This window comes from Cyprinus carpio, chromosome A7 (assembly GCF_018340385.1).
Source record: "Cyprinus carpio isolate SPL01 chromosome A7, ASM1834038v1, whole genome shotgun sequence".
Classification (NCBI taxonomy): Eukaryota; Metazoa; Chordata; class Actinopteri; order Cypriniformes; family Cyprinidae; genus Cyprinus; species Cyprinus carpio.
The window spans coordinates 11,969,212-12,026,619 of NC_056578.1; the positions used below are offsets into that span (position 1 = coordinate 11,969,212).

The window sequence follows — 57,408 nt, forward strand, 5'->3', positions numbered from 1 at the left end:
GAAAATTCAGCTGACATCACAGGAATAAATGGCTGTTATTTTAAAATGTATTAAAATAGAATATGGTTATTGTTTTAAAAACATTAAAAATGTTACCGACCCTAAACTTTAGAACTGAAGTTTAGATGGATTAGACCAGATGAACAATGACTGATGTTTACTACTTGATACCACTTCACTTTGATGTGGAAACAGATTTTTGCCTCCCACACAGACATTTATCAAAATACTTCTCCTGAGACCAAGCAAAATAAACAGTATTTAGAATCCCATACAAATCTATTTTTACTTTTGTATTATATTGTCTTTTAATATCCAATGAGCAAACGATTAATATTATTATATTTCCATATTGCTATAATATGTATTTGGCAGTGCTATGTGTCTTCTATGACATGAAGCTGTAAAAGCAAGCTAAATTGGAACATTTGTTTTTCAGTGTATTATAATTCAGTCAACCTAACCAATTCTTCACCAGATCACAGTCCACATAAGACCATAAGCAAAAGCCAAACATTTCTGTCTTAAACCAACTTAAAGTCTTAATACAAGTTTTAATTTAATGGCAAGTGCGCGTTACCAACTGCACATTAATGCAACTGCAATGCGCCTTCGCAGAGACGAGTAAACGGTAAATTGTTATTCTACTTTATTAACCTACCTTTGCTGGCGACGCCGACTGGGATGTGTGATATTGACAGTCCACTCCAAAATGCGTTTCAACTGGCCGGATAAACACGGGAACCGGTGATTAAGATGTTCCAGTAGTTCCTCTTTACGCAGTCCGTATACTATCGGCGCGATGCACTGCGCCAGGCTGAAGAAGGCAAAACTTATGACAGCAAAAAGCTCTTTTGTGGAACTCTCGAGTAACCTTCTGCTTTTAAGTATATGCAGCAAAAACAGTATGAAATTTGGGAGGATGAAGACGGCCAGCTGCGTGCCGTGGAGAGCGATAGTCCTACATGCAGCTCGGTTGCGCCGGTTCAGCACACCCAGACGACGACCCTCATATAAGATCCGTACATAGCTGTACACGATAATAACAGTGCAAATTGATATTAGAACGATTTTGTGCATTTCTCCGCCTTGCAAAGATTTCCTTCCACAGGGCACAGTGCCATTTTCTATTTTGGGCGATAGGGTAAGAGGAATAATCGACGCGAGTCCCCATGTTAGGATCCCGATGAGCCATGGCCAGGGTTTGAAACAAAATTTGCTATAGTGGAGCGGGTAACATATGGCAAAATAACGGTCCAGCGCCATCGCCGTGATGGTGATGATGATATTGGAGCCGCTTGTCATAAGACCTTTGATTAGCACCATGCATATGCTTGGCGTGGTCGCTGCTTTCAGGTAGCTTTGTAAGTTAAAGCTAAAGCTTACTGCGAAGTAAACCAGCGCGGAGAACAACAAATGGAACACGAGGACGAAGCGCGCGTGGCTCCGCAGGCGCACCTCGCGCACTATGGTCCAGTTGATGATCAAGTTGAAAAAAGCCAAAATGATCAAAGAAACTCCCGCTGCCCAAACACGTACGTGTGGATACGAGTTGACATCATCTGTAGCACTTGACATCCTACCGCTTCTTCAGGCTTCTCTCGTATACAGTAGTAGAACCAAAACGTTCCAGAACAAAACGCTTTCAGCAGGTGCGGACGGTTCATTTGGCTCGACGTTGGTAAAAGTTTCCTCAAAAATCCGAATGTTCATGTGAATTCGTTTCTTGATTCTGGTCGGTCAAAAAATAACAGCGGACCTCGCATAAAAGTCAGCCTTGTGATGGAAAGAGTCTTTTACTTCCCTCTCTAGAGCAGCAGCAGCAGAGAGAGAGAGAGAGAGAGAGAGAGAGACCGAGGGGGGCGTGTTTGAGTAGCACACATTTCGGCGCCTTTTTGTGTGTACCCACATGGAAATAACCTATATAAACATATATGTTTTAATATAGGTTTTGATATAGGTTTTTTACGGAAGTTCTAAGCGGCCATCCATTATAGTTTTTTTCCTTTTTGTTTTCTCGTTATAACGACTTAATTTTCTCGTTATCTCGACATAACGAAGTTCGTTTTCTCGTTATAACGACTTAATTTTCTCGTTATCTCGACATAACGAAGTTCGTTTTCTCGTTATAACGACTTAATTTTCTCGTTATCTCGACATAACGAAAGTTTGTTTTCTCGTTATAACGACATGAAAGTTTTACTGTTGCTATAGTAACGAACTCAACTTTGACAGGCATCTGATGGACAGCCATGCAGGCGCTCTTACTGTAGCCTATATTTCAGCAAATTTTGCTTCGCCTAGGTAATAATAACGTCTACAATACTGTATAAATAAAGGCTGATCAATCACTGTTGATTTTTTCCAGAGACAGTACAAGGAACGTTTTGTTTTGGTAATTAACATGTTTAAATGGCAACACCGCGCCATTAGAGCTGCTTGGATTAAACTCACTTTTAATTTTCCCTTTATATGAAATACAATTATATATAATTTGTAATTTGTAGTAGTCATTATGTGGCAGATATCATGTGTGTTATAAGCTTGTGTTTGAAAAGAGCGTTCATGTGTACGTGTAATGTATGTGTGTGTGCAGAAAAAAAAACATTACAACATTACAGAACAAAACTGAATTAAATTAGCCTATGGATTTTACATATACATCACATTTCTCATCAATATGGTTAACAATAAAGATTAGTAATAAGGAAAAGAAGCACATCAGCCTACATCGTTAAATCCCGTCCTACTGTAGATAAACAGAACATCTCCGCTTATTAACTACCTAATCATTAAATTAAAATTACATTTAAATTAATCATGAGCCTAAAAGAAGCACAAATATAATATATATTGGTGCAAACAGAATACAGTGATGTCAACCTTGGTTTTGATAAGCAGTTATTGATGAAACAGAATGCGTTGGTGAAACTCATGCATCTAGCAGGAACTTATTACACAAAATATTCATATTGATTCAAGCATTTAACATTTATGAATTAATTAAATGTCAGTAATAAACAAGACTGCACAAATTATAGCGATCACGAGGAAGGTCCGCGTACAGTAAAGTGGATAGTATACAACACCCCATCAGTTATATTCAGGTCTATAGTGCCACCTGCTGGCGCAGTTTTGTAAATTCTTAGAGAAAATTAAGTCGTTATAACGAGAAAACGAACTTCGTTATGTCGAGATAACGAGAAAATTAAGTCGTTATAACGAGAAAACGAACTTCGTCTTTACGAGATAACGAGAAAATTAAGTCGTTATAACGAGAAAACAACCTTCGTTATGTCGAGATAACGAGAAAATTAAGTCGTTATAACGAGAAAACAAAAAGAAAAAAAATTATAATGCATGGCCGCTTAGAACTTCCGTAGTTTTTAATATATGTGACATATATAAAATTGGCCGTTTTCCTATATTATATGTATGTACATCGCCAATTTTATATATGTCACATATATTAAAAACGTATATTAAACATATATGTTTATATAGGTTCTTTCCATGTGGGACAGCATATTTTCACGAGAAATGTCAAATGTGGCATGTGTCTTATAAAATAAAACTTTTTTTTATATAGTGAAGTTATATTGAGCAATCATACTTTTTTTCAGTAGGGGACACAACACCTAAGTGTTATGACTTAGAAGATACCTAGAAGTGTTGTTTGTAATATTTTGTTGCAATATCTGTAGCTAAGCACATTTTTGTATCAAACATTTAGCCTATATAAGGTTCACATATAAATCTGCAACAAATTCGTTTCTAAAACAGCAATTTATGGCTAAACTGTAACATGGACGGCCTACAAAGTGTGCATGAACATGCCCCACTTGTTTAAAATCCTCATCCCATGCTCATTTTATTATATTTTATTTAATAACTGTCTGCAGGCATATAGAAAACCATTTCAAAACAAACAAATCCATGTGCACAGTGAGCTGCCTAAACCCAGGTCGTAAAGTTTTTACCCAGGCAACTGGTCAATAGTCATTGAGACAGTTCACTGTGCTTTTCTTTGGTACTGGGATGACCGTAGCTGACTTGAGGCAGGTGAGAATTGTGGATTGTAGTAGTGAGAGATTAAAGATGGTGGGAATATTCCTGCTAACTGGTCTGTGCAGGTCTTAAGGATTCTTCTTGAGACTCCATCTGGACCAGCTGCTTTTCTCTCATTGATTCTGCGTAGGGTGGATCTGACTTGGTGTTGGTGGAGTTTTATGGGGTTGTCTTTGCTCCAGTGGTCAAAATGAGCAAAGAAATTGTTCAAGGTGTCTGGTAGTGTTCTGTGTCTGTGTGGTTATCCTTATAGCCAGTGAGAGTTGTTACTGGTAAAGTATTCCTCTATGTGCTGCTTGTACCTGCATTTTGCCTCTCTGATGCACTTTTCTCAGATTTCTTTGGGCCTCTTTGTAGGCCTGCAGGTTCCCAGACTTAAATGCAGAATACCGTACTCTAAGCAGAGTTCTCACTTTGCGTTGACTGTCTTTGTGGATGGTCTTTGTGTACAGCTGAGTGGTTTATATCCTGGTATCAGGGACAGAGACAGATAATCTGATAGTAATAGATTTGGCAGAGGTCTGGATTAAGGCTTGTGGAATGTTGCAGTAGAGTTGATCTAAAATGTTCTTTGTTGTTAATAATCTGTTTAAAGTACTGTGATTGTAAAGTAATCTTGTGATTTTATTAAAATAGATGTTTAAATTATAAACTGTCAAATTTTACAGCATAACCTGCTGATAGTTGTTTTTTACACAAGGTCTTATAGCTCAGAAGGGTGGGTGTCATGTGTCACGATCTCTAGCTGGAGTGCCCGTGAGCTTCATTAGAGGGCACTCCATTCCAGACTCTTGCCACTTCACCCTGGACTCCATTTCCCATAATCCTTTGCCAGGACTCCTCATCAATTGCACTCACCTGTCTCTCATCTGCTTGGCTGTGGTATGTCACGATCTCTAGATGGAGTGCCCTCTAATGAAGCTCACGGGCACTCCAGCTAGAGATCGTGACACATGTGACTTCACCCTGTAGCTCATTTCCAGGTGTGCCTCACACATCCTGAAAAGTGAAACTACAGGCTAATGCCGCTTTGACTGTCGGGTAGAAGTCTGGAGCTCGCCCCAGTGCGGACTCAGCGGAAGTGTGTATCAAGGGTGCATAGCGGCCGCAAAGGGGGCACTTGCAAGCAACCTTCTGAAAGCTAAAATGACCAATGGGACACTCTACGGTCTTGTGGACTTAATGGACATGTGCACGCTGTGGCCATAGCAAGTCCGCAAGACCGAAAGTGCACATGAACGATGCATTCCAAACGGGATATATCACCCTCTGAAGGGCACTTCAGAGTGAAAACAATCATGGCCCCCACATTGAAGGGTCGTTCCAAACCGAAGTGCTCAAAACTGGTCACTTCAAAGGGGCCTTCAGAGTGAAGGATTTCAAAGAGTACAACTGATGGAAACTTCAGGTTTTCATGATCCTTTGCGAGGATTCTTTACATGACGACGCCGGCTCCGTGTGGGCATGTGATGATGACGCAGAAGGGTACTTCAAGAAACAGTTCCCTACACCCTTCAAACCTTCGAAAGCTCTCACTCCAGAGGGTAAACCCTTAGAAGTGATTAAGGTGGAACGCATGGGAAGTGTTCCATTTGGGACAGTGCCTCTGGCTCCAAACGAATCTCTACTGTGCAGACTCTGGCTCCAAATGACATCATTTACTCAAGATGGCAGTGGCCATTCTGAGATGCTTTGGCTTCACTTTTCTAAAGTGGAAGGAATAGGAGACGCGTTGTCCAACTTTTTTTACAGTCTATGTTAATTTCTAATTGGTTAAACTATGGAGTTGCTATAGTGTTGTAGTCAAGACCACCTAAACTGAGATCAAGTTGAGACCAAGACTAGAGAGTCTTGAGACCAAGACAAAACTAAGGCAGGGCAAGACCGAGTCAAGACTGAGACCAAACCAGCAATTCTCAAATTCATCTGAAAAATCCATATTTACTGCCTGGGAAATGGCTGATATTTAATCAATAAATACAGTAAGAATCTTAAGACACTTTATAGAGCTCTTACCAATGAAATTAAATCACTAACAACAAAATTCAGCTTTGAACTGCAGAGATGGTACAGAAGTTTCATCTGAATTGATACAATTACAACAGCATAAATATTGTTAAGAGTCAACTAATGTTTTCATCATATGGTCCTATCATGCAAACTATTTATAGAAATATGAAGAAAAAAATTAAATGATAATTTTAAATATGCAACTAAAACCCCCCAGCAGCAGGCTAGGTGAAGGCAAATCACCATGAGTGGGATACAGAATCATTTCAAATGATTCGTTCAAAGCAGCTGATTTATTCAGAGATGAAACACCGCTGTGTGTTGCTTAAAAACACACAAACGTTCTCCTATAGATTTGTTTGGAACTGTTCTAATTGCAGAAAGAGCAAAAATTGGTGTTTAAAACTGTGGCTAAAATACAATTCACTTAATAATACCTTGTTAGTTGAACGTTTGCATAAAATCAATATCATGTTCGCATTTGTGCTCATATTAGTGAAAACAGCTCTATTGCTCTTGTGATATTGCTTAATTATATGTTAATTATATTATATAATATAAAAACAAGATCTCATACAAGTACTTTTTGCAATCATATCTTGAAATTTTATTTGTATTAATTTTGGTGAAAGTTTTAACAATTCCCCCATTAAATTCTGACCTGACACAACAGTATCAAAAGAAATCAATTTAGAAATGAGTTATTGATTGCATCTGAAGCAGGAAATTTTACATCCAGTCACAGTAATGATGTTACCAAATAAATCAGACAATGCACAGGAAATTTAGTGTTACCCCTGCAGTTGTGGTCTTGCCCAGTCTTGAAATAAAATCCTGAGTCCCTTAGTCTGAGACCGAGACCAGACCAAGACCTTCAAAAAATGGTCTACTGCAGTGGTTCCCAACCACGTTCCTGGAGGCCCCCCAACACTGAATGTTTTCCATGTCTCCTTAATCAAACACACCTGATTCAGCTCATTAGTAGAGACTCCTCAAAAGTCCTCAAATGGGTGTGTCAGACAAAGGAGAGATGCAAAGTGTTGGGGGGCCTCCAGGAACGTGGTTGGGATCCACTGGTGTACTGGTCTTATGGGTATTCTGTCTGGCTCGTTAGCCTTATCAGAAAGTCGCAGTAAATGTTATGACACAGCGCCACCCAGTGTTTGAAGACCCACATTATTTATTTGACATTAAATCAGACATTGCTACACTACCGTTCACTACAGTTCAACATTTTGGGGTTGATGAAGTGTTCCTGTATTCTGGACTCACTGAAAGAAATGTGCTTTTGAATACAGTACTGTAATCAATTAGTGGCACCAAAACATCATTCTTTATTTTCTAAAATGGCAATAGTCAACAAGACAGGCTCGGGCTGCCATAGATTGAATATCACTAGGGATATTTAGGGATATTTACAATTGCAAACCAGAAAAAGAAGATGATGATATCATAATACATATTTATTGCTATGTTTTTAGGTCGTTCTACCAGTCCACAATTTTAAACTAGCCGATTCTTCTTTACTGATAAATATTCATGATCTCTCTCACCCAACCAACCACATGCCATTTTCTAATGAACAATTTCAATATCTCCAGGGGGGTATTCCAGAAAGCAAGGTTAACTTAACGTCAAATATACCCTGAACTCTCGGGTGATTAACCCAAACCTTGCTTATTTGAGGTATGCTTTTTCCAAAAACGCGTCCGGGTAGTCCAGAGTATGTTCACGGTTAAGCTATAATATTGTAAATTATACTACTACATTGTAATATTATTTAATGTTGTGCGCAATCTGCCGCGCCCACTGGAGTGTCGTCATTAGGTTGTGCTGATAGTGTTAAGTAAACTAACCCTGAAACATAACTTACTCTAGAGCAGGTTATGTTCAGAGAATAGGTTGCTCTGACTGCTTGCATACCCTGAAAGTTACCTCCGTTTTTGGAGCGGAATGCTGAGTTTATCCGCTTACCTGCCCTTAAACATACCCATGTATGTCACATAACCTGATTTCTGGAGGTCATCCTCATCACAGTATTCAACAGGACTATAGTTCTTGTCTTGTTTGTCTTCAGTATGACAGTATTCTTATATATTAAACACTGAATTCATCCTGTACACCCACGTTAATTTCTCATTCACATTGGCACATTTTTGGCATTTAAAAAAAATAATTACTCTCACATTTATTCATTTAACAGATGCTTTTATCTTATGGACCTATTTTTGCTCTTGTCTCTATTTGCCTTTACTGGAAATCTTGTCAATATGTCAACATACACACATGGGGGGATGGGGGGGGCCTTCCTGTTTAGCCCTTCATTCTCTGTGGTCTTCTGAAAGAGTAGATTATTAAATCAAATTTATTTTAGTCAAACCATGAGGCAGGCACAGCTTGTTTGATGCAGGTGACAATATTTAATTCAGTCAGTCATTTCCAATTCCACAAATTCAGGTGTTAGACTGTCTGGTGATTTTCTCACTTTGCTGGATTATAGTTAAAAAAAAAAAAAAACTTTTCATTCAATCCTCTGTTCAACAGAACTTTTTTTTTTTTTAAAAAACACCAAAGGTGGACAAAATTGGATACACAAATCCATTACTACAAGTGAAAGTTGTAAGGGCAGATTGTTACTTAGTACTGAGTAAAAGTACCAAAAGTAAATTTTCTTTATGTCAACAGACTGTATTATTATGTTTCTATTATTGTTGCACATAATATTTGCAATACCTTATGCATCTGAATCTACAATACATTACGCCAAATGTTAAAAATGTATAGAAGTGACAAAACAAACAACAAAAAAACTATTTCATTTAACCCCCCTGTACACAGTCACAAAAGCAGGATTATAATGAACTCACACAGCTCTGGCAGTGTGTATGGAAAGCCGTTTTAACATTTAATCTATAAACTGTACTATTATCTATTTTCATGGTACTAGTAGTTATTTTTAAAAGTGAAAGTGAAAGTCGTGACATTTGCCAAGTATGGAAACCCATACTCGGAATTGGTGCTCTGCATTTAACCCATCCAAGTGCACACACACAGCAGTGAGAAGTGAACACACTGTGAACACACACCCGGGGCAGTGGGCATCTATACAGGTCCTTCTCAAAAAATTAGCATATTGTGATAAAAGTTCATTATTTTCCATAATGTAATGATAAAAATTAAACTTTCATATATGTTAGATTCATTGCACACCAACTGAAATATTTCAGGTCTTTTATTGTTTTAATACTGATGATTTTGGCATACAGCTCATGAAAACCCAAAATTCCTATCTCAAAAAATTAGCATATCATGAAAAGGTTCTCTAAACGAGCTATTAACCTAATCATCTGAATCAACTAATTAACTCTAAACACCTGCAAAAGATTCCTGAGGCTTTTAAAAACTCCCAGCCTGGTTCATTACTCAAAACCGCAATCATGGGTAAGACTGCCGACCTGACTGCTGTCCAGAAGGCCATCATTGACACCCTCAAGCGAGAGGGTAAGACACAGAAAGAAATTTCTGAACGAATAGGCTGTTCCCAGAGTGCTGTATCAAGGCTCCTCAGTGGGAAGTCTGTGGGAAGGAAAAAGTATGGCAAAAAACGCTGCACAACGAGAAGAGGTGACCGGACCCTGAGGAAGATTGTGGAGAAGGACCGATTCCAGACCTTGGGGGACCTGCGGAAGCAGTGGACTGAGTCTGGAGTAGAAACATCCAGAGCCACCGTGCACAGGCGTGTGCTTTTGAACCAGAAACAGCGGCAGAAGCGCCTGACCTGGGCTACAGAGAAGCAGCACTGGACTGTTGCTCAGTGGTCCAAAGTACTTTTTTCGGATGAAAGCAAATGTCATTCGGAAATCAAGGTGCCAGAGTCTGGAGGAAGACTGGGGAGAAGGAAATGCCAAAATGCCTGAAGTCCAGTGTCAAGTACCCACAGTCAGTGATGGTCTGGGGTGCCATGTCAGCTGCTGGTGTTGGTCCACTGTGTTTTATCAAGGGCAGGGTCAATGCAGCTAGCTATCAGGAGATTTTGGAGCACTTCATGCTTCCATCTGCTGAAAAGCTCTATGGAGATGAAGATTTTGTTTTTCAGCACGACCTGGCACCTGCTCACAGTGCCAAAACCACTGGTAAATGGTTTACTGACCATGGTATTACTGTGCTCAATTTGCCTGCCAACTCTCCTGACCTGAACCCCATAGAGAATCTGTGGGATATTGTGAAGAGAAAGTTGAGAGACGCAAGACCCAACACTCTGGATGAGCTTAAGGCCGCTATCGAAGCATCCTGGGCCTCCATAACACCTCAGCAGTGCCACAGGCTGATTGCCTCCATGCCACGGCGCATTGAAGCACTCATTTCTGCAAAAGGATTCCCGACCAAGTATTGAGTGCATAACTGAACATAATTATTTGAAGGTTGACTTTTTTTTGTATTAAAAACACTTTTCTTTTATTGGTCGGATGAAATATGCTAATTTTTTGAGATAGGAATTTTGGGTTTTCATGAGCTGTATGCCAAAATCATCAGTATTAAAACAATAAAAGACCTGAAATATTTCAGTTGGTGTGCAATGAATCTAAAATATATGAAAGTTTCATTTTTATCATTACATTATGGAAAATAATGAACTTTTATCACAATATGCTAATTTTTTGAGAAGGACCTGTATATCCAGCACCCGGGGAGTAACTGGGGGTTCAGTGCCTTGCTCAAGGGCACTTCAGCTATGGATATTGAGGGTGGAAGAGAGCACTGTTCATTCACTCACTCCAACCTACAACTCCTGCCAGCACCAAGACTTGAACCTGCGACCTTCGGGTTACAAGTCCAAATCTCTAACCATTAGGCAACAGCTGCCCCTTTTTTAGATACTAGTATCTTTTCCATTAAGTACTAGTGCTTATTCTTTAGCAACTAGTGCTTATTCGTTAGGTACTAGTGTCTTTTGTAAAGTTACTAGTACTTATTCATTAGATGCTAGTTCTTATTTATTAGATACTAGTACTTATTCCAATAGTGACTAGTATTTAATTATACTCTTCTCGTTAAGAAAAAATAGAAATAGTACTTATTTTTTAGTTACTAGTAACTTTTTAGACCAGAGATATCCTGAACTTAATATATACTAGTACTTTTTAAATTTGCATTTCTACCCACTATGGTACTCGTATGTTGAATATTAATGAGCCAGCAACATATAGGAGAGAGATTAGACAGGAAACAGAAACAGGGACATGGATGTACTTTTTTGAGGAAACCACATAGAAAAGAAACAATTATTTGTACACAAGCACATAGAAAATGTATTTTTGTCAGTTTTGTAAACACTGTAATTTCGTAAACATGTGTTTATTGGTAATTGAGTGACCTCTGGTGGCAGGATGGAGATAAGACACCAATTTTATTATCTGTTATTTTCCTTTTTTTTTCCTCCAGTAAAAACAATAAATATCATACAAGGGCTGTATGTTAACTTTTATTTTATTTATTTTTTTGCATATAACACTGGTGCTACAGACAATGAATGTTTTTACATTGTACAGGGCACAATGGTGCTACAGACACTGAATGTTTTTACTATAATATTCTGTACAGGGCACACTGGTGCTACAGACACTGAATGTTTTTACAATAATATTCTGTACAGAGCACACTGGTGCTACAGACACTGAATGTTTTTACATTGTACAGGGCACAATGGTGCTACAAACACTGAATATTTTTACATTAATGTTCTGTACACTGCACACTGGTGCTACAGACACTGAATATTCGTACATTGTACAGGACACACTGGTGCTACAGACACTGAATGTTTTTTCATTAATGTTCTGTACAGGGCACACAAAATGCAAACCTTATGGTTTTCAGACAAACATTTTCTTTATTTGGAAAAAGGCCAAAAATTATATATATATATATATATATATATATATATATATATATATTTCTGCATATATATATATATATATATATATATATATAACCAAACAAACAAACAAAAAACATGCCAGGTTTGCTGTACTTGTAGGGCTGCACAATTTGGCTAAAAATGTTGTTTTTATATATCAATAAAAATAATAATGATTATGGTTATTATTTCTAAATAAAAACATTTAAAATAATATGGAATATTAATTTTGTAATATTACTTTTTTAATATTATTTAAAAAAATTATACAAAACTGAGTATTGAAAAATAAAATAAAATAACAAGAAAAAAAAGTACAACTTCTTGTGAACAATGTAAGGATTTGCAAATGTTTACCTCAAAGTTTGTAATTATTTTTGATATTTTTACTCAAATTAGGGTTTTGTGAGCAATAATGAGTACTCAATTAATGAAACCATGTAAGATTACAATAATGAGTTATTTCAAAGACTCAACTGATGTTGTGAAGTGAATTTGGACTAAAACATATCATAATACTTTTGTTGGATAACAGGTTTGTAATCTTTCCTTGTGTTTTCATGGTAACCAATTAGCAAGACAGGCTAACATACATAGCCGGATAGCCTTACTTAACAATCAAATTGTATTACTATGTGGTCTTTGATTGGACGGTGGAGAGGTACTCATGTTTATGTAATGATCTGTTTAAATGATGATATCTCCAAATACATTCTCACTAGTTCTTTATGAGGTTGAAGATATCTCCAAATGAACAGGGAGTTGTAGTTATTCTGTTTTTGATATCATCTTTTAATTTCTGACTAGTAATTATTGCAATAGTAACTAGTATCTATTTAAATATTACTAGTAAGCATTCATTAGATACTAGTACTTATTTTTTAGATTCCGGTACTTATTCATTAGATACTAGTACTTATTTAATAGATACGAGTAGTTATTCATTAGGTACTAGTACTTATTTATTAGACAGTAGTATCTTTTGTTATTACTACTAGTAACTATTCTTATCTTACTAGTCAGATCTGCTTTTTTACTCATCTTATGTTATGACTAGTCCAAATAGCTACAGTAGAGTTCAATTAAAAAAATTACTAGTAAAATAAAAAAAATCTTACTAGTAACATTTCGAATAAGTACTAGTATCTAATAAATGTGTACTAGTATCTACTGAATAAGTACTAGTATCTATTTAATAGGTACTAGTTTCTAATGAATGAATACTAGTTTCTAATAAATAAGCACTAGTACCTCATGAATAAGCAGTAGTGTCTATTTAATAGGTACTAGTATCTAATGAATGAGTACTAGTACCTAAAAATACATACTGCTACTTAATGAATAACTATTAGTACATGAAAATTAAGTACTAGTCACTAGTGGAATACATACTAGTCAAAACTGAATAGTTGATATCTCAATGACGGATCCCCATAGAAGTCAATGGCAAAAATTAAAAATTTGTTACTAGTAACAATATAAAAGTTACTAGTCACTATTGAAATAAGTACTAGTATCTAATGAATAAATACTAGTACCTAATAAAGAAGAAATAGTATCTAATGAATAAGCAAAGAATAAGCACTAGTAGTTAATGTATAAGTACTAGTACTTAATGGAAAAGATACTAGTATGTAAAAAAAATAAGTACTATGTAGCGCGTAACACGTGTTGAGTCTGATGTGTCACACTTGTATAGGGTTCAATATGGTTCGATATGGGCCAACTGATCAGAAGGTAAGGAGCCGCTACTGGAGAGAGGGAACCAACACAGCAGGTAGGTGAAAACCAAGAATTTCGTTTACTGGTTGGAATCTTACATTCATTGAAGAGTTTCTCAATTGCAATTTGTCTGGAGTATGTAAATCTCAATATTGTAATTTAACAACATAAAATATATAACAATGCTTATAATCAATTCTCTTTTTGAAATTCTAGGAAGTTGGGCTCATCAACTCGAACAAATCAACTCAATTAAGAACAATTGTCATATACTTTGTATGAAAATAAAATAATAAAATAAACTTATTGGAAAACTCCACAGACTCAGTTTGTTTATAACCCAATAAAATTGAAAAAAACAATAAACAATGTTTCAGAACAAAATATTACAACTCAATTCAAATAACTCTTTCCCTTCAGAATGTAACACAGTCTTTCCAGCCAAATGGATCAAATATTCAAGATTCACTGGACTGATTCAGTTAATGTCAGTTCAGAGTCAAATGACTCAGATCAAAAGACTTGTTGACTCTTTAGAATCGTTCAGTTCAGAATCAATGTCTATCCGTTCTAAGCTTGAGGAAAAAATATGCAAAGTCTCAGTCCTGTTTGTTCAAAAACAAAAGGAAAATATTTCTCATACCAGTTCCAATGAATTCAAGATCAAAGTTCAACAATCAAATTGTCTCCGTGGGTGGCTCGCCTTTTACATACGCTCACATGCGTCTGACGTGTCCAGGATGGTGATCACAGTTTTTCAGAAAAAACACATAAAGGAAAAAAAAACCCAGCCTTGCAAAACACAAGGCAGAACAATAATTAATCTTCCATTCAAACACTTTCATCAACAAATATCATGTATACACATCATTTACATTTACATTTACATCATTTAGCAGACGCTTTTATCCAAAGCGACTTACAAATGAGAACAGTAGAAACAATCAGATCAACAAGAGAACAACAACGGTATACAAGTGCTATGACAAGTCTCAGTTAGTCTAGTACAGAACACGTAGCCAGTTTTTTTTTTTTTTTTTTTTTTTTTTTTTTTTTAATGAATATGATAGACAAGAAAAAGAAAAGGTAAGTACTAGTATGAGTTGGTTAAGTGCAGGCGAAAAAGATGAGTCTTTAGATGTTTTTTGAAAATGAGTGAAGACTCAGCTGCTTGAATTGAGATCGGGAGGTCATTCCACTAGCTGGGCGCAGTCCAGGAAAAACTCTGTGAGAGTGATTTTGAACCTCTTTGGGATGGCACCACAAGGCGTCGTTCACTTGCAGAGCGCAAACTTCTGGAGGGCGCATAAGATTGAACTAATGAGCTTAGGTATGTTGGCGCTGTGCCAGTGGTCGTCTTGTAGGCAAGCATCAGTACCTTGAATTTAATGCGAACGGCTACTGGTAGGCCAGTGTAACCTGATGAGGAGAGGAGTAACATGAGCTGTTTTTTGGCTCATTGAAGACAACCATCGCTGCTGCATTCTGGATCAGTTGTAGAGGCTTGATAGTACATGCAGGAAGGCCCGCCAGGAGAGCATTACAATAGTCCAGTCTGGAGAGAACAAGAGCTTGGACAAGAAGTTGGGTGGCTTGCTCTGACAGGAAGGGTCTGATCTTCCTAATGTTGTATAAGGCAAATCTGCAGGACCCGGTCGTTGTAGCAATATGGTCGGTGAAGCTTAACTGATCATCCATCACAACTCCTAGGTTTCTGGCTGTCCTGGAAGGAGTTATGGTTGAATATCAAACAACATTAACTCGATATCCTGACACTTATACACAACATTGTCACTCTTCAGTGACTCGTTTGCATCTTCACATGTGATTAGCTTTAGCCCAACGTGCAAATTAGCACTAGCTCACACACTATGCATAAGCGGCCTATATGAACGCTAATATCACATTACTGATTTGCAGCTTTGGTGCTCCGTGTATCTACATTGGCCTTTATTCTCGATTCTCTGCCTCGCCGTCTTCTCACTTTGGCATCAGCTCTTCAAGGTTCACTCAGAAATGTAATCTCTTGATTGCATTCAAGTTTTCTCTCTCAATCACGATCTTTTTTATACGGAGTATAAATCATCAGTGTGCACATGCTTTGTTTGATTTGATTGGTTTATTTTATTTTATTTTATATTGTGGTTGTAGTTTGTGCGGTGTTGTTTCGGTGCTACCATTGGCTCGTTGGAGTGTCAATCAATGCAGCACAATCAACGATAGGACGAAACACTTTCTCTTCTAAAGCACTCGCTTTTTTTCTCTTAGTCTCCCATCTTTTTTTTACATAACTTTCAACTCTTTTACTGGTAGCCTGGATTACCCGGGTTACAACTAGTAATGTTAAATTAGATACTAGTGCGGTTTATAGATTAAATGTTGAAACGGCTTACCATACTCGTCTTATGTTATGATTATTCCAAATGGCTACAGTAGAGTTCAATTAAAATATTTGCTAGTAAAATAACAAATCTTACTAGTAACATTTCAGATAAGTACTAGTATCTAATAAATGTGTACTAGTATCTATTGAATAAGTACTAGTGTCTATTTATTAGGTACAAGTATCTAATGAATGCATACTATTTTCTAATAAATAAGCACTAGCACCTAATGAATAAGTACTAGTATCTAAAAAATACATACTATTACCTAATAAATAACTACTAGTACATAAAAAATAAGTAATAGTCACTAGTGTAATGCATACTAGTCAAAACTGAATAGCTGATATCTCAATGATGGATCAAGTCAATGGCATTTTTTTTATATATTTGTTACTAGTCACTATTGAAATAAGTACTAGTATTTAATGAATAACTACTAGTATCTAATAGATAAGCACTAGTGTCTAATGAAAACATACTTGTATCTAATGAATAAGTAATAGTATCTAATACATAAGCACTAGTATCTAATGAAAATGTGAGGTAGACAAGTGTGGGTGTGGGTGGAAATTGAGCAGATATAAGTCGTCCAGTCAGAGACGAAGTACACTTTAATGATTTAAGACTTGTAGAGGGTTTACAGTCCTTGAAATTGGTTGAGTGAAAGACTGGAGTACAGGCAGCAGAGTATGGCAGAGTAGTTTGGAGTGTAGCTTAGTATGAGTGGTTCTAAACAAACAGAAATAACAATAACCAATTAGTAATGAAATATAAACTCACTCTGTTACTTATACATAATATATATACTTAAACATAATAGCAATATAGCATTGTAGCAAATTACTGATATAATGATCAATTCAGACATGTGCAGACTAGATTAGCACTTGTGAAAATGGCATCACGTTCTCTGACACGTGAGCTCAGTAGAACCGATAAATATGGCTTAAAGCTGCAGTCTTTTTTTTTGGTTAAAAATGACCCAAAATCAATATTTGAGCAAGTACATAACCAGCCAGTGATCAAAACTATCGCCTTACTTTAGCCCGATTTACAACGGTTAGCTTATTATAATGTTTTCTATTTTGAGTTTTACGGGTAGGTTTTCACGGGAAATTCGAGCATGTTGCTGCATCATTACGTCATGTCTGTAAACATAAATAAGTTGTCCCGGCTACTGGCTATTGCATGTGAGGATCCTGCAGGTGGCGGATCGTTTATAGCCTTTTCTCAAGGCAGCTAGAATAATTAAATATCAAAAAATCTTTTTGATGGCGGATTGTAATCCAGAAATAATTATATGAAACACATGTGAATGAAATTATATTCCAGTTTTAAATGTGCTTCTGATTACAGATAGCCTGGGATTACACAAGATTTGTATTTTAAAGACAACCAGTTCGAAGGGAGCATTGTTTGCTTTTTGGGTTAAAAGAATTTCTTTGGGATGAAATTCGAATGGTATGACAATTAGAAAATTAAATCTACACACTAATACACACTATACTCATAGTCACGCAATTCTGATGTTGTTAACATTAATAATCTGAGAATAATAAACAATAATAATAATTTGCACAGTTTGATGTGATATGAGCTAATCAATTGTTAGATTAAATCACCATTGGTAGCGCAATTTCTTGTTATGTTTTTTCCTCAGTTGGCCAGAACAAACATGGCAGACTTGTTACTTACTTGTTCAGATGACAATATACAGTGAAAATTCTTATTTGGGTCAGATATTCCAAGAAGTAGGCTAGAATCTGTGAGTGCAAAGTACAATATCAACACTGGTGCGGTAACTGACTGCCACACACATACTGCTCAAAACATTAGATTCATCTGCGCTGGAGACATGCCAGATTACAACCCACGCAAGAAAGATACTTCCGCAAGAAACTGTAATTCAAAGTTTTCAAACAGAGATGGCGACAAAGAGGCAAAATTAATGGACTGCAGCTTTAAATACCACAAACAATCTTACTTATTCAGTAAATAATAATATACACATACTCAAAGTGAATTAAAGTTTACAATATTATACACCAATATCGCTATTTAACCATCTCTCATATGCATTCACTGGCGCTGTATAGATGATGTACCCTAGGTTAGGGTAGGTGTAGACTTTAATAAAACACAATCTTATAGGTAGAAAAATATTATTTATTGTTGGTTTCCTGTAGCTGTATCCTTTATCGCTTCAGCTGCAAATATAACACATATTTACTGTATTTGCATTACTGTAAGGGTAGGTTTAGGGTTGTGGTAGGTGTAGACGTTTAATAAACCATAATTTTACCGGTAGCATTTTTCGTTGTGGAATTTTACTACCCACTGTTTTAATGGGAGGTAGCAAAATCTGACAGGGTAGCACAAACTGACAGAACACCGCCCTTTTCTACAGAAAATGTACTAATATCTAATGATTAAGTACTCTAATGAATAAGTAGTAGCTTTACAAAAGAAACTAGTACCTAAAGAATAAGCAATAAGCACTAGTAGTTAATGAATAAGTACTAGTACTTAATGGAAAAGATACTAGTAAAAAAGTACTAGTAACATTAAATTAGATAATAGTGCGGTTTACGGATTAAATGTTAAAACGGCTTGCCATAGTGTGTGCGCACATCTACGTGAAGCTATTCATCCACATTTGATAAAATTAAAATCCAGCAACATCACTGTAGCTATATAATTTTACAACAGCAACAGTGCTTTAACAAAAAAAATCCTCCAAAAAAATTGCTCCTGTGGTACTTTGATGTCATATAAGAACAGTCAGTGCAATGCCAAAAGTCAAACACCGGGATGCACATCAGTTCTTCTGTTGGCTCTGTAATTTTTTCGTTTACACAATTTAGCAAAATCAATAAATATTGTATCTACTACCATATTAACTTTGAATTGTAGTAAATAAATATCACATTTCACATTTGCAACCGGTCAGTGTTAAAAAAACAAAACAAAAGAAGAAGAAAAAACCCCGCCACGTTTAAGAGAAGAAAGAAGACGCCCACGGACTTTGAAAGCTGCTATCGACTTTCTACTTCGAGGACCTTGATAGAAATGAATTGGAGTGAAAAGTAAAATATTTGTCTTTCAAATGTATTTAAGTTAGTCATATGTTTCCAGAAAAAATAATACTCAAGTTAAGTAGGCTACAGATGCTCCAAAAGTGTGCTTAAATAAAATACTCAAGTAAATGTAGACTACTTCGTTTCTGTCCCCCTCTTGTTAACACGCCTTCCTTTTTTCATGCTGCCCAGATAACAAACGGAAAATTACGCTGAAGCAACTGAAGCATAAAGCATCTTCGCTCTGAGTTTGGTTTCATTTCACTGCAAACCACCACCGCTACTGAAAGCAAGGTAGATCATTCGTTTATTTAAGATGTCGAAATGTTTCATTCTAGTTTATATTTGTCTTAAAAAATCTTACCAAAAACCCAGCGAAATTTACCTAAATAAATGAATAATAAGGATTTGTTTCTTTAAATGATCGAGTGCTAAATGCGAAATGATTTATATGAGACCTTGCAGAGTCTCGATTGTTTAATTACCGATATATTTTACTTTCACAATAACCACACAATCTAAAAAATATGTTCGCATTATATGTTACTTAATGGATAAATATAAGAGTAGCCTACATTTTCATTAAGTTTTGTAGGCCGATTTTATCTCCTAAACTGTCCAACAGTTATTTTCCACTTCATTAATCTCATCATGGAAAAAACGATCTGTAAAGTTAACCTTCACGTTCAAAACTCTATAACTTTTAAGGGAGTCAATGACAAGCTCGGAATTCAGTTTACATTTCAACTGGAGAATGTGTGGATGGAAATTAGTAAAAAAAAAAAAAAAAAAAAGTCTCCAACTAAGTTGGCAACTCTAAACCTGAAGTTCATTCTAACGATTAAAGCATGATTCCTTTTTTAAAGGGGTCATATGATGTTGCTAAAAATAACATTATTTTGTGTATTTTGTGTAATGCAATGTGTTGTGTATGCGGTTTAAGGTTTAAAAAAAAAACATTATTTTCCACATACTGTACATACTGTATTGTTTCTCCTCTACGCCCCGCCTTTCTGAAACGCGTCGATTTTTACAAAGCTCATCATTCTGAAAAGCGAGGTGTGCTCTGATTGGCCAGCTATCCAGTGCATTATGATTGGCCGAATTCCTCAAGTGTGTGATGGAAATGTTACAATAAAACCAATTACAAAGGAGGCATTTGTCGCATCCAGTGGGGACATAATTATAGATTTTATTGACTTGTACTGTCTTTTTACGCATTGCGTATAGACCCCTTAAAAGTTTGTAAACATTGCAACGTCTCCGGGTGGGCGGGGCTTAGCTGGAGGCAAAAAGAGGCGCGGACGCAATGTAGACAAGCGTAAACTAGCACGTTTTAGGAGGGATTTATTAAACGTGGATGCAGAAGAAGGTTCGGAACTGTCCGAATATGTACAGTCACTGACTCTGCGGTACCGTAACAAAAAATAATAATAAAAAAGTGGGAGTTAGCATACATTTATCAATTAATTCAGTTGATCACTCAGTTCACTACGGAAGAGGATGAGGGCCAAGCAATAATAAAAAAAATAAAACCATCTCGAGATTAATGTCATTATATTGCGAGATTAAACTCGTTAAATTTCGAGAAAAAAAGTCTAAATACAATCTTGAGAATAAACTCATTACATTTCGAGAATAAAGTCGTTGTGTTTCGAGAAAAAAACTCCTTAAATTTCGAGGAAAAAAGTCGAAAGACAATCTTGAGAATAAAGTCATTAAATTTCGAGAATAAAGTCGTTGTGTTTCGAGAAAAAAAACTCGTTAAATTTCGAGAAAAAAAGTTGAAAGACAATCTTGAGAATAAACTCATTAAATTTCGAGAATAAAGTCGTTGTGTTTCGAGAAAAAAAGTCGAAATGAAATGTAGAGAATAACGCATTCGATCAGTGTTCATTGCATAGCCTATAGAGGACATGGCAGAGTTGGATCACTTAGTCAAGCTATATTTTAGACTTTCTTTCAGTAAAAAAGAAATAAGTTAAATCAACTTTAACTAATTATGACACAATAATAATTAGCACACGAACTTTAAAGAGAATTTGCAAGCGGCTAGGTCTTTTTAGAAGAAAAAATCAGTCCAATTTGCGCAATGTAGGCTACTCGCTTTTGTCCAACATGCAAGGTTCTCGCTGGCTTCACCCAAATGCACTCTGGCACTTGGACAGCTATGATAAATTAAAACCGTACGGCATTGCCATTAATGGCGTGTAATGTAATGAGTTTATTCTCAAGATTGTATTTCGACTTTTTTTCTCGAAATTTAACGAGTTTAATCTCGAAACACAACGACTTTATTATCGATATTTAATGAGTTTATTCTCAAGATTGTATTTCGACTTTTTTTCTCGAAATTTAACGAGTTTAATCTCGAAACACAACGACTTTATTATCGATATTTCATGAGTTTATTCTCAAGATTGTATTTCGACTTTTTTTCTCGAAATTTAATGAGTTTAATCTCGCAATATAATGACTTTAATCTCGAGATGGTTTTATTTTTTTTTATTATTGCTTGGCCCTAATCCTCTTCCGTAGTTCACTGACCAAACTGGTTATCTGACCAAAATATAAAGACGAGTGGATAACATTACAGTAGCCTAATTTATTTATTTATTTATTTTTAGCTAAGCCTGTTGTAGTTCTTGTATCTTGTTCTCATTGGAAACATTTTAACCAGGTTTTGGATATTTCCTAGACAACATGAATTAATTTCGGGTGGTTTGGGGAATTTTGTCAAGGCTTATTGTCTAATGTAACCTATCGCTGGGCTAACTATGATTAGCAATGTGGATGATTTTAAGAGACCATTCAAAGGATGGCACACACATCTATCGCTGTATGTTTTGTTTAACATTTAAGCTAGCTAGTGCGCTGAAGGTTGGCGACTTTTCACCTATAAAACATAAACTTGCTGATTTGTACTAGATAAAACCAACACACACCAGTACATATGCATAGATTTTTTTTACCTAATATGAAGTGTGCACTGCAAACACGAGCATTATTTATGATCGTCTCTGTCTAGTCTGTACGCCGTATTGCATTCAACCACAATTGTCTTCTTGATTTCTGTGAATGAATGTCGACCGGGATCCGGTGAAACTTTAGTTTTGAACCAAAAGTGCTGTTCCTTTTATTCTGGCAGCCAAAAACACAACAAGACGACATTTTAAAGTCAAAACCTCAAACTTTTAGCGCGCCTGCTATGAGTTCTTCCTTATGTTTTGCCTCCAGCTAGAGCGGTGACGTAGGCGATTAAGGGGTCTTATGCGCCGCGTAAATGTAAAACCCATGTCTGCATTTGTGATTGGAGAAACGACAAACAGCAAGCACTACTCTACTCTGCTCAAAACTTTCGTTTCAATCATCAGTAAATATTAGGGGTGTGACGAGATCTCGTGGACAGATCGTTGATATTTTAGTATCAGTGAGATACTATTATATCTTAAATTCTTATATTTTCTGCTTTTAAAGTTTTAGTAATTTTGTTGTGTTTTTGTCATTTTTTATTAGTTTTTAAGTATATATTTATAGTTTTTAAAATTTTAATTAATTTTTATTTCAGTTTTAGTTATTTTAGTAAATCAAGTTAAACTACATGTAAATGAGGAATGGTGCCCTGTTAACTAGCTGAAATAAAATAAAATTGTTTGTAATGTATTTTTTTTTCAGTTAACATTTACTTTATTTCAAGCAACGTATTGATATATATATATATATATATATATATATATATATATATATATATATATATAATAACCCTGAGACAATCATAAATTAGATGCAGCTTTACAAAATACAAAATAAAAACTAAGTAAATGATGTTTAAATTGCTACTAAATAAATGGATGAATAATTAAATAGATTTATTTATTTCAGTGTTATTTTAGTATCACTGACATACTAATATAGTTTTATATTAATTTATAAAATTAGATTTAATATTTTCTGTTTTCATTTTAATTTGTTACAATTTTAGGCATTTTGTTTAGGTTTTTTTTTTAATTAAAAATAAATTTAGTTATTTTTGGTTTTTATTGTAATTTTTTTTTAGTACTTCAACTTAAAATTATTTTCAACTTAAACTTATTTTCAACTTAAACTTTTGTTATAGGCTAGTTAGTTGCCAACAAAACATTTTTCATTTTCGTTTAGTTTAGTTAAATTTTTTTATTATTATTATTATTATTTCATAGATTTTTACATCAGTAAAAACATGTTTATAGCTTACATGTTTATCCAGTCATAAAAACAGAATTCATAGTTTAACGCGGAATGTCACGGAATTTCTCACATTTTGAATAAATTAACCAAAAATAGGTCATTACACTTAAATAAAATCACGATATGAACTAGTATCTGTAAATATAAAGCCGCAAAAGTCGATTAAAATACGAATCCTGCATGTTCTGCCTGTCTTTGTTAATGAATTGTGCAGACGCGCGGTTTACACGCGCGCGCACACACACACACACACACATTGAAGCGCGCGTGACGCTCGCGGTGATTTCATCGTCTGCCGTCTCACTGAATGAGGATGTAAACCATAAACACATGAACAACATCTCCAGAACTGCTCTGAGAGTCACTTCACGATCATTTACCGTTTGTTTTCACGGCAAACCGTCAAAATAAAAGTCCGGTTTGCACTAACGACAATAGAATATACACAGCCTACTACTAGTATTACTACTACTAAAATGAAACAAACATTATTTTAAAGGATTAATCACACAACATTTCTTCCATGTTTTAATTTTAATAGTAAATCCCCTTTGTTTGCCAAAAAATAAAGTTTGCTTAAATTTCAATAATTAAATGATGAATGATTAAATTAATTTTTTATGACTTCATTTGATAACCAGAAAAATGTAAATACACAACACAGAATTTTGAGGGGGGAAAAAATCACAAGGCTACTTTAAGAAAAAATAAAATGAATACATTAAATTGTGTTATGCATTAAAATAGTTAGACATGCTAAAACACAGAATTTGGCAACAATAATAGATATAAATAATATGGCGAGAAAAAATAAAATATTTCATAGTTTTTTGTTAAACTTTTAATAAATTGATGTGAAAATGTATATACTATTAAAAAGGAGTTGAGAAAAAAATAAATGGAAAATATATATTTTTTCAATTAAAGTGGAAATCAGTTTACTAAATAATAAACTTGACTGACTGCTATTTTAAAGGGATATTGTTTGTGTTGTTTATTATTTATTTTTATGTATACTATATCATTTTGTGCAATTACTTGCCTGTCAGTTGAGTTTGTGGCAAAACCTTTTGCAGTGTTTACATGTTGTTTATACCTGAATAAAATTTATTAAAATAGATGTTTAATTTCATAAAGTACAATTTGATTTCAAAATGCACCTACATTTTTTGCATTTTGTGTTTTTCAGTTAAATAAAAGACAGATTTTCCCTCAATATTTAATCACAGAGAATTTCTTTAAAAAAGTTTAAAAATCTCATCTCGTCTCGTTCTTGTGAACCTAGTCTTGTGTCTTCACCTCGTCTCGTGGGATAAGTGTCTCGTCACACCCCTAGTAAATATGTAAACATACTTACAGACTGTGAGTCAGAAGCACCAGACTGTTCTTGCGAAGTTGGAATTGCCCCACTTTATAGGAACAGACACCGGCATTGTAGGCTACTCTTCCAGGAAACAGTCATTATCCTCCGTAAAATGCGCTGCACACATCTGAATATTTGGGTTAAACTGTTCCAGAACAGTGTTGTAAATACAACTTAACCACTGATTTCTAGTTGTGTCCTCTTTTGGAAGACCAAACAAAGTAGTTTCACTTTCACAACAAAACACACAGCGTCTCCACAACATGGCGGCGGTGGCAACAGCGAGAATAAAAGTTACGCCTTCTTTCTTTGCGTGAACATTTGGGCGGCATTATGCAAATCTTCCCACATCATGACATAGACATGGACATAGACATAGACATCGCATCATATGACCCCTTTAAAGTTCACAGTCTTCATCTCCTTTTCTCACCCAGCCTTGCTTCCTCCCTCCCTCACTTGCAGTCATGGCAGGACAAACTACTACTATTGTGACAACCCAACATCTCTCCTCTGGTACCTGGACTACAGGCGTCTGTGACTGCTGTTCTGATATGGGCACTTGTAAGTCACCTATTGACCCATGGACTCGTGGTTCCCTTTTATATGTTCTAACTTGTTTGAATGTGAAATCCTACCTGATCCCAAACCAGTTTTGAGGTTATGAAATTAGAGTTCCAGAGAAATGCTGGGAATTACTGCAAAAAGTAGGCACAATGTTTTGTTAAAGCACAATATGTAATTTTAAAAAATGAAAAAATAGAGCATTGATGTAGACTGACTTTATAAGATCATCTAGTTAACTTTAGTGCAGCTTTTATTTCTTAACCACAGTTTTTATGGCCTTTAAATGTTAAGATGCAGGCAAAGGTGGAACGATATGACACACACACATATATATACATACAGGTGCTGGTCATATAATTAGAATATCATCAAAAAGTTGATTTATTTCACTAATTCCATTCAAAAAGTGAAACTTGTATATTATATTCATTCATGACACACATACTGATATATTTCAAATGTTTATTTACATTAATTTTGATGATTATAACTGACAACTAAGGAAAATCCCAAATTCAGTATCTCAGAAAATTAGAATATTGTGAAAGGTTCAATATTGAAGACACCTGGTGCCACACTCTAATCAGCTAATTAAAACTCAAAACACCTGAAAAGGCCTTTAAATGGTCTCTCAGTCTAGTTCTGTAGGCTACACAATCAGGGGGGAAGACTGCTGACTTGACAGTTGTCCAAAAGACGACCATTGACACCTTGCACAAGGAGGGCAGGACACAAAAGGTCATTGCAAAAGAGGCTGACTGTTCACAGAGCTCTGTGTCCAAGCACATTAATAGACAGGTGAAGGGAAGGAAAAGATGTGGTAGAAAAAAAAAAGTGTACAAGCAAGTAGGGATAACCGCAACCTGGAGAGGATTTTGAAACAAAAACCCATTCAAAAATGTGGGGGAGATTCACAAAGAGTGGACTGCAGCTGGAGTCAGTGCTTCAAGAACCACTACACACAGACGAATGCAAGACATGGGTTTCAGCTGTCGGATTCCTTGTGTCAATCCACTCTTGAACAACAGACAGCGTCAGAAGCATCTCGCCTGGGCTAAAGACAAAAAGGACTGGACTGCTGCTGAGTGGTCCAAAGTTGTTCTCTGATGAAAGTAAATTTTGCATTTCCTTTGGAAATCAGGGTCCCAGAGTCTGGAGGAAGAGAGGAGAGGCACACAATCCACGTTGCTTGAGGTCCAGTGTAAAGTTTCCACAGTCAGTGATGGTTTGGGGTGCCATGTCATCTGCTGGTGTTGGTCCACTGTGTTTTCTGAGGTCCAAGGTCAACGCAGCCATATACCAGGAAGTTTTAGAGCACTTCATGCTTCCTGCTGCTGACCAACTTTATGGAGATGCAGATTTCAATTTCCAACAGGACTTGGCACCTGCACGCAGTGCCAAAGCTTCCAGTACCTGGTTTAAGGACCATGGTATCCCTGTTCTTAATTGACCAGCAAACTCGCCTGACCTTAACCCCATAGAAAATCAATGGGGTATTGTGAAGGGGAAGATGCGATATGCCAGACCCAAAAATGCAGAAGAGCTGAAGGCCACTATCGGAGCAGCCTGGGCTCTCATAACACCTGCGCAGTGCCACAGACTGATCGACTCCATGCCACGCTGCATTGCTGCAGTAATTCAGGCAAAAGGAGCCCCAACTAAGCATTGAGTGCTGTACATGCTCATACTTTTCATGTTCATACTTTTCAGTTGGCCAAGATTTCTAAAAATCCTTTCTTTGTATTGGTCTTAAGTAATATTCTAATTTTCTGAGATACTGAATTTGGGATTTTCCTTAGTTGTCAGTTATAATCATCAAAATTAAAAGAAATAAACATTTGAAATATATCAGTCTATCACACACACACACACACATACACACACACACACACACAGAGACAGACAGAAAAATAAATATGTAGGTAGGTCGATAGATAGATAGATAGATAGATAGATAGATAGATAGATAGATAGATAGATAGATAGATAGATAGATAGATAGCATTGATAATATTTTAGAAAGTGCTAAAATGCAGCACCAGCATGATCTGTTCAACCTCAACTTTGGACGAAGGTGTTAAAGAACTCCTCTATAAATTTACTGCAGGCCCAGAACTAAAACAACCCTCATGTGTGTTTCAGGTTGTTGTGGCCTTTGCTGTTTCCCCTGTATGCAGTGTCAGACTGTATCTCAGTTTGGCTGGTGTTTCTGCATGCCATTGCTGGACTGCTGCATGGTGGTATCTTGCTGTCTGCGTCAGAAGATGAGAGCGCAATATAACATTAATGTGAGTTCACACACACACACACACACACACACACACACACACACACACACACACACACACACACACACACACACACACACACACACGTGCAATTGAGAGAAGGGTGATTTATAGAAAAAAGACTAATAGACTGGTGCTAGTGTGCACACAGAAAATATGAAACTATATATATTATCGTTTAATATAAAATATATTATTTTTGGGAGGGTTCTTAAAAGCATGACTTTAGTAAAGCAGGCTACTATGTTTGTTCTCCAAATAGTGTTGTCATGACATCATTAGTCACATTGCATTTATGGCTCAGGTGTTTGGCTGCATGTGTACAATCTAAAATAGATAGTTTAGCAGTAAATGAAAATCCTGTCATCATTTACTCACCCTCATGTTGTTCCAAACCTGTATAATGATTTGTAATCTGTGAAACAAACTGAAGAATAATTTGAATAATCTGTTTATGTCCATTTAATGTGGGTCCAGAACATTATTGGTTCAAAACATTCACTGTAAATGGCCAAAAAGACACAATTTTTGAAATATGTTCTTTTGTGTTCTGCATAAGAAAACAAGTCATACAGGTTTGGAGCAACATGAGGGTGAGTAAATGATGACAGAATTTTCATATTTTGGTGAACTGTCCCATTGTGACCGATGTTATGCCAGTCTCTAAAGAGTCCTTGAATACTTGTATACAAGGAACAAACAATAACTTATTTTCTATCTGTTTCTTTAATACTTTAACTACTACAACTACAAGTTCACTATGATAACCACAGGGAAGATTTCACTTCCCCATTTCCACCCGATACAATTCACCCACTTCCAGTTTTTTGAAGAACTGAAGAACAGATGTTTGTGAAATTGGTTCCCAGTGAAAGACAGAGACGTGGCAGTTGTTTCAAAACCAGTAAAACTGTAAAATGTAAAGTTTTAAAAACTGCTTGCAACTGTGAAAATATATTTGGGCCTCTGGTGCGAGTGACACAATCGAAGCTCATAAATACTTGCATAATACAATCAAAATAAAAACTACAACTTCCAAAATGCACATTGCGAAACTGCTAATGGGTGCTTTTCACAAATTTAGTCAACAGAGCAAATGTGAAAAAGTTGTGTACGACAGGCTACAATTCAGTGATTGAACATTGTTTTTGTGTCCTTACAAGGTTAAAGAGTTTATGATTTTAATATTTATAAAATACGATATAGTAATGTCACGCATGCAGTTTTCAAGAATGCAGTTTTCCCCAAATATTAGCACGATTGCAAAGGTAATATTGATTATATATAATACTTCAATAAACAGAAGTGACTTATATTTTTAACACTATATTGTCTGTTTTGCTCTATTTGGCCAATGAAAAATTGTTCCAAACAAAGCCAGAACAGAACCGTTGTGTTGAGCATCTCAGAAACACAGCGGTGTTTTGTTTAAGAATGAATCCGCGTTTGAATGAATTGGGTGAATCTGTGATTGCGTGACCCATTTCTAAAGACAGTCACCTGCTTCTTCTCGGAATTAATCAGTCATTTAGAATGAATTCTTCAGTGGCAAAGACAGTGACCACCTACTGGCAGAAGGAGCTCCTAAAAAATGTACTATGACTTTAGTCTTTAGCCATGTGTATAGCCATTTAGCCTCCATGTGAAGCCAATCCATCTGAACTTTAACTTATTTCACAATAGCTGGCTATTTTGAATGTGTCGCTTCATGTGAATGCTTTACTTAATGCACCTGAATAACTGTTAAATCAGTTTCTTAGTTAAGAAAATCGTGTCAGGAATAGAAGACCCACAGTAATCCTCTCACATTAGCCTGTGGTCTACTTAGGGTGCTGGATAGCTGCCCACCGCTCCAGGTGTGTGTTCATGGTGTGTTCACTTCTCACTGTTGTGTGTGTGCACTTGGATGGGTTAAATGCAGAGCACCAATTCCGAGTACGGGTTACCATACTTGGCAAATGTCACAACTTTCACTTTCACTTAGAATGTAAGTGGTGCTTCTGGTATGCATCAGTTGACCTTTGATTTTAGTTTGTTTTTTGAAGTGTGCACTAGTTTAACATTTAGTAGTCTTTTCTTTATAATTAAAGACCTCATTAAGTTAAAGCAAGAGGTTGAATTATTAACCTTTAGCAGATAGCAGCTCTCAAGTGGCCTAAAGACCCAGTCACACCAAGGACGATAAGTAGCACTATAACAACAAAAATGTTTTAAATGTTTTAAAAATGGTTCTAAATGTGAAAATCTGTAACCATAACGGCACAGAGTAACGATGTCACAGAATCACTTTCAGAGTGACTATTTCTTCTAATTCTGAGTCTAAGGTTGTTTCTCAATTCCAAGAAAGCAAAGAACAAATTTGCATTCTCGTAGAGACCCATCTTGATAGGGTACTTTGAAAGAATGAACTCAGAAGGACCCGAGAACGCAGGACACATCCTTGTGAGAATTGAGATGTGCTGTGATCTTGTTGATCAAATTGACCGTCCGAGTACAGTTCTGGCCAATAGACAATAAAAACAACATAACATCACAAACAAATGTCATAATCTATTAAAGCATTCATTTCATAATATTGTGGACAGACATTATTATCGTATTATGCTTTGTCAATGTTACGATTCTCTTTACCATGTCAATAAAAATACAGGGTTTCCAGGACTTCTAAACCTAAACTTTCAAACTTCAACCTTTTATAACAGCTTCAAACTTTCAGGCTAGGCTTTCTCAAGCCAACCTTAAAGTTTGATCAAAACTTTATTCATCTAGTTATCTTTGAAAGTATTGTTGGTGTGAAGGGACCTTCAATCAACTCTATCTCTAATACCACCTCAGTGTGGAGAAATGAAATGTATACCTTATTCCAGCATTCTCAGGAACTCACATGCCTCAAAATTATGCAATATTATGCAATATAAAACTTACAGTGCAAGTTAAATGATTAGATATTACAAAATCTTTGAGTAAAACAAAGTGCAGCATATTTTATTGGTGCAGAGGTATGTATATTTTCTAAAACATTTGCAACTGATTTTTATCACTTAATTAGAAGCACCACAATTAAACTGTGTCATCTGTTACAAAGAGACTATACTTAACAGACATTTTGAAGATTATTTTAAAGTGTGAAGTATTGCTGTCTTCACACCATATTGAACACTTGAGACAAAAACAGGAAATATGTCATTCAGTTAGAAAAGTGGTTAGTGTGGGTTTTGTGACAAGAACCTGTGTTTGTTTAAGCCAGTTTAAACTAATACTAACAAACTAATAACTAATACTAATATGTTTTACAAATATGAATTAAGTGGTATTATTAAAACACTTTCTTCCTCAGGGTTCCTGCTGTGATGATTTTTGCACTCTCTGCTTCTGTTATCCTTGTGCCTGGTGTCAGATGTCTCGAGAAATCAAGATTCGTGCTCGTTCTGGCAGTGTAGTCACCCAACAAATCACACACAGTTAGAGATCTGTTTTGCAGTGAGTCTTGGTAGTATGGGCAAAAAGTCATGCAGGTGATGAAAATTGATGCCCCCTCTACCTAGTGGTGATAATGTAAACAGCAAAGTCTCTTATGTAGTAGGCTTCACTGTGTGGCTTTTTTTTACAATGTTTTTTTTATAAGTTTCTTATGTTCTGCAACCAATACACAGATGTTTGTAACTCACTTTTTTCATTCTGTTAAAAATTACAAAAAATAGAAACAACAGATATATGTGACATGAAATAAATGATGTTTGTGACACCATCTATATATAAAAATGTTGTCATATTTCTTTGTGTAAAGTGTTATTTCTATATAAAAGTGATGTTCACAAATGCAAATAAAAATTTTAAATATGGTATTCTCAGAATTTTAAATATGGTATTTCATGGTTGCAAAATACTTTGCATACTTGCTTTGCTTGTTTTAAATAGTTGTAGTAAATTTTTAAAAATTTTTATTTTTATGTTGTGATGATTATTTGTTTTGTTATTCTTTGTGTTTTAAGATCTGTTTTTTGTTGTTTTTTAGTCGCAGTAGGTTTAGCAAGATCTATTGTCAAGCCACAGTTGATTTTGGCTAGAGGAAAACCTTTGTTTTTTAAGTCTTTAAACTCTCTCTTTTTCTGACCTTTGCAGGACATTGTTTAGACGGAAAAAGACTTTAAAAAAATACACATACGAATACATTTAATATGCTCTGTGAACAGTATCGCTGCTCCCTATGTGCACAGTACACAGTTTGTGAATTGCACCAACTCAAGTGGGGTGCACCAGAGCCGGGTCTAGGGGACGCGATGCCCCCAGATTATCCTTGTGCCCCCCTACTATCCACAGGATGCTCAATTGTTTGTGATAGCATACAGTATTTAAAAATATAACATTAAATCGACAGCATGCACTAATTATAGAGACACAGTGCAGTGTGTTTCTCAGGATGCCTCCACGCCCTTCCAACTCTCCCTTTACAGACACACTCAGCACTTTGTCCAACTCTCATTGGAACTTTTCTGAGCATTTTTCTGAGGACTTGTGTCTGAACTCTCTTGATCTCAGGGTGTCAACTGATTGTCACATGAGTATGGGCGGAGCTACGGGGTTGCATGATTAAAAAATATAATAGTAAGTGGGATCATAAAAATTACATTTGTTTTTATTTAGTAATGCCCTGAATAAGATATTTCATATAACAGATGTTTATATATGTATAATCTATAGCCATATGTTTTAAGTCATATAATCTAAAGATACCAATCTTGAACAATCAAAATCAGGTTTTACCTTAAATGTACTGATAACCTGTCAATAAAACATGACCAGTACTCATATATAGATGGTGCACATGGTCATACACACACACAACACTAAAATTATCAATAAAAAAACAAAATAGCATATGATGAACACAAAACATTCCAATGTACATTAATGATAATAACAAAAATATGAAGAGACTCAACTATTCAAATAAAATTATTGCTTTTCAAAAAAATAAAAAAAATCATCCAAAAATCTCAAGCATGAAATAGTAAGAGGAATATACATTGACAGCAGTGTCATTATGGTTGAGAGGTTTGGCTGTGTAAGTTACATGCAAAAGATCACTACAACACAGAGATTGCATTCTGCGCCCTGAACAAAACATGGAAATGAAAATGGCTCAGTATACCAAATTCATCAGAAAGAACTAAAATGGCGTCTACAAACTGAGAACAACAGAGGCAAACTAAGAACAATCACTATCCTACATCTGAGCAGTTTGAACAGTTGAACCACATGAAATAGTTTCGTTTCATGAGAAACGGAAGTTATCTGCACTTTAAATTGTTGGACAGCTTCCTTTCAGTCTACTGACATTGAGGCAGTGAGAGAAGTTCCTGTAACCCAAAACACTGTAGTCTTATATATTCCCTCTATTTGACCCAGAATTTAGATTTATGCCTGACTACTTTTCAGACTACAAATGAAATTAGCACTGGCACAGCACCATCACTGTGCATCACCTCAAACACACACACACACACACACACACACACACACACACACACACACACACACACACACACACACACACACACACACACACACACACACACACACACACTTAACACGGTTTGTGTTTGCAGGCTAATAATGGACTACTGTTTGTGGATCTTCATTTTTCGTTTGGAAGTGCGCCATTAGACCATCCATTATTCTCAGGAAATTAGCAAGGCTGATATACATATATATATGAGGCTGTCACCCCCATGGCTTCTTACGCGCGCTCTCCACCGCTGCATGGGAGAGAGAAAAAGAATAGAAATGTGTGCAGAGAGTGGGAGAGTACCTGGTCTAGATAAAACAAGATAAGCTCTGTGAAATTACTTGTTTTTCAGAAAACATGCAGCCTTTCAAGCCTGGGCAAAATGGACGAAACAAGAGAGTCATGTTTTTCTTGAAGAAACGCACATACTGTATATTATTTACAATCTGTACCGCTCTCCTAAAACACATTCAGCTACTGAATCCATATATACAGTTATTTTCCACAGATTAAATTCAAATGACTTCCACTGTTAAATTCATTTAAACGGACAGTTCACCAAAAATGAAAATTCTGTCATAATTTACTCACCTTCATTTCACCCTCATGTCCTACCAAACCTGTGATTTCTTTTTTCTATGTAGCAAAATAAAAACAAACATCATCATCATGAGGGTGAGTAACTGACACAGAATTTTAACTCATTGAACATAAAAGCATTCTAGGATTATGTCCAAAATATGGTGACTTTGAAACATGCCCACAGGATACTGCATCAATCATACTGTTCGAATTAGATGATTAACTGTTTATTTGGTCAGTTATTTGCAAGTGATTAGTTTAAACATGTGGTGTGATTCTAGGTAGGTCAACAAATATGTTGGCTGCCTCAGAGACTTGTCAGGACATGAAAAAATTTGCATTCAGCTCTGCTTCATATGTCTGTGTCTGGTATAAGCACTGCAGATTGCAGCAATGAAATCTTATGTAAATTACACATAGTAACTGTGACTTGCTTGAGACTTGAGACCAATAATGTACAGTCTGTGGCCATAACAAACTACTTTTAAGGAAAATAATATATATTTGAGGCATGGACTCCACATGCTGTACAGGAACTGTATGCAAGTAGAAATTTTGCCACAGACAGAATTATATTTTTTAATGATTTATTCACATAAAATGCAAAAGAATCTAACCCCCTCTAATGACTGAAACATTTTACTACATATTTGTTAATTAATAATATATTCAACTCAAAAGTAAATATGCACATAATGTAGTTATTTAAATACATTTTAAATTGTTGTCTTATAAATAGAAATTGACTGGCTTTTAAGCAAGTAAAATAAATAAATAGAATTTGAAGTGCTCCATACATCAGAGTATTAAATGGAAAATATTAGTAATAAACAAGAAAATTTAAATAAAAGTGAAATTGTAAAAGGAAGACAAAAGGAGAAGGAAATAATAATAATAATAACGACTTGAGACTTAAAAAATCTTACTCAAAAATGAACTTAAAAAGACATTTAAAGTTACACTTCCTCATCAACTCTCATTATTTATTTCTCCATCATCATTCTCATCATTATGCCATCATTCAAAACTCTTGTCAAGTCTTGTCCTGCTATCCTATTCTTCCCCAGCTACACTATTAATTGTACAGTATTCCTCTCCCTCTCCATTCCTGCAAAACCTAAACATACTCAACTATCCTTTTTGATTTGTCCTCATCAATCTGCCTCAATTCTCCATGCATTTTGCTTTTTACTTTTTCTTATCCCTAGATTTGATGTTACAGATTCATCAGAATATAATTTAATTTGGTGGTTTTAAAGGTACTTAGGAAGCTGCTCCACCATTAGAAAAGGAAATGGGCATCTTCCATTTGAAAAGGAACCAAGAAATCCAGCCAGTTCCTGTGGTTATGATGTTAGAAACACTGTCTCGTATCTGATCCTATCCGACATCATAGAGAAGAGTATGAAAATCTAATTAATGTTGCATATACAAAGGCATTCACTTACTTTTGATTCAACATACACTCCAGAATCAGGTGAGTATGAAGTATCAGTTGGTGCATCCTCAACTTTGAATTGTAAATAAATGTAGAGGAAACACAGCATCATAGTTTTCATAGCACATCTTTTCTGTGTGAAATAACAATAACATAATCAACCATTAAATATATATGACAGTTCAAGCACTTGGCAAAGGCATAAGAGTTAAATATTTGTGCAAAGAGAGACCTATTGGATTCTTCATTGAAAGGCCAAACTTTTGCTGCATGGATTAAATGAATTTATTTATTAAAGGGGTCATGTGATGCTGCTAAAAATAACATTATTTTGTATATTTGGTGTAATGAAATGTGTTTATGCGGTTTAAGGTTAAAAAACACATTATTTTCCACATACTGTACATTATTGTTTCTCCTCTATGCCCCGCCTTCCAAGACTTGTAGCTCTGAAAAGCGAGGTGTGCTGTGATTGGCCAGCTATCTCGCGCATTGTGATTGGCCGAATGCCTCACGCGTGTAGTGGAAATGTTACGCCTCTTTACATATTGTGAATCCTTGTCCGGCCGGAGCAACGAGACATAAACATTAAAACCCATTATAAACGTGATATAAACATGATTTCTAGTCGTGTCCTCTTTTGGAAGGCTAAACAAAGTAGTTTCGCTTTCTCAACGAAACAGCGTCACACACCGCAGACTTGAGTGAGCAGAGACCGGAGGCCTAGAGTGAGCCGCGGCCGGTTTGAGTGAGCAGAGGCGGGCGGCTTGAGAACGGTGTGGCCGGTGGACTCTACGAAGGAGCGTCCGTTGGGCTTGCGGCAACCACATGTGACGACCCAGGGCTTGACTTCGCTTCATCCACGGTGAAAGCCCATTCAGCGATCCACAGTGCAAAGTTGATGTACTTCCTCAGTGACCAGCACGGATCAGCTCCAGGCATGACGAAGAGGATATCGTCTTCTTTTGGAAGGCCAAACAAATTAGTTTCACTTTCACAGTGAAACACACAGCGTCTTTAAGACATGGCGGCAGCGGCAACAACAATACTACAACGAGAATAAAAGGTAAGCCTTCTTTCTTTGCGTGAACATCTTGGCAGCGTTATGCAAATCTTCCCAGATACTGACGTAGAGATGTGGGGGCGTGTTAGAATGAGCTGTTTCGGGGGGCGTGGACGAGTCTCAACTTTTATATAGAATATCTCTTTGGATTTGAGACTTTAGTCTCTGCAACTTCACAGACCTTCTTTATTCACCAAGAGCTTGTAACACTCCAAAGAGTTTTTGAAATCGCATCATATGACCCCTTTAATTTATTTTTTAAAGAATTTAAAATTATACATTTCCTGTTCTCGTGGTTCATCTGACAAACATAGTTACATAGTGAAAAAACAGCTAAACCCGCCTAAGCTGGTTGGCTGGTTACAGCTGGTCGTCCAGCCTGCTCATAACTGGTCAGCAGACTGGTTTTAGAGGGGTTTTGGCCACTTCTTTAGCTGGTCAGGATGGGAGACCAGCTGGCCAACCAGCTAAAACCAGCTTGGCCAGGCTGGGAGACCAGCTAAAACAAGCTACTTCCAGCTTAAACTGTTTTGTTTTGTTTTTTCAGCAAAAACTATTGTTTAAAATGTTTAATATGAATAATGATATATTGTTTTAAAACATCATAAAAAATGTTGCTATATTTATTTATTAGTTACTATTTTAATGTGTATTTGTGACAAGCCAAACTATTTTTTTAAACTTTTATATCAGAAGTACTGACGATCATTTTTTTTTTCCATTTGGAGGACTGATGGGAGTTTCAGACCTGAGTTGGTTCTTCGGCGCCCCCTTCTGGATTTTACAGAGAGACGCAGCTGTGTGTGCTGAGGGGAAGCCATTGCAACAAACCAATGCTACAATTTTCAACCAAGGATTCTCTTGTTACAACTAGGCACAGAAGGTTTGTGGTGTTTGGATTCTGCGGAATGTTGTTAGATGAGTTGAAGGCCAGGCGTAGGAGTAAACGGTCAGCTTTTAGTAAACATTGTTTACAAAATCTCCCAATTTAAGATCAGCAAACAATGTTTCCGAGATGACACACAGGCCCGTAGCCAGCTATGAGGTCACCGAGCTCGAGGTCCGGACCTCGGTAAATTTTTCAAGGTCAAAAATACAGTTTGTTCTCTAAATGACTGATTTGCTGTTTAAAACTCCTCATATGAATGTCTGAATGTATCAATTTAGACAGTTTGCAAGAATGTTTCGCGTCCGTGGTATGAAAATGATCGTTGACGCTGCCGGAGTGAACGAGACTCGAAATCGCGGACGCAGTCTCCGTGTTGCCAGATCCAGCTATTATAAGCGTTTTGGGACTTGTCTTTTCCACTTAATTTGACACTTTAGAAAGTTAATAAACTGTGTTATTGGAGTTTAGGGTCTGCGATATCTTTATCTTATCTTATTTACAAAGGTTTTGAAATAATTTCGGTTTATTTATTTTTTTAAATTTTCGGTTTTTATTTATAGCAATATCTGGCAACACCGCATCGGCACTTAAACAGACAGTAATAAAATAAAAATAAACAATTACACAAAAATAATCACAAGACAGGTTATTGCTGTCAGGACAGCACATTCGGTAAGGGAAACTCAAAAAATATCATAATATTAACTGTCAGAAACGTTATCAGTGCTGTCCAAACAGTAGCATTAAACACCAGTACACAGATCTCAGTAGGTTACAGAATGAAATGAAATAGCCTATGCTATGTTATTCAGTATAGTTAAATTTTCACAAAGTCATGCTAAAAAAATTCATAAGAGAACTAGACCGTTATTATCTATATAGAAATGATTATTAATGAAAACTATAACAGTACTTCTAGAAAACTACAGACCGGTATCCCTTCTTCCATTCATTGCAAAGACACTCGAACGAGCTGTGTTCAACCAGCTCTCTATGTTTCTTGTACAGAACAACCTCCTGGACCGCAACCAATCTGGCTTCAAATGTGGCCACTCAACTGAGACTGCCCTGCTCTCGGTTACTGAAGCCCTGCGACTGGCAAGAGCAGCTTCAAAATCCTCAGTGCTCATTTTGCTGGACCTGTCTGCTGCTTTTGACACTGTTAATCACCAGATTCTCCTATCCACCCTCAGAAAGATGGGCATCTCTGGAACTGCACTCCAGTGGCTTAACTCCTACCTGTCTGATAGATCCTTCATGGTGTCTTGGAGGGGTGAAGTTTCTAAGTCACAACAACTTGCTACTGGGGTTCCTCAAGGCTCAGTACTTGGACCGCTTCTCTTCTCCATCTACATGACGTCATTAGGATCTGTCATTCAGAAGCATGGCTTTTCCTATCACTGCTACGCTGATGACACTCAACTCTACTTCTCATTCCAACCAGATGACCCGACGGTAGTTGCTCTCATTTCAGCCTGTCTGAGTGACATTTCTAGCTGGATGAATGACCATCACCTCCAGCTCAACCTTACTAAGACTGAACTGCTGGTGGTTCCAGCTAACCCATCGTTTCATCACAACTTCTCTATACAGCTGGGTTCGTCAACCATAACTCCTTCCAGGACAGCCAGAAACCTAGGAGTTGTGATGGATCATCAGTTAAGCTTCACAGACCATATTGCTACAACGACCCGGTCCTGTAGATTTGCCTTATTCAACATTAGGAAGATTAGACCCTTCCTGTCAGAGCAATCCACCCAACTTCTTGTCCAAGCTCTTGTTCTCTCCAGACTGGACTATTGCAATGCTCTCCTGGCGGGCCTTCCTGCATGTACTATCAAGCCTCTACAACTGATCCAGAATGCAGCAGCGAGGGTTGTCTTCAATGAGCCGAAAACAGCCCATGTTACTCCTCTCCTCATCAGGTTACACTGGCTACCAGTAGCCGCCTCGCATCAAACTCAAGGTACTGATGCTTGCCTACAAAACGACCACTGGCACGGCGCCAACTTACCTAAACTCACTAGTTCAATCTTATGCGCCCTCCAGAAGTTTGCGCTCTGCAAGTGAATGACGCCTTGTGTTGCCATCCCAAAGAGGTTCAAAATCACTCTCACGGACTTTTTCCTGGACTGCTCCCAGCTGGTGGAATGACCTTCCGATCTCAATTCGAACAGCTGAGTCTTTAATCATTTTCAAAAAACATCTAAAGACTCATCTTTTTCGCCTGCACTTAACTAACTAGTACTAGTACTTACCTTTTTTTTCTTTTTCTTTTCTATCATATTCCAAAAAAAAAAAAAAAAAAAAAAAAAAAACCCTGGCTACGTGTTCTGTACTAGACTAACTGAGACTTGTCATAGCACTTGTATACCGTTGTTGGTTCTCTCGTTGATCTGATTGTTTCTACTGTTCTCATTTGTAAGTCGCTTTGGATAAAAGCGTCTGCTAAATGATTAAATGTAAATGTAAATGTAATATGTATTGTTGCATGATTAATAAACAACTGATAAAATTATTCACCCCTTGAACTTGATACAACAAATATGGTAGCCTATAATTTAACAGTGTTCATTCCTCCAAAACAGAGAGAACATTTTTCACAAACATCTGCATCTCTGTCTCTTTTAAAGTGCTGGTGTATATTATGAGTTATATTTGTAGGCGTTATTATAGCACATTTCTTAACCCAGCCTCGGACATCACTAATTTTCAAACCCTGGCTACGGTCATGATGACACATGTGAAAATTTTTATATATACTTTTTTTTTTTATTTACTGATATCTTAAAGTGGGTTCAAACTACATGGCATTTTATGTCTTGACAGTTGTCCAAAAGATGACCATTGACACCTTGCACAAAGAGGGCAGGACACAAAAGGTCATTGCAAAAGAGGCTGGCTGTTCACAGAGCTCTGTGTCCAAGCACATTAACAGAGAGGCGAAGGGAAGGAAAAGATGTGGTAGAAAAAAAGTGTACAAGCAAATAGGGATAACCGCACCCTGGAGAGGATTGTGAAACAAAACCCATTCAAAAATGTGGGGGAGATTCACACAGAGTGGACTGCAGCTGGAGTCAGTGCTTCAAGAACCACTACACACAGACGAATGCAAGACATGGGTTTCAGCTGTCGGATTCCTTGTGTCAATCCACTCTTGAACAACAGACAGCGTCAGAAGCATCTGGAGTGGGTTATTGAAGAAAAGGTATGGACTGCTGCTGAGTGGTCCAAAGTTGTTCTCTGATGAAAGTAAATTTTGCATTTCCTTTGGAAATCAGGGTCCCAGAGTCTGGAGAAAGAGAGGAGAGGCACACAATCCACGTTGCTTGAGGTCCAGTCTAAAGTTTCCACAGTCAGTGATGGTTTTGGGGTGCCATGTCATCTGCTGGTGTTGGTCCACTGTGTTTTCTGAGGTCCAAGGTCAATGCAGCCACATACCAGGACGTTTTAGAGCACTTCATGCTTCCTGCTGCTGACCAACTTTATGGAGATGCAGATTTCAATTTCCAACAGGACTTGGCACCTGCACACAGTGTCAAAGCTACCAGTACCTGGTTTAAGGACCATGGTATCCCTGTTCTTAATTGGCCAGCAAACTTGCCTGACCTTAACCCCATAGAAAATCAATGGGGTATTGTGAAGAGGAAGATGCGATATGCCAGACCCAAGAATGCAGAAGAGCTGAAGCCCACTATCAGAGCAACCTGGGCTCTCATAACACCTGAGCAGTGCCACAGACTGATCGACTCCATGCCACGCTGCATTGCTGCAGTAATTCAGGCAAAAGGAGCCCCAACTAAGTATTGAGTGCTGTACATGCTCATATTTTTCATGTTCATACTTTTTAGTTGGCCAAGATTTCTAAAAATCCTTTCTTTGTATTGGTCTTAAGTAAAATTCTAATTTTCTGAGATACTGAATTTGGGATTTTCCTTAGTTGTCAGTTATAATTATCAAAATTAAAAGAAATAAACATTTGAAATATATCAGTCTGTGTGTAATAAATAAATATAATATACAAGTTTCATTTTTTGAATGGAATTAGTGAAATAAATCAACTTTTGGATGATATTCTAATTATATGACCAGCACCTGTATGTACTGTGGGCCTTTCAATATTTTTGATCAGTAGGTGGCATTCTTGAACAGTGAGTGATCTCCACATTACACAGATGTTTTGGCAAAATGAGTTATGGACTTGTCTAGTGAGATTGAAATATAAACCTTTCTCTCTTTGCCCTTTTATAATAATTAATATAATACATTTGATTTAAATAGTATTTGTTTTTGTTGCTTTTGTTGTAAACGGACACACTATATTTTCAAAAGTTTGGGCTCAGTAAAATTGATTGATTTTGAAAGAAATCAATACTTTTATTTAGAAAAATGTTGTTCTGTTGTTTTCTTCTTATTCATCAAAGAATCCTGAAAAAAAAAGTTTTTACAAAAAAATTAAGCAGAAGAACTGTTATCAACATTGATAATAATAAGAAATGTTTCATGAGCACCATATCAGCATATTAAAAAATAAAAAAAATGTATTAATTTTTTTTAATAATATTTGACAATATTACTCTTTTTACTGTATTTGTGTTCAAATAAATGCAGCCTAAGAGACTTCTTTCAAAACCGTTTTAAAAAATACTGCAATAAATAAATAAATAAATAAAAATCTGACCCAAATGGACAGCAGTTTAACCTGCCTCGTTGACTAACAAATATATTTCAATTTATTATATTTGTATAAAATATATTTAATCTTTTATTGTTGTAAAATGATTATGTAACGGTTTTATCAATTGCCCAGGATGCATGGACATTAGATTACCTTTGTTCCCCTTTTTTCAAAACAGGTGAGCTGACATTGCTTCTTCGTGTCTTAACTGTCATTAGAAATGTGACTTTATTTTCTGTTTTAATGAACATTGCACTTCCCCCGCCTATATCTTATTGCACCGTTTGAGAAGCAGGAAGAACATGAGCTCAGTAACCACAATCAACTGTCAGTGTGAAAGCGAGAGGATTCACTTCACACTGACAAGTGTAGAGCTGCACACTGTGACTGTCAGCTCTCTGCCGCTGCTGATGGAGCTCTACATGGAGGCAGTGGAGTATCTGAAGGCCTATGACATCTCGCCTGGTGAGACCACTCAACCCAAATTGACACTTACTTAAAATATGTGTCTGGTTTGTTTACGTTACCACATTGTTATTTAGTCATCTAGTACTCTCTTATGTAGCTATATATTGTGTTGTGTTTTTCTGACAGTGACTGAGGATGAGATTGTGGATTCTGAGTTACTACAGGATGTGTTCATTGAGGAGACAGAATGGGATTCTCACAGCCCTTTGCAAACTGAGCCATGTTTGCCATCCACTCCAGTAAGACTGCAGTGCACGGGATGTTTACAGAAAATGAATATTGTATACAAATCTGATTTGAATGATCTATCACTGAGTTCTTGCCTATTTGCTGTTATTGCTACTGTCGCTGGCGTTTATCAGCATTTTAGACCGATAATTCACTAAACAATTCATATACATGATTCACATGCTACCACCTACATAGTTGACTGCCTTTTATTCTTAGTGCTGGATTATTTGACTGATGTGAATCTCCAGCATGGTCACCATTCACTTAGAAGGCTTGAGGACAATGTTGTAATGTTTTTCCAGACAACCGAGAATCCAGATGACCTGCTTCAGAAGAGAATAGTGGTTCTGAAAGGGGTTCTGATCAGTGAGGAGATCTACCTTACAGAGCTTGAGACGCTGTTAACGGTAAAATGGCTTTCAAACAGGACTTTCTCTCCATTCGTTTTTCAGCGCACATTTATATATATTATTTTCTGGCCTAAGCACTTCCTCAACATTTTATCAGAAGACTCTTACTTTACAGACGTTCTAAATTGCGAGTTATGAAGTAAAAACCACTGTGGTTAAACATCAGATATCACTGTGTCTCTGGCATCAGATATCAGAGAAAGATAAATGTTATTTTTAGTGTATATTACTAAGCCTACATATGAACAACTTCCTTTATGATGAACAAAAAGTTTGACTGTGATATCATTTGTGGCATTGGTAGCGATTTATTGCTTTGTTTGCAAACACCTCAGGAATATTCATAGTTTTTCGGTCCATACTTAGTAAGGGTTTCGTCTTAAGCTCAAAACATCCTTTAGCACTTCTTTTTTTATGATTCTCTACCAGTTTCCGATACATGTTATTTAAATAGAACCTTCTTCGCATCTGCCACTTCCTGTAGGTCAACTTCTGTTTCTCTTAGTGAAGTTTTGCTTCCCTTTCTAGTCAAACCATTAGTGGTTATTATTAAACTAGAGAGTTTCCAAAAAGTCCAGGATGACATGCAACATAATGTTGAAGTACAGAATGCATGAAAAGTGTTGTTTCTCAACCACTTCCTCACAGGAATCGTGTCCGGCATTTACCCATGAAGATGCTTTATCTTCATTCTATGATGTATTTATAAAGTGTTTTTTAGTTACATCAGCTATATTCAGCACGATTTTCATTTCAGTTCCCAGCCTTACTTTTCATTCTTTGACATTTGTCCATTTTCTCTCTATAATTTCTCTTTCTCTGCAGCCCATGAAAGCTTTGAAGGCAGCGGCGGGAACCTCTCAACCCGTGTTGTCCACTAAGCAGGTTCAGACTGTGTTTTATCAAATCCCTGAGCTCAGAGATCTACACAAGGACTTTTTCACAAGCCTTCGGGCCAGACTGCAACCTGATGAAGTGATGGATCCTGGGGCACAACAAGGCCTGGAGAGGGTGGAGGCCCCAGTGATGCAACTTTTATCTGTGGGAGACCTGTTTCTTAAGTTTGTGAGTTGTTTTATATGCAAACCTGTGGCTGGTTATGCTATGAAATTTATCATGTCATACAATAATTGACAGTACACAGCAGACAGTGGTGATGATGGTGGCTTATTTTTTCTTGACCTAATATCTGGTGTATTATGGGGATGAAATTGGTCACTCAACTCACAATGCGATACAATTCAAGATACTGATTTGACAAGACAAATTAAAAATGAAAAAGTGTCCTTTTATATTGCTTGGACAAAATGCTGCACATTTCATTGTGAAACTGAAATATGTCAAATAACAAAACTAAACTGAAAATTTAAAACAAACCCCAAATCAAATAAATAAACAATAATACAACTAAAAGAAATCTCTTTATATAAACAAACTAAGGCTTTGCCAGTGTTCTTTCCATTTAAATGAGAGGAAACCCCTGTGTTTTAATCACGATCCAAACAAAGTTTCATATTAAACTCCCACCGCCAATTGTATCGTGATTCGTTTAACAACTCAAATGCTTTGAAACGTCACACATTTGTATCGATTTTAAACTGGCTCGAGATGCATCATTACATCCCTAGTGTATTATGAAACAGTTACAAAATTTGTTGCATTAATTCAATGTTGAGTTCAGTCAAATGAACCCGCTATCACTTTCACACTCTATGCAACCCACTTTTTCCCCACAGGCAGTTAATAAAATACAACAAAGCACAGATATATTTATTTGTTTGTATATTGTATAATAGCTCAATGTCATTTTGCAGGTCAACCAGTTAGGAGTTTATCGGGGCTTCATTGACAACTATGAGAATGCAGTGGAGATCGTGCAGAAGTGCATGCAGTCAGATCAGCGTTTCAGGACGCTTGCAGAGGTCTTATATTCTTCCCTTTTTGTTGTCTTTATTGTCTTTTAGGGGAAACCACACAGATACCTTTGTCTCTTGTTATCTTTAGAGTATGATGTCCTCCAAAGGCTCAGACAATGTCAAGACTAAGTACACCTTTGAAGGTAAACAGTTATTTTTTTGCTTCCCTGTATGGTTTTGAATAATCTTTAAACAATGGGAACATTCAATAATTCATACATTGGACTCCACAGCTCTCCTGTATAAGCCGTTAGACAGAGTGATGAAAACCACGCTCGTGTTGCACGTGAGATACTGTTTAAGATCACAGCTTACATTTATTTATAAATATTCATCCATGCCTATGGATTTATTAACATTCTTCTCTGTCCTTCTCAGGATCTGTGGAAGCACACACCCCCTGATCACCCCGACAGCATCACGCTGCAGGAAGCGCTTCGTCTCTCCAGCAGCTTCCTGTCTGGGGTCAATGAACGGTCGCAGTGCAAACGTTCTGTCAAGCTTAGCAGAGGAGAGGTACTCCCACACCTCACGTGACACGTTTCTTCATATGCAAATCTTTATTAAACTTTATTATTAAACTTTAATATTTAGTTTTCATCATAATCATATATACATGTGTGCACATCCACAGAGACGTCAACTGATTCGTGATGGGTTTGTGGTAGATGTGTGTGAGAACGGACACAACCTGAGACACCTCTTCCTGTACACGGACATGCTGCTATGCGCAAGACTTACAAGTGCAGGGTGAGTCTCCACCAATCACAGCTCACCTCAACATATGATATCATACTTTATATACCAGGGGTATTCAATGGACTACTTGCACAACTACTTACGTGTTCTACTCAGTACAGCTCGGCAGTTTCCGATCAGCGTTTAGCACAACCTACATACAGACCATTTCTCATGAAAAAGCAGATTATTACTACGTTTTAGGGCTGGCGATTAAAAAAAACAAACAAACAAAAAAAAAAAAACAATTAGTCATACTTATTTCGTAAGAGCAGTACTGCTTGTGTGCATTGGTGCTCTTATTCCAATGTCTAAAATGGCTCAATAACTACCTTGAAGAAATGTAACGATGTTAAACACTTACATAACAGTAACATGTTGACAGTAACTACTTTGAATATTCATATTTTGGCATTGCATACAGTGAAATGATTGTTAATGAAAAATGACATAGAATAGTGACTAACATTTAATACATATAAATAAAGGTTAATTCTGATCTTATTCATCAGATCTCACGTACTTGTTTACCAGCCACTGCTTTCTCATATTGGCTTATGTTGGATTAAAACTTCACGTTCCATTGAGTTTGAAAAATTCTGTACACAGTAATCATCAGAATATCTCTTCTCCTGTCTCTGAAAATGTCCGGGTTTTGAATACATCCAGCAGACTCTCATTTTAATAGGCATTTAAGTCAACTAGATGAGTGATTCTCAACTGGTGGGCCTTCGAGTATTTTTAATTTATTTTTTAATTGACAAATCTTGCGACAGACAGTGAGCCTATGTTTGATCATAGCCTTCTCAAATCATCACAACTTGCCTTAAATAAAATCTATAGATATAAAACAGTTCAAGCATATAACTATGTTTAAACGTTAAAACAAGATAAATGTGCGCAATATCTATAGTGGAAGCTAAAGCTCGCTTTGCAGGACATGGAGGCTACAGTGTTATCATTTGCATTTTTTCAGTGGATACGGTGTTATTTTTGCTCATAAAGGTAAGAGTAATACAACATCCGTAACTGTAAAGGGTCTACTTTTATTTGTGTGCACTCACAATATCAACAAAATGTTGATAAATAAAGAAAACAATTGCTTTCTGCTGTCTCAGGCATGAACAGGAGCGCTTCACCAAAATGAACAAAAACTCAGCGAATACATGCCTCACAGACATGATAAATATATCTATAGAAAGCTTCAAATTACTACTTAACGAAATAAAACAAATTAAAAATAAGAACTCTTTCATTATAATAGTAACGATGTACTTCTCTCTAAAGGCGTGTCTACTGAGGAGATGGCGAGTCAGGATCTGCAACTTCATTCTTGCGACACAGACTCAGAAAACACTATTTATTAGTAAATAATTCAAATATCTCCTTACTGTTTCCCCCGACACATTTATGGTAATTACTTTTGCCAATGCTTTGCTATTGCTGCATTTGAACGCAGAACTCTTCAGCTGGGCTGACGGCACGCACCACGCTGCTGCTGCTGCTGGACACGAAACACCACGAGCCGCTCTTGACAGTTGCGGTAGCGGTGTCTCGTTTTGTTTTGGTTTGCGCTGTAGTTTTTTTTTTTTTCATCACTAATTGTTGCTCTTGACAGTCGCGGAAGGCGAAGCCTTAAACAGGCCCGAGGCCCAGCCCAAGTCTGAACTATGACTGAAAATTGGCCCGAAGCCCGGCCCGAGGGGCGTAAAAAAGTAGGGGCCCATTAACAGAGACACACACGCAGAATAGCGCTCATACTATGCTTCTTAACTACCGCATACCAACTATACAAACTGTGTGGGGGAAACCTAAACTGAACCATTCACTACAAATACTACAAGCAGGGCGTCGCTGAAAATGAGTGTGTAAGTTTGTTTACAGAATGCTGTTGTCACTGCTGCAGACTCACATACACAAATTATTCCAAATATAATTTTCCAGCAGACAGTGGGCCCCTTCCAAGTGTAGGCCCCTGGGCTTCAGCCCCTTATAGCCTCTGCATTAATGCGCCCCTTGGTATAAGTAATGTGTCCAGTTTTTCTCCAGTTGAAAAAAAAAGGTCAGACTGTAAAAAAATGACATGTAACATTACACAGTCATGTTCATATCGCTAATTGTTTTTGATAAATTACACTTACAGTATGTAAATTGGGGTGAATGAACTTTGTTGAACATTTCTGCTGATGAATAGAGAGAATGTTCCCCTCTTGTGTGTCTGACCCGTTGTTACAGGTATGTTAGCCTGGATGTGGGGATGATGTATTATTGATTAACTTGTTAAAAGAGTGTTCCCCTTGTGTCTGACCCAGTCACTGGTCTGACCTACCCTGTTATTGTTACAGGAATAAATGGTGGCTGAGTAAACCTGCCAAGTCTTTTTTTAAACAAGGAGAGTTTTCATCTATATAACTGACTTGACATAGTATTCTGTAGTGGTGGCATAACAGATAAGCAGCGGGTTTTTTATTTTTATTTTTTGTTTTTTGTTTTTTTGTTTTTATTATATTATTTGGAAAGGTGGTCCTATGTTTGTTTTTGTGGTGTTCGTTGTTGTGTGATGTGTTGAAAAAGGTTGAGAACCCCTGAACTAGATGATTACGGCACATTGAAAATATACATAACCGGAAATTATTATTATTAAATATAATAATAATTATTATTATTATAAAACGGTATTATTATTATGAGCTGTATTATTTCAAAACGGAAGTGTGTCACAAGGCTCAGTGCAAGTAGTCCATTAAATTTCCGAAAATTCAGAGAAAACTTTTTTGGAATAGTTATAAACTTTCATCTGGGCTTCAGAAGTACGTATCTTATTTACCCTTAAATGGTACACATAATAGCTTAAAAGTACATATTAGTAGTTTAAAAGTATGTATTAGTACTTTAAAAGTAAATATTAGTTCCTAAAGTGTACATAGTAGTACCTTTTGATGGGGTACAGCCACAGTTTTACATAATAATGACATTTTTTAAACATATTAGCATGATATGTTGTGAATGTAGTGTTTGGGCTTAAATGTATTTTCATATGAAGAGGCAGGCACAGTACAGGTTTTGCTGGTACTTGCCGTTGGTCGGCCTGAAGGTGCTCTGGGCAGCTGAACATCTGCCCTCATCAGAATACCAAGTGAAAATCAGTAAAACAAGAGCCAAAATGTACCAGCTCAATCAAGCACTCCAGCAACACACGGTAAGGCAATTCATATGTGACTAAGTGAGATTTTTGGCCCTTAAACTAGACAAACAATCAGTCAGTGTGTTGCTTGTTTTGGACGGTATTGATAACAGTAACCTAGATGCTAGCTAAATCTAAAAATAGTCAAGTAGGAAGTCCCCTTTCAGATAGCAAGATATTTATGTGTGTTTTTTGCAGAAAGGAGGCAAGGTGTCAGTTTCTCGTACTGCTGATCGCTTGAGGCGCAAACTTGAAGAGTGTGAGATCTGGCTCCTAACAAACACGCCATCTTTTACTTTAGACCTGCACAGCACCAGTGGAAAGGTAAAATCACAACACTGTCACACGTGAACACACGTGAGCTCATCCTATCTATCCAACAAGCATTAATTGTTTTCTATCCATTTTGTTTAATAAAAAAACCCTTAATTTTCATCTTTCATGATATATATTTTTCCAAAGCAGTTTATATGGAGTTTAACAGAACGTTAATACCCTAAATTAATTGAAATGAACTTAAAGGTGACATTGGCAAGTAAAAAAAAACTCCTTAGGTTGTTTAGTTAAATGAGGAAGAAGTCTTGAGAGGAACCAGCATTTTGTGAACAAAAGACCTCTAAGTATGACTAGATTTAAAGCCCTTTCACATCAAATGTTATTATTCAGAATGCCTTTTATGATTCAAGATTCAAAAACTTTATTGTCATATTTACTAGAGTACAATTAAATTTTTACTTTGTTTACTCCTCTCGAGAATGACAGGGTAGAATGGGAACAAATATAACTTACACAGGCAATACAAAGTACGTAAAAAATATAGAATATACAGTAAAGTAAAAATATAAATAATAATAGCTTATAAAAGAAAGTGATGAAAGAGAAAGAAATGAAAAAGAGGACCCGTTTGCTAATTAGAAAAAACAACTGTCAATAAAAAATTCTTCACAGTATAAATGTGCAGTGCAAGTAGCAATAAAGTGACAAATTGTAAAGTGTTAAGTGGTGATGAAGTGTCAGTGTAAAGACTAGTGTTTAAATTGTCAGTCAGACGCATTATGAGTGTATGAAGGTCCAGCAGGTAAAGTGCAGAGGGCCATTAAACAGGCTGATTTTATCCTGATGATACAAGTGGCAGTGGGTTTTGACTATTTATCAGTCTAATGGCGTGGGGGTATAAACTATTCTGGAGTCTGGATGTACTGACTGCAGTGCTCCGGTACCGCTTGCCAGACTTCATGAGGGTGAAGAAATTGCGGACCATGTGACCAGTTCAGATACTTCTTTCCTGTATGCAGTCTCATCATTGTTTGCGATAAGGCCAGTGACTGTGGTGTCATCTGCAAATTTTATGATGATGTTGTTAGGATGGCTAGCAACACAGTCATGAGTGAAAAGAGTGTACAGCATCGGGCTGAGTACACAGCCCTGAGGAGTGCCTGTGTTCATTATGATGGTGCTGGAGGAGTGTTTTCTGAGGCGGACATGTTGAGGTCTACTGGTGAGGAAGCTCAGTATCCAGTTACACAGTGCAGAAGGCAGCCCTAGGTTATATATCTTGTTTATGAGTTTGGAGGGATTGATAGTGTTGATTGCCGAACTGTAATCAATGAAAAGCAGTCTGGCATAGCTGTCTTTATTTTCCAGGTGAGTTAGGATTTTGTGAAGGGCAAATGAAATGGCATCCTCTGTTGATCTATTAGTCCTGTATACGCAAACTATAATGGGTCCAGGGTGGCTGGTACACTGCTTTGAATGTGTTTATTGATGAGACTCTCAAAACACTTCATGAGAACCGGTGTGAGAGCCACAGGTCTGTAGTCATTCAGACTTGAAACTTTGTTTTTTTTTTATCCTAATTCAGGTCGATTTCTGATTTTAAATTAGATGGCAAACACGATGAAGTCAACTAAATATTAATTAATATTAATTATTTATTTTAATTAATAAAATAAATAAATCATTTTTAACTAGACAAATATTTAAAACATGCATAGACAAAGCATTGTGTGAAAGTTTTGAAAAAAAAGTATAAAGTGTTAAGGTTTAAAGATAGATAGATAGATAGATAGATAGATAGATAGATAGATAGATAGATAGATAGATAGATAGATAGATAGATAAACTACACGTCTCTCCTTATTGGTCAATAATGCTTTTTCCTTCCACAGAGTCACACTATGCGACTATTTTCTTTGTATGACCTAAATGAGTGGAAAGAAGCCATTGAGAAACAGAGTGGAAACTGTGAGTGCATCTTCATCCAACTGTGTATTTTGTTCTGATGATTGTATGATTATAACCCTCTGCATTTGTGTGTGTGTGTCTCCCAGGTGTAGAGATGGTTCCTCCAGACCTGCTCTCTGTTACCAGTTCCTGTATCAAACTCAGAATGACTCAACAACCTCCCCTTCACTGCGTTCAGTCCAGTAAAGCACCCTCTGTATCTTTCTTTCAGTAAATAATGCTCTCACAATCCTCTCACTCACACTTGTGCACAAGGAACACTCTCTCTCCTGTTGTGTCTTTCACAGATAAAAGTGTACATATATGTGGGAGCTTATATGTGATGGTTCATTCAGCATGTGGTCTGCAAAACATGAGCAGTAAGTGACAAAACACACGTTATCTCTACAAGAATGGAAGTTTCCGAGCCACACATCAAACCCACAAACACATCACATATATTCTGCACTAAATGTGGAGCATGTATTGCTTTCATCAAACACGGTTGCCAAAGTAACACACCACAAAAATACAATGTGCCCAAATAAGATTTAAATGAAATTAACAAACATAAAAATACCATCCATTTTTCAATCAATATACATATAATTTGAAATAAAATACTGTAGTATGTATGCATTCAACAATGCTTCCAGTAAGCTTCTTGTCTCTATTTCATTTGACCATTCAGGTGCATATGTGTGTGTGGAGGTGGACGGCTTTGAGTTTTACGACAGGCGAAAACAAACCTGCCTTTCAGCTTTCTGTGTCACACCACAATGGGATGAGGTGAGTGGGGGAAAGCCATTATGAATTTTTAGAAATTAGATCATGCATTCTGTGATTTGCTTTGTATTTAATACACTGAATTTATTTGAATTGATCACTTTGTGTTATGGAGTATAGGAGCTTGTGTTTCAAGTGGATGGAGCTCAGCAGCTGTTCCTGGTATTTGTGTCTCAGTATGAGAATGGCACACAGGACGAGATTGTGGGTAGAATGGTATTAAATGTGAGTTCATGTTCTGTTTGCTTCATTTTGTGTCCTTTTAAATGAGTTGTTCATTTCAAACATAAACATCATCTACCCATCCTCATTTTAAACCGGTATTTTTTTTTTGTGACACTAAACCTGATTTTTAAAATAACTGACTGTATTCACATAAAAAAGTCATAAGCTTTAGATACTATTGCATAAATTTACAGTTTTGGTTCAGTCTGACCATTCAGTTATTAATGTAATGCAGAAATGAGCCTTATGTGTGTGTATACGTGTGTGTGTTTACAGCTGGACACTGACAACATGCTTAAGAAATGGAAGAAAGTCACTTGTTCTTTGGGCCAAGTTGATGTAACCTTGTCAATCAAGTACATGCCCCACCCTCTTGAGCCTCCAAGCACCACCCCTCTAGTACAGGAACCAGTGTTCTGTGTACCGATTGGACAAGTGGCAATGTGAGTTTACCCTTACAAAATAAAAGTATTCATTTCTTTAAAGAGATATTACTAACCCCAAGCTTTTGAACAGTAGCGTATATAGATATAGTAGATTCTGGTTGTCAAACATTAATGTAACATCCATAATGTGATGAACTGTGATGCACTGTGGTTATTTTGCTAAGCACCTGTGTCAACTAATTTTTTCTTTCTAATGTAATGAAAATCGTGTAATTTGAGAGTTATTTAAGTGTCCAACTAATCTGTAAATTAGGAGGGAGGACTATCACAATACTGAAAAACTTCCTTCATCATGAGATTTTTTTTTAAAGACATGTAGAAACAGAGGTATTTTGTCATCAAAAAAGGAAGAGGAAAATCAAAATGAAATAAGAAGAAGTGTTTAAAGGCTTAATTCTGTTTGTGTGTTTACAGACAAGAGAGTGTCCTGGTCCCTCACATTGTCCGTTCCTGTGTGGAGGAGGTTGAGAGGAGGGGTCTGAATGAAGAGGGGATCTACAGAATCTCAGGAGTCAGCAGCGAGATACAAGCACTTAAACATGCATTCAACACTAGTAAGTGTGAGTCTCAAACTGTTTACAGATTCTCACAGTACTTATCTGAAAAGTGTGCTTCTCTCTCTCTCTGTAGATTACCGCGAGGCTGTGAGTAAACTGAGGACTGTAGATGTGAATGCTGTATCTGGCACTCTGAAACTGTACTTCAGAGAACTTCCTTTACCTCTTATTCCCTCCGAGCAATTCAAGGAGCTTGCAGATGCACTAGGTGAGCCCTTCACACACCCGAACACACAGCTGCACAGGTCTGTGCATAAACATGCAGTGTGAGAAAAGTATACATTATGATGATGAAGATGTTGAAGCATTCGAAATGATAACACTTGTATCTCTCACTCTATCCGGTTGTGGCAGACATTGCTGATCCATATCTCAGGGCTGACAGCATGCTGACTCTGTTGGAGGCTCTACCAGATGTAAACCGCAACACTCTCCTCTTCCTCTTACATCACCTGAAACGGTACACAACATCCTTTCAACTCATAACAGTCACACTGATTTAGTTTCACCCTAGACTGACCTGAATTTCTTTCGGCATTGATAATTGTAAATAAGAAAAATGTGTTTTTTTGTTTTATTATTTTTCTCTCCTTCTCGTGCACATCTTTTTTATTTATTTTTTTGTGTTTCTCAGTGTTGCAGAGAGGAAGGAAGAGAATAAAATGTCTCTGAGTAATTTGGCCACAGTGTTTGGCCCCAGCCTCTTGCGCCCCCCAGTGGCCCGTGTCGACATATCTCAAGAAGTGGAGGTTCAGGTGAGTATTTTTTATTTTTTTTTACAAAATAAAAGTTTGATGTGACTATTGTAGTACTGTGGTATTGTAAATAGTCCCATGAGAACATTTCCTTGAAGCCTGGCCACTAACACACACATGCAGTTTTCTCTGTTCTGGGGTTTGTTTTATAAGAAGTGAAACAACAATTTTCTACACTGAGTGGATACTTGAGTATCTTCCCTACAATGGCGTGGACTTATGAAATGAGAAGGAAAAATCCCCTTTCTGTTATTTTTTTTTTTTTCACATTTTTTTTTTTTTTAATCCAATTTATGTTCATGTTACATTTCCACTTGTTCTGGAAAACAAAATAATCCAATATTTTGTATGTTCATATGAGCACTTTATTAAAACCAAGTTAAATTAAAATTTCAGCAGATTAATGCATTTTTAATCTTCTGTATGTATATCGTTTTCTTAAAAAAAAAAAAGCCTTTTTTTCTAGCTTTTGTGTTGCTTTCAACTAGGGCTGCATAATTTGGGGCAATGTGATTGTGATTTTATTTTTATTTTTTGCTGAGATTTTATATATATATATGTGTGTGTGTGTGTGTGTGTGTGTGTGTACATTTTCCTTGACAGTATGATTATTATAAATATTACTAAATTAATATATTAAACAAAATAAGAAATATTACTTTGATTATATTCCACTATAAAATAAAAATTTAGTATTTATGGAAATTAAAATAATAGTAATCAATTAATATTACAGTACAACTTTAAATTTACAATAATAACATTTATGACATATATATATATATATATATATATATATATATATATATATATATATATATATATATATATATATATATAATATTTATACATATACTATTTATGTCTTAATTTCTTAATTTTTAGACGTTAAACCATCAAGCTTTAATTTTGCTTGTTTTTATAATCACTTCTAATTACATTCACTCCAGAACATGCAGCACATATATTTATTGAAATACATCTACACTACATCTACATTAAATCTATGCACTAAGCTATATACTGATTTCAGTTTTATTTCAGTTAATTATGCAGCCCTATTTGTTGTTTGAATATTATTATTAATTGTCGTATTTTTGTCGGCCATTGGTTAATATTTTTTGGAGTTTTTTTTTTGTAGGTGTCATGATAATTAATTGATTTGTAGACCAATTGTACACATCAGATGTGACCATTAACAAAGAGACAGATTAATCAGCCAATCACAGTGTGGAAGAGAATATGAAAGGGCAATGAACCAGTCATAGCCTGAAGGAGGCACTGCATCCTCTCACGTGATTTTTTGCATCTTAACTTATTTTTTGTGTTTCTCATCACAGGTTCAGGTGATTTTTCTCTATCTGCAGTGTCAGAACCTTCCAGAAGCTCTTCTCACAAAACAACTGGACTTTAATGAGCTAGAGACATGAGCCTTCAACAACCAGACTCCTTTTCTGTCTGCGTATCCATGGTTGTCTGTAAATTTGTAGAAATTCTGTTTAACTCACTTTATTTAGCAGATGTTTAATATTTTATTTTCAAGTTTTTAATGTCATTAAAAATGACATGACCATGAGTTGACTATATTTTAGTGCTTTAATATTACGGTGCTGCCACATTTACCATTGTTTAGCAAAATTTTGCATGTAAAATCCAGTCAATCCAATAGAAATTTGTGCAAACAGGAGTTTTACTTTGAGTTTTACCACACCTTTACAGGTCAGAATGTGGATACACTTAAGTAGAATAACTGACTAGTTACTGTTAGTGAGAGAGAACTATAGATATAGGTAATAACAAAAAAATATAAATAAATCTAATTAAACTAAATAAAACTAATTAAAATAACAAAAGCATACAATACAATTAAATTAAATACAATAAAATTTAACATTAAAAAGAAAAACTGAAAAAATAAAAATAAAAACTAATCCAAAATATTGATTTAACCTATAATAGTATTTCAATTATACTAAAAAACTAACACTGGAGAAAACCTGTCACTCCAGCTTCCTTTGAGCAGGACAACTACTGACTAGGACCTCATTGGAACTGAGTCTCTGGGTGGGCCAAGAGGGCAATAGGGGAGAAAGGTGAAGTGAGACACTTGTAATATCCTACCACATATGGCTGACTCTCCCTCTCTCTCTCTCTCTCTCTCTCTCTCTCTCTCTCTCTCCTCTCCTCTCTCTCTCTCTCTCTCTCTCTCTCTCACACACACACACACACACACACACACACACACTTGTGGGGGTCACTAATAACTCTGCCACTCTCCCACCCCCTCACCCCACCTCCATGCAAATCAATCTGCTGCGGTTTAGCTTCAACAAGACCAAGTTCACCATGACATGCACCAGCACTTTAAAGAGATCCATGCTTCCTAACCTCTCCTCTGTGGTCGCTGGGTATTGCTTTCCACCTCAGCTTATGCCCCATCTGGCTGGGGTGGGATTCACTCTCCTTACCTCCGCCTGATTTTGACTTTGATCTATAATCCAAACTTGAAAATCCCCTCCCGTTCCCAGCGTTCCAGGCAGGAAAAGTGCAGCAATGTCAGATGTGTGCCATAACGCCATCCAGACATGCCCCGGTTACAACACAGCATCAAATGGGGTATGAAAGAAATCGTTTCTCCCACGCGAAAGTAGCCACCAATAAAACAGGTTCCTGTGGTTAAGTGCTAACACAGAAGGGCCGATCAGAAAAGATCTTGCTATTAAAAAAGAGAAGTGAATGATGGACTGAATGGGAAAAGCACAATGAAAGACAGACATTATTAGTAACGGGTGCATCTCTGTAGCGGGTCAAACTGAAACTGAGCTTTGAGGGCATAGTTTGAAATGTACATCAGATGCTTACAGATTAAATACAGATCACTCTAGTAAGGGTCTTCAAACATTTTGATCCCAAGCACCCCTTAATATGATGATCCCCTTGCAAGGGAAACACCTACCTAAAATATAAACGCAGCTCTGTATTTTCACATACTATATACAGAGCAGCTCTATATATTGTATACTATGTGAAAAATAGTAAAGACTAGTTTTTCGGCTTTATATTGTCATTGTACTAAAACTTAAACTTAAAAAAAAAAGTTTACTTCAGTAAGCAGTGGGTAAAAAAAATGTATGCACATATTCCGTTCAATATAAAAATATAGATTTATGTAGAATTATAATTCTAATATAATAATTCAATATAAAATATATTAATACCACTTTTCACAATAAATGTTGCTGAAAAGCAGAGGTGCCCAAACTTTTTAAAACAAAGGGCCAAAAATTACATTTGATTGAGAGCTGTGAAAAAAGTAAATGTTGCATTATATTCTACTATCCTAGTATATTTTATTAAAAGGCTTTTTTGTTTTTTTTACATTTAAAAAAATCAACAAACAAAAAATAGTTTTTTTTACATTTCACATATGTATGTATGTACACAAAATTAAAATATGGTTTAATGGCATTTCCTCCCCCCTTATGATGTGCCATGGTGGGCCAAATCAATGGTCATCATGGGCCAACCTTTATACAGAATTTAAATTTACTGGTTTGGGCATTTCTGCTGTAACACTTTTTTTTTTTTTTGGACAAAATAATAGTTTAGATGGCAATGGTGAGGAAAAATTACTGGAATTACTGAAAGATTACTGGAATATTTCTATGTCACAAAGGAGTGACA

At 36.4% G+C, this 57,408-nt stretch overlaps 3 protein-coding genes across 5 annotated transcripts in view; 2 read left to right on the plus strand and 1 right to left on the minus strand.

Moving 5' to 3' along the window:
• The window catches only part of LOC109073614 (odorant receptor 131-2-like), a 3,420-nt gene extending 1,626 nt beyond the window's left edge, over positions 1-1,794 (minus strand). Inside the window, exon 1 of the mRNA XM_019089705.2 lies at positions 662-1,794. Coding sequence (XP_018945250.1) covers positions 662-1,578 — 917 coding nt within the window. The 5' untranslated portion in view covers positions 1,579-1,794. The remainder of the gene's footprint in view (positions 1-661) is intronic.
• Positions 1,795-19,342: 17,548 nt separating this feature from the next.
• LOC109073619 (cornifelin-like) lies at positions 19,343-31,374 on the plus strand. Of its 2 annotated transcripts, none has more exons than XM_042759684.1 (4): positions 19,343-19,475; positions 25,209-25,335; positions 27,481-27,626; positions 30,964-31,374. In XM_042759684.1, the coding sequence occupies exons 2-4, from the start codon at positions 25,239-25,241 to the stop codon at positions 31,090-31,092; spliced, it is 372 nt and encodes a 123-aa protein (XP_042615618.1). In that variant the 5' UTR covers positions 19,343-19,475; positions 25,209-25,238; the 3' UTR covers positions 31,093-31,374. The 2 variants fall into 2 exon arrangements, with proteins under 2 accessions (XP_042615618.1, XP_042615619.1); XM_042759685.1 differs by having other exon boundaries at positions 19,392-19,475; positions 25,237-25,335.
• Positions 31,375-36,940: 5,566 nt separating this feature from the next.
• Positions 36,941-55,300, plus strand: LOC109073615 (active breakpoint cluster region-related protein-like). Of its 2 annotated transcripts, XM_042759687.1 has the most exons (24): positions 37,029-37,101; positions 41,918-41,963; positions 42,078-42,250; positions 42,380-42,492; positions 42,787-42,891; positions 43,720-43,959; positions 44,709-44,816; positions 44,899-44,953; positions 45,044-45,096; positions 45,189-45,326; positions 45,445-45,560; positions 48,591-48,747; positions 48,931-49,056; positions 50,901-50,976; positions 51,063-51,158; positions 51,264-51,335; positions 51,647-51,744; positions 51,862-51,966; positions 52,243-52,409; positions 52,827-52,966; positions 53,043-53,177; positions 53,324-53,429; positions 53,604-53,724; positions 55,065-55,300. In XM_042759687.1, the coding sequence occupies exons 2-24, from the start codon at positions 41,923-41,925 to the stop codon at positions 55,152-55,154; spliced, it is 2,631 nt and encodes an 876-aa protein (XP_042615621.1). In that variant the 5' UTR covers positions 37,029-37,101; positions 41,918-41,922; the 3' UTR covers positions 55,155-55,300. The 2 variants fall into 2 exon arrangements, with proteins under 2 accessions (XP_042615620.1, XP_042615621.1); XM_042759686.1 differs by lacking the exon at positions 41,918-41,963 and having other exon boundaries at positions 36,941-37,101.
• Positions 55,301-57,408: the final 2,108 nt, after the last annotated feature.

What these genes read in the sequence shown, in the direction of transcription:
- LOC109073619 (XM_042759684.1), top strand. Translation starts at nt 25,239, where the DNA reads ATGGCAGGACAAACTACTACTATTGTGACAACCCAACATCTCTCCTCT. An exon ending in CTGTTCTGATATGGGCACTT is followed by an intron (nt 25,336 to 27,480) that starts GTAAGTCACCTA and finishes TGTGTGTTTCAG; the next exon opens with GTTGTTGTGGCCTTTGCTGT. An exon ending in GAGCGCAATATAACATTAAT is followed by an intron (nt 27,627 to 30,963) that starts GTGAGTTCACAC and finishes TTTCTTCCTCAG; the next exon opens with GGTTCCTGCTGTGATGATTT.
- LOC109073615 (XM_042759686.1), top strand. Translation starts at nt 37,052, where the DNA reads ATGCTACAATTTTCAACCAAGGATTCTCTTGTTACAACTAGGCACAGA. An exon ending in TGAGAAACAGAGTGGAAACT is followed by an intron (nt 50,977 to 51,062) that starts GTGAGTGCATCT and finishes TGTGTCTCCCAG; the next exon opens with GTGTAGAGATGGTTCCTCCA. An exon ending in CCTTCACTGCGTTCAGTCCA is followed by an intron (nt 51,159 to 51,263) that starts GTAAAGCACCCT and finishes TGTCTTTCACAG; the next exon opens with ATAAAAGTGTACATATATGT.